Source organism: Diadema antillarum, unplaced genomic scaffold, assembly GCF_040938485.1.
Source record: "Diadema antillarum isolate AM-2024a unplaced genomic scaffold, OU_Dant_1.0 seq00000523_RagTag, whole genome shotgun sequence".
Taxonomy (NCBI): Eukaryota; Metazoa; Echinodermata; class Echinoidea; order Diadematoida; family Diadematidae; genus Diadema; species Diadema antillarum.
In genome coordinates, this window is record NW_027271475.1 from 2,390,277 (window position 1) to 2,451,224 (window position 60,948).

At 38.9% G+C, this 60,948-nt stretch overlaps 1 protein-coding gene across 1 annotated transcript; it reads right to left on the minus strand.

Annotated features, from left to right (window-relative positions):
- Positions 1-3,264: 3,264 nt before the first annotated feature.
- LOC139734341 (sodium- and chloride-dependent glycine transporter 1-like) lies at positions 3,265-60,648 on the minus strand. Its single transcript, XM_071645133.1, has 15 exons — positions 60,155-60,648; positions 52,006-52,084; positions 47,712-47,904; positions 46,501-46,632; positions 23,298-23,517; positions 22,551-22,686; positions 21,624-21,758; positions 20,374-20,477; positions 19,214-19,338; positions 16,963-17,075; positions 15,221-15,352; positions 13,698-13,797; positions 11,947-12,074; positions 10,892-11,065; positions 3,265-9,079 (listed from the first exon to the last, which is right to left on the minus strand). The coding sequence occupies exons 1-15, from the start codon at positions 60,646-60,648 to the stop codon at positions 8,930-8,932; spliced, it is 2,415 nt and encodes an 804-aa protein (XP_071501234.1). The 3' UTR covers positions 3,265-8,929.
- Between the last annotated feature and the right edge of the window lie 300 nt (positions 60,649-60,948).

Here is a 60,948-nt window from a genome sequence, read left to right on the forward strand (position 1 = left end):
GAAGGATTGTTCTTTCAGATAATATGAAAAACTCAAGATTGACTAGATTGACCGGTTTCACCTGTTTTGAGTCCTTGCTTAAGTGCGTGTGGTGATGCACGGTCACAATTAATTATAACCTTTGAATCCCTTTTGCCGTATTTAGAATTTGTGTTCATATTTCATAAGGTATAGGTATTGTAACTTTAGGTGCTTGTTTAAAATTGTAATGGTGACGTTTACATTTGTAGATCAATACAACAATCATTCAAATACATTTGTCATCTAAAACTATCATCACAACTCAATTACTATGTTGCATTGAGGTCAATAGAATAATTGTCCATGTTAGATAGAACGAATACCTTCTTTTTTTCGTAAAAGGAACTGTTTTGTCCAGCTTTCGTGCAGAACGGTGTATTTGTTTAATGGATGTGAATAATTGGGTTGAAACTACAACCTCTTATGTTCATACTGCCGTTGTTACAATACATTGATTTCTCTAAAACTATTCATAAACATGGCAATTAAATGATCTCGTGCTAATAACTCACTCTTTCGAATTGAGGCAGATACAAACAACTGAATAATAATAGTTTTGTCAGTTATTGCAACATTAATGACAGTTTTCATGACAGTCGTAAAAAGAGACAAAACGATAAACTGGCCTGGAATTCCTTCGAAGCTCATAAGCGATATTCCAACGCATGACTATGTATTTCAAAAGATCACTGAGCTTATTTGATTTTCGTTTTATGTCGTTTGCCAGTCGCACGAACCATTACTGTTTTCAACTTTGTCTGCTATTTTCATTGTGGTAATACGCTTATTTTATGTCATGATTGTGTAAACAGATAACTCATATTGCGCGACAGCAGTATGTAGGTCTACACCACGGTTGCAGTCGCAGACTTCCACTAAGATGAAGATTATCACACACACACACACACACACACACACACACATATATTATATATATATATGTATATATAGACAATAAAAAAACAACAACACACGCACACACACACACACACACACACACACCTGATGTTTCAACATCATTCATATCATTTTGTATTCATAGCTAATATTACAATATTTTCATCTTATTGCATAAAAATATCTGTAAGCTTGAGACAAAAAAAAAAAGAAAATGGCGTGCATGAATAAAAAAAACCCCGAGTGTTCAATCAATGCGATTATGTGACAATAATTTATCGACCATGTCGAAACTTGATTATCACATACAAACGACGTATTTTCCTATACAGGCATTATATTCTATGTCTAGAATTAAAACAGTGATTTACTAGTTCTTTTTCTTGAATAATGAAGTAATCTAGAGATCAAGTCTGATATTTTAATGTGTGACTTTCTTGAATAGGGACGTCAAATGTATTCATTTTGATTAAAAAAGTGTAATATCACACAAGCAGAGCATTTAGGCCTAACGAGTCAAGTTAAAGTCGGAGAGAAAAGAATTATGAAATTTGACAGAAAACCGATTTTTCGCTGCTGAGTAAAACAGATCGCAGGCAATATTATATAAACTGAAAAAAAAAATGACGGCATCACGATTTAACGTCTTCCATTCGTTTGAATATTAAAGACGACACGGAATCGTTCTTTTATGACATTGTCATTTATATGGAATGATTCCGTGATAATTCGGCTACTTTCTGTCGACGTTCTCGTCGTTGGCATCTATTCGTCTCAAAAGACGTAGACGATGGTGTAGCGCCAGATAATGGTTCGCATCGCTTTGGGCGGCTGACTAGTCGCATCCACTCTTGAATAGCAATCTCTGGAGCACATGCAGCGGATGTTTGTTGGCGCCGAGGCTGAGGCTGCCCTTGCCTTCCCCTTGGTTCTCTTGTCAGCCACCAGCTACTTCGATACAATATAATTCATGTAAATCATAAATTCTTCTTGCTACTGATACATCAAGAGGAGGAGAACTTAGCGCTTTAATAGTGAAGATTTACTGTAATGTGAATGTACTTTTTGTATGCCTCTCAAGACAAGTTCACCTTCATAGACATGTGGGTTAAGTGAGTGCAGCAATATTAGTAGAACATATCAATGAGAGTTTGAGGAAAATCGGACGATCCGTTCAAAAGTTATGAATTTTTGAAGTTTCTGCTCAGTCAGGGCTGGATGAGAAGACTACTATAGCTTGTGATGTCATATGAGTACAACTATATAAAGAAGGTATAAAGAAAATTCAAGATATTCTCATTTTTCTCACATAATAAAAGAACACTCGACTTCTCTCTTTCAGAAGTCGGGGGAATAATATCACCCCTAACATAAGTCAGTAACAAGTCGAGGAAATGTTCACTTTACTCAAAAAGTCAAGTTTTGTGAAATTCTCTTTTTATTTTCCTTATATCGTTGTACGCATGTGACATCATGCACTGCAGTAGTCTTCTCCTCCAGCAGTGATTGCACAGATATTTTAAAAATTCATAGCTTTTGAACGGATTGTCGGATTTTCCCAAAACTTTCACTGATGTGTTCTACTAACATTGTTGCCTTCACTCAATCCACATGTATATGACGGTGAAATTGTCCTTTAAATTACAAACCCTCAATGCTCATACCTTCTTTACCTATTCGTCAAAAGTTCTTTCTGTTGTTTGCAATGTATTTGTCAAGGTTAATATACAAAGCGGAATTTCTTTTCTTTTTTTAAGCTTGAAGCCTTTTTAAATCTTGCATGCAATAAACGCTATATGGCACGTACACCAAAATCATCAGAAGGATAACGACCTGTCTGTGCAGTTCAAATGTCTGGAAAGACGTGTTTATTTCGTCACATCCTCACACAACTCGGATATCGTCACAGCCACATTTCTTTCCTAAGCTATAACGACGAAAATACAAAGCAAAAAAAAAAAAAATCAAACTCATCAATGTCATAATTATACAAAAAGATGAATATCGCGTTTCTAGCAAAGTATAACAATAAAACAAAATTGTCTACATGGTTCAAGACAAGACAATGTCAATGGACAATGTCTTGTCTTGTTTGTGCATAAAACAACTCGAGAATGTTAGAAATAAAACGAAATATACTGGATATACAGCATAGTACAAAGCTATTACTCTATCCAAAAAAAAAAAGTAATGAGTAAAAATGGTAGAAACCATCCAATGTACTAAAGATGTATGCTATCGACATAACACGCATTCTTTGTTAATGTTATCAAACTATTAACGTAAATCAATGTTAGTCAAAGCAAATCGTTATTAAGTACTCATATGTCTACTTATAATATGATATAAAACTCGGGAAATATCCTCGCGTTGTTACGATGCGAAAGAACTCGACTCAATACGCAACTACATTGTATCAACAGTCATTTCCACGTGAGGGCTCCTGTTTTTACCTTACGTCATTAACCATAAAATTAATTAACCATTTTCCGCGACCATTCTGCCGCAACCAATACAACATGATGTACACCATCGCTTTAATGAGAAATGATTTCAGTACACAAATTATTTCCCGCGCGAGAAGATATCGCATTGCATGCTGACCTCCACATCGTGTCTTTCCTGTTTAAATTTGCTTGATTTTATGTAACATTTTGTATTCATCTTCTTCTGGATGGTAGTTCCCCTTCCGTACAAGCATTTATAGCAGAATTGTTCACTACAAATTTAGCAAAATGTTGACAGCACGTAAGATCTATGAAATATCTCTGTTTTACTTTAAATTACACCTACCGTTCTTTGAAGTAAAAGAGATAGTGAAACGAATCATTGATATGCCGAGGAGCGTATTAATTTGTAACATGATGTACAGCGCAAGCATTGGGCTGGTTTGATGGTAGGAAAAAAAAAATAATGGAAAAGTCTAGGCCACTACATGCAAAATCCGCAGGTTGGTGGACATGAAGCCGCATTTCATTTTTTTTTTTCTTAACTAAACTTTACAAAATGCGTGAAAATTAGGAGAATATGCCGGACATTGTTGTCATCGGCATGCATTCTATCGATGTCTATTTCAGAGAGTAAGGAATGTTATTTTTCGATCATGTATATAGGGAGAAATGAATGGGTGAAGCGGTCGATCCTGAGAAGGAATTTAAGATGAATGAGATGACGTGGGATGTCTATTGTCGAAACCACCTGAGAGCGAAATCTACAATAAGTTGCATCTGTAAGCTGGCTGGAGGTCGGTCATGAAAACGCACCAGTGAGTTTACAAAAAGCCTCGAACTAAGCTTTCACACAAAATGGACAAGAATATACACCATGTCACCTTGTAGTACATAGTCGGGAATGGGTTTGCTTTTCAGCTCGAATTCAACTATTACAACAGCAGAGCGAACACAAAGTGAGAATATTAGATGTCAACATAACCTAGTGTACAAGGAAACCAGAACATAAGCCAGGATTTAATATGATTTAATAAGCCAAAATTAAAGTTGCTACATGTATGTCAGTGTTGAGTGATCTTATCTATCTTTTTTTTTCTCTTCCCCCTTTTTTTTTCTAGCCAACCAGTTATTAAATCAAACAAACAGGACAAAGAGCTCGTTTTGTTAACTTTTGTTTGTGATGTTTTTTGTTGTTGGTTTTTTTTTTTGGGGGGGGGGGAGGAAGGGTGATTTTGGTCAGATATGAAACGCACAAGCATCGGTAAATGTTGATTTAATTGATACTTGTAAAACTACAATTACTTTAAGGTGACAATGTGAAATTGTCAAGAGTGTAAATTGAAATAAAAGCAACACAAAAACAAACGACCGTCCAGTCAGGTGACGTGTATGTGACATTTTGTAAAACAGCAACGCACATCTACATCTACTAAGCTCTGCAATTTCAAATCATTCGTGTGGACTAATTGTACAATATCTATGACCATTGCGACATTGCTGAAACTGGCTTATAACACTAACAACAAAACGCCAAAGAGAGCGCAAACATAGCAAAGCTCTCTGATGATAATCACAGAACATAATTGATGGAAACACTGCCCTCATACGTGCAAACCACCTACAGCCGCGGTTCCATGAGGCGGCGGCCGCACAGAACACCTAAAGTCACACATATCTATCAAACTTTGCCTGGTGCAGGATTAGAACTGGTGAACAAACTCTTAACTACAGTAAAACAATAAATTCGAACAACATCACAAAATGGCACCAACACAATGTGCCATGTGGCTGCAACTAATATAGTTGCGAACCACAAGACGTACAATTATTCACACAGATCGACATGCAATCAATGATATTGTCTCCTCCTGATAATCTTGAAGGATTAACAAGACGATCTCTCCCCCGTGAAAGAGATAGAGAGATTAGTCATTGCGGCAAGATAGTTGATTTCATCAGCAGTTTGTCTTATACTACTTTATTGAGTTACCATAGAGTTCTAGCCACAGTGATTTATACTAGACTGCACACATCGCTTGTTCCCTCGTCTCTCATTGGGATCAAAACTTTATCAAACTTTCTTTCAAACTGTGATCCCCTCTTCTTTAGAATGGATCCACCCCTAGACCCCCGAATCGTAACTACTCCATTGCACCTTTCTTACACAAGCGTGATTATTTTTAAGCTGTCCACACACATCAAGTGATCTCCCACCATTATATATGGCCACTTCTCACACCAGCGTGGAGACCTGCTACAAGTTATTCAAGCCTGCATGCCTCCCAGCAGCATGAAATCGAAAAGATCGCAAACTTTGTCGGAGTGCTCTTGCAAGCCAAAAGAAATGAAAGGGGAAAAATGCTGATGAGAGGACTGTGCCCTGGTATGAAGCCTTAACATAAGGCGAAGTCGATTAGGTTAAGCCTAATTGGACGGACACTCTTTCACAGGATGAAGATAAGCTCTTGAGAACATCAAAAACATAACATCAAGTGATTTCAGCGTCTCTCTATAAAATTGACTCAGTGACAAGTAACGTGAACGTGACGGCTGAAACGGGGCACACACATCAAAGTAAAACATCACTACTATTCCAGTTAATTCTTCACGATGTAACGAAGTACACTGAGAAAATATTTGTGCGATATTGGTTACAGCTTCAAAGTTTTGAAAGCGGACAAAACAGTTGCGAGGCTGAGTGAAAATTAGAAGAAAAAAACTTATTCCGTCACATTCTGCTTACAGGACTGTCCTTCATATTGGAGTTTTACTTACAAGTGAACATCACACAACCTGTCAATGACGTCATAGTAAAACGATTCTTACTTATCTACGACAACGATTGCATCCGAAGAATCAGCAAAACAGCTTCCACACTGTCAGCCTGACAGAAACTCATATTCTACATTCAGCATTATTCCGAGTTTTAGAAACAGACAGTAGGCCTACGGTGATACACCCTGACCAACACTGGCAGAAAGAAGTAAGTGACGTACCTTCAAAATCAGATTTGTTAATTATTTCAGAGGACTGGACGAACCATTGCCTAGTTGGACGCCATTTTTTAGCAGAAACATTCATCCTACTGATACATATAAAGGGTTTGATCGCATAACGAGTTAATTAAAGGGCCATCTTCAAACATTTCAAACTAAGTCTACCACCAGATAGATCAATACAAAACCTGTCCACTGATACTTCACTTACCGCATAAAAAGAGATACAACGTGTATTCTTAAAGTTATGATTAACATATCACATATGTTCTTATAATTTTGTTTGTTTGTTTTTTCGCAGGTTTACTTGCAAATACCTCATCTTGACAAGAATGGAGTTAATTCATTTTGCGATCAAACGCATCATTATTACTTAGGCCTAAGCGTCATAATGTCGTATGTAAAGGAAACACATTTTCCGAATTTCCCTTTAATAGTAATTTTGTAAATGGTCAGCACATCAGCGAGCACAGACATAATGTGGAAGAAGCATGATCTTTTTTAAAGACTTTACATTCACTGCATAAAACACTAGTGCCATTTAGTGTCACTAGCCTTTACAGAGTTGGTGAAAGCGTCGAATCATATCGTCAGTGTTCTCAAAAAGTGAACAATATCAGAAGTTAGTAAATATCACAATTATCTAAATTGCACCGCAGTCAGGGCTCGCCTGATTATAAACTTACATCATTTCCAGTGTTAAGCATGGCATTAAACAACTTCTACTTATGCTACTGAATGAATACAACCACTGCCCAATAAGGGTGGTCGCATCAGTCGAAATAGAACCGTCCAAGACACCGACTCCATTGGAGCTGTGATCTCCAGTTCCACCCCTTCTGGATGTTCGCATCTGAATGCTACTGGCATACAACAGATAACTGATATAGTAATGACGAATAATCTTTCTTATAGCGTTTTCCGATACCTAGTTTTGCATAGCTCATAGCTTTTTGCTCCGACGTTGAATTACATGACGTCTACATGAAGAAAACCTGCATCTTCCTCCTTCAACACGAAATGGGCACGACGAAAAACTGTCCCTTGTGATTACGCCACGTATTTAGATAGGAGAGGTCTATCTAATTCCACTGTGTACCGTTTCGAAAACTTAACTAACAGGTTCTACTCCTATATTTTTGTTCTGTTTTTGCTGTGTGTGTTTGTTTATTTGATTGGTGTATTTTTAGATATGATTGTGTTGGAAGAACAGATAGGAGAGATTTTCAGTGTTATTTGTTCTGAATAGTGGTGTACCTAAAGAAAAAATGCCCATCATGATGACAATACAATGACATGGAGAAATAATATGACAGTATACGAGTATAAATATATAAATAGTTATACATTACTGCACCCCGCTTATAGCTACACTTTGGCAATTGGTTACAGACGTCTGTTGAACACATACAATTTGTTTTCTAAGCTCTCTTAGTATTTTTGTTCATTCACAGCAAAACTCACATTTTCTGTATACCGACGAACAAGTGGGGAAAAATATAGGCCTACTGGACAAGTAAAACACGCAATCACAGTTTATCGAGCAATGTTTTGCTCGCTTATCATATGCATATAGGTACGAAGGAACACAGGGCTAATCTCCTTGTGGGCTTGTTCATTTTTAATGCTGTGTAGTATTCAACACATTTACAACCAGTTCAGCCGATCCGTACCACAGTCTACATCCCGGGAGATATTCTGCTGGATTTTTTTTTCTTTCAAACTTTCGGAAGCACTGGTTATTACTAATAAATAACTGGAACTATTCCGAAGGCGGAGCATTTAGGAAATAATAGATGTTTGTCTTTCTAGCTTGATTGTAAACCAACTACCAAATATACAAAGGAGAGAACATTTCGAGACTAGTTATAAGAAACGAATTAAGCTGTCCGCACCATCAAGCACACATCACAAATGCTTAGGATTGCGTTGTCTTCGTGACTTCTGTAATATAAGCATGTGCTTCACCAAGTTTCGAATATACAGATACTATACACTACAATCGATAAGGTAATTTCACTCGTGCAACTACAAAAAGAAAAAAGAAACACACCAAATTTTACATCAACCACATGATTACATGAGTGCTCAAATCAACGAATATCACTTAGAAAAAAAAAAAACATGACAAAATATCTAAAATGAATAATGGTGCTGTAACACTGAATTCAGTAATATTTTACGTTTGAATTCAGGGTGATAGTAAACTCAATCCTACGTACACAATCGGAAATAAACATTCTCTTTGTCTTCTTTCATTTTTCTTTTGTCTTTCAAAGTTTCTAAAAAATTGTGAATGTTGGTGATAATAATATACGGAAGTGTTAACTTCTTTGCTCCATGAACGAGGGTAAAACTGTGTAGTGGAATAAACAAACAAACAAAAATCAAATTGACTGTAATTGCCTGTCCGTTAGTACAGTGGTGTCTGTGCTTAACGACAAGAAAAAAAGAAAGAAAGAAAGATAAAAACTGTGGTGGTTCCGTTCTATGCCAAAATTGATTACTGCTAATAATAAATAATAAGTAAAATGGGGTCTTCAGCAACCAAACGTGCGCCCTCTATCATGCGGACACGGCGCCGTTCGGTTTCATGGCTTCCAGTTCCACATCGGGCTGATCGGGAGGCGGTCCCGTTCCCTTGCTGATCGGCTGAGCATCCCGCTGGTCCTTGGGTCCCCAGTCCAGGGTAGGACGCAGCAGGAAGAACAACCGCTGCGTGTGGAGAGATGAGAAAAGGGCGGGTGCTTGTTGGTAAAAAGGAGGCTCAAAGGTCAAGAAGGCATGAACAGGTCAAAGGTCAATGAGGGCGGGAACACGGCTTTAACGCGCAAATTCTTATTCTTTCTTTCGAATTCTGCCTAGCAATAGGCTAATCGCTCTTTTCCTACTGTGGAACCCAGGGCTCCCGGATTATGCAGGAGGCCCTCTATCTTTAAAGTGATGATATAGAGTTTTGGTTGAGATGGGGCTTCAGGTTTCCAACTTTATTGAGAGATGATGAGAGACCTCAATTGGTTTTAAAATGGCAGAAACAACGTGGTCCTAATGAAAGGTGGGATCAACCTTTTATTAGGACCATTTTTTTCAACTTTGTTTTTGGATATCTCAGCTATTTCAAAACTAATTTTCATCAAATGTATTTTGAATACCTCTCAAATTAAATGTTTGCTCTTTAATATTTCATGAGTGGTTTGTAATTATCACCAAAAAAGCTAAAATTTGAATCCTCCATCTCAACCAAAACTATACCATCCCTTTAACCCTAAAAGGGCCGGGGGCGGAATCCACCCCCCCCCCCCCCCCCCCCCCGACGTTTCGCGCTATAATTCTGTAACGCGAGAAGGCCTCGTCGCAAGGCTTCTTGACTTTCTTTGTTCAAGTCTCGCGCAACTTTTGAGACCAAATTTGCAACGTCCGCGCATACTTTTGCGAAGCCACGCCCATTTTTGTAACGGAATGTCGCCCCAAAACGGGTACAATTTTGTGTTTTGTGTACATTTCCTCTGGAAAACAGTGCTCTGTCATGAAAGTCATAAAAACCTGATTACTTTTACAATTAATCACTTTCATTGATTAATTTTGTGCTAATTATGGTAGAAAAGTGGTCAGTGACAATTTTTAATGAAAAAACAAGGAAAAAACAAAAGTTGAAAAACAGGGAAATACATAAGAAATTCTGAAAACAATAAAATACATAAGAATTGAAATGAGTTTTGGAAGTTTTTGTGATGTACAATTGTTGAATATGCTAAAACAGATTTACAGATCAAAAATTAGACTCTCAATGCTTTCAATTAGGCTAAAATATCATCTTGAGCTTAATTTGCATAATTAATTAATTAAAATTAGAAATTGATTATTTCAAAAAATCTTATGACACAATCTTGTAGATTATGACGCGGGTCTCACGCATGCAAAATTTCATCGCGATCGCACCACCGATGGGCGAGATCTCGGGGGGGGGGGGGGGGGCGGAATCCATCCCCCCCTGGTCTGAGCATAGCCAAAAAAGCCCGGCCCCTTTAGGGTTAATATCTCTTCATGTTTAGAAAAGAGAACGTCAGAATCTCCCAAATTTGGGACTAAGAAGACAGAGATATAATGTATCATGAAAACATCTCCCCAACTGGTCGCTGGAATCTCCATGATTCTAAAATCTACAAAACTCGTGAAAAATCAAGAAAACTACACTATCAATTAGAGCATTCTACTTCCATTTTCCGATACTCGGCAGGGAGAGTGAAAATAGTTATAATATAGACAAGAAGGTTGACAAAGTCACGGTCAAGTCATCTCTCTTAGATGAGAAATACACTACTAATTGTTCTAAGATTGATTTATAACGTTCTTGAAAAATCCATATGAAACGCACACATATAAACAGAAAGACTGCTCAGCTTTTATGCAGATGATAATCTATCTTAATCGCAGTGGGTATTCACCAGCCATGCAAACAAAGTCGCTCACAAATATGATTAAAAAAAAAAGCAAACAAATAAACAAACGTGGGAAGTACAGCCTCACCTCAACAAATGTGTCGCCTTTGGCGGTGAAGATGAGCTTGATCACCATGACGAGAGGGATCATGATGAGGGAAGCGAGGGCCATCAACCAGCCAAGGACCTCGCTCCATTTCGGGTACACGTAGTCGCCGTAGTAGACGGGCACGTAGTTGATGAGGCCGAAGATACAGATGAACTGCGCGACAAGTTGGGGGGGGGGGGGGCAAAACGGAGAACATAATTGTAAGTGTCGATGAATAAAATTTAATTTAATCAAATCGAAGTAATCACCAGCTTCTTCACAAAAATAGATGTTGAGTCACGATATTACGAACAATACCAAGTGTCAATCTTTCAAACTAATTACCACTGCAATAATCCTGAATAATGACAATACCTGTCCAACTTCACAAAATTGGCAACACTTGTTCCAATAAAGATTTTGATTACAGCAAAACCTAATCATAGCCACAGTAATTTTTTTTTTTTTAATAATACTATTATAACAACACGTAAAGAGGAAAAGAACAAGGGAACACTAAATGATGATGGTAGATCCGCGGATGACAGATCTTAGGTACCCTTGGTTCTTGTAATTATGTCCAAATAATGTGTTTCGAATCAAAATTACGGCGGCATGTATATCCTTACATTGGTATAATCATGCAGAAACTAAGTCAATCATAAAATCGTATTATATATTTCTGACTTCATCATTAAGTGTTAAATATCACGATTCTCGATAAGTAGCTGTTGTGGCTCGGTAAAAAAGACGGCTGCTGTCAATCAAGAGGTCCCTGCTTCAAATCCCATAATACCAATGGTTGTACTCCTTAGCAAGACAATTTATATTCACTGTGGAGTCGTTTAAGCAGTCACTCACTTGCTTACAAGCATCCATTGGTTCCTAATTGGCCACTTAATACAATTCGATTCAATTCAATTCTATTCAGATAAAGCCATAAACATTTAAGGGCGCAATGTATGCATACGACTTCACTGCAAGGAAGAATAGTCTGCTAAAATAGAGGGCACTGTTGGAGCTGTGTGTTCATTCAGTTCATGACAGCTTCTCACCATAATGATACTGGGAGTGACGACCACCCAGCAGGCGGAGTACCAGCAGAGGAGCGGCTTGATGACGGGCTGCATCCACTTGTAGTCCCGCAGCATGTACTGGATGTCGCCATTGAAGCGACGCACACCTGTGACGTGACCATGCACATGACGCAATCAAAGCTTCTACAGCATATCAATAGATTAATTTGCCGACTTTGGCCAAAGATTTACGATCTTGTACATGGCTATTTTGTTCTCTTCGCACGAAGCACTCAAATCTGAATGCGTAAGTTTAAATAAATGACTTAATTCTTGCATCTATCCACATCAGTATCATAATGAGTATCCTACGTCTGATACAAATGCTACAGAAAACTTTGGGCAGTCTCGATTGAAAATGCATAATATGTTTGATTACAAACATAAAGATCCAGATTTATAAGGGCTTGAGGGATATATTATCACAGTCACTGTAGTGATGTTATTATGCCTCGCTTCTACTCCTTTGAACGTTCGACCGGCTTGGATTCAAACACGTGCTGTTCCCGCATTCAAAACTCGTGTGCCACAGCACTCCCACCAAGCTTCGCTTGTTTAATCTTTCTTCCTACGTCGTGAACGTGAGTTATATATAATAGGGCGCGGACAGCTTCCCTTTTTCTATCCTATCAACATAGGCCTACATGTATTTGCATGCTTCTGTACTTTCATTACAGCCGCCGCTCAAAAAGTTTGATGTGACATCAACGAGTAACAAAAAGAACATGGATGTCTTCCTGTCACGCTCATGTGGAATTCCATACACATACCATGCAAGGAAATATCCATACCTTTACATTGCTGATTATCAGATTTGTCATTCAGGAAATTTCAAATAAAACTGCACTTGCCTTGATAAATCTTAATATTGTGCGTAAAAATGAAAATATTACTGACAAATGAAATAAAACCATCACCGGTTCTGAATGGGACTACCCTGCTTGTAAAGAAGGGGAATCAATAAGTGAACAAATATTGTCCGTTATCGTCACTCATTCGTTATTGCCGATGAGAGAAAGTATCACACTTTCATTTTTTTTTTAAACTTCAAGAATTTGGAATTAGAAAGATGTAAAGGAATGTTGGCGACGTATGGAAAACATTAAGCCGATTGCGCTCTCGTTTATAACATGTCTTGTTCATTTCTACCAACTATCATATCAAACATAGAAAGTAACAAACTGTTATTATACAAATCAAAGTTGATGGAATATGAGAACTGTACAAAGTTGACATCCGATGTAATACAGTCCGACCTCTCCTATTCTGACATGTCGGGACCGGCGCTATTAAATTCGGATAAGGGATTTGGCCGGATGTGGGACACTGGATGTTTAATACACGCAGCTGCCTACCCTACCCAATGGTAGCAGCTACATGTGTAACCTGTCGCAAGTAACGAACAATGAAACTCCTTGCTATCACCCCAAAAATTTGGGGGTATAGTGAATGTCTGAATACAGGTTATTTAGATGAGAATTTGAGGTGAATGTATGTTACTTATGTTTGGAATAAAATTCATGTGAGTTTGTGAAGGAATTTTGTTTGAGTTTGAAATCTTCCTTTCCCCGTAATTACTGTTAAAAAAAAATCACGCCATGATCACATCCGCATAATAGAGAGATCCGGATAAAGGGAGGTCGTATAGGAGAGGTTGGACTGCAGTCGAATTTGAAAGTGAACGAGACGTCGAGGAGGTAAACGACTCGTGGTCCTGGACCAGGTCTTACCGTAGAACCAGGCCACAGCCACGCATTCGAAGACACCGACAAGCATGAGGGAGATCCAACAGCTGTACCAGTTGATCAGCTCAAACATGTAGATCCCACCCTGTGACAATTGTAATCATTTCGATTCGTGAGCACCGGCAAATATGACTTACAAATATTGAAGGGATATTTACCCCAAATACACGAATATGTAAACTAGCGGGACAACAATGCGTCGTACCGTGTAACAGTAGAGGATCAATATAGAGAAAATACAGAGAGAATTCCAGATTTCAATTTCATGCTTCTGGCATAGCTTTTGACCTACTATCTTTCGGAAAGAAGGGGGAATAATATACAGAATAATATTTAATAATATTCTGTAGCTTATGTCAGTTACAGTAATTAAACGTCGAGTGAATGTGCACTTTTCATTCAGGACGAAATTTTGTGGAATTCTCCTGGTTCCTCTATTGTGTACCGCCGTAATAACACATGTTAACAAACTGTTCACATATTTCATAGATACTAACTTTCAGAGTAATGTGATGCGGGGATGATAAAAAACAGTGCACAGAAATACACACAGATTCACTCTCCTGCACTCCACGCACGCACGCTCGCACACGCATACGCACACACCATACACACGGGAGAGTGGCTGCGGGGTTTTCCGGTGCTTCAGATATTAAAAGTTTAACGTGTTTTCACGATGTAGTGATATACTAGTCAAAACCACGAGTGTACGCACGTTCTACGAGTTTCTATCATGGCCTAACAAGTTCCTCATTGAACAACACTAAAATCTCCACTACACGTTACTTTTGAGGGAAATCGGAAGGAAAAATATATATCCCTCTCAATCTCATCAAATTTGAGGTCTCACTTTCATGAAACTTCCGTCAACTAATTAAATTTGTCTGATTTTACTCAGTTTACTGCAGTTAACTTGAGCACAGCTGTCAAGTTACATTTGGAGTCAAAGACGAGAGGGAATAAACAATCTTTGTGACTCCGTTTCGCTTTTAGCACAATGACACACATGGATTCGAAATAGGACATTAACTAGCACAATAGATTCTGCAAATACGTGCATCACACTACTGCCACAGTGGCTCCAGTAACAGTACACCAATCATAGAGTCAAGGTTTCATATTGCTTGGATGAAAAAACCTCTATATCAAAAAGCGTTTGAAACAGGGTAAAATTTTAAGAGCAGTATTCTCGGCTATACGGCTTTCATTCTCCATGGAATTCATTTTTGACCACTAACTGAGTCATCAACGAAACGTGGGTACGAATGCTTTCAGTTTATCCATTCAAAAAAATAATAGAGAAATAACCACTTGACTTCCCGTATAAGCAGATATCGAAATCGTAAAATAAATGTGCGTTTAGACAAAACAAATATTCCATCATCAGTAAAATCATAGATAGATTATGATAGATAAATAACCAAAGATGTGAGCTACAGGTACATCAGCAAAATCAATGAGCAAAATATATCATATAAAAACCGCTGCATAATAAATATCTTGTTTACCTGAGTAGCCATAGGAAGTCCAAGAAGGAAGAACAAAATGCAGACGGCGAGCGCCACCAACGTTCCGTGTTTACGGAGATGATTCGGGAAGTAATCAACCAGGCCACTTACGACCGTCTCTACCATGCCAAACTGGGAACGAAAATGTGGTACGTGTCATGTAGCTCATAATTCTTTATATTCTCAATACAAAACTCTTCCTCATAATATCCTAGAGGTCTTATTTCTTCTGAATCATCAGATGCGAATATCTTTCTTCCAGTTTGTTTTGTCTTTCATTTCATCTTCTCATCTTCATTTTTTATAATATACAGGCTGTATCTTCACCCACCTCTTCCTATTTCCTCCAACCTTACTTTCAATTTCTTCTTATTTTTATCTTCATCCTCCTCTCCTTCCTCCTCCTTTGGTTTTCCCTTCATTTCCCTCTTTCTTCTCATCTCGATATTTCTCCTCTTCTTCTCTTACTGAACATAAGCATCTCACGTTCAACCAACTTGTTAGCTTTATTTACAGGGATAGTACAGTATTGGTGGAGATGAGAATTAGGCTTTAAACTTTTTGCAAGATACCAAGAAAACACTTATGAAATAGTGCAGAGCATACCATTTAAAGAGGAATTCAAAGTATATTTGATGAAAATCGGGTTTGGAATGACTGAAACATCAAAGTAAAACAAAGCGATCGTAATAAAAGGTGGGTCCCACACTTTATTAGAATGAATCTGTTTTAGATATCTCAGCCATTTCAAAACCAATTATCATCAAATAAACATTGAATTCCTCATAGAATTACATGCTCTTTCATATTTCATACGAGGTTTCTCATTATCTCACCAAAAAAAATGTTAGAAACCTGAATTCGGTCTCAACAAAAACTATACCATCCCTTTAATACTCTAAATCCTTTAATGACAAAAAAAAAAAAGATTTTCAGATGATTCATAGGACAACTTATTACCACTGAACTATTACGAAATCAAGCTTATACCTCACAGCTGATTGGCATGCTTATAGCATGATGATTATGACACATTCTCCGCTCTTATGAACCAAACTGCTGAAACTATAGTAGCTTGAACAAACATGCCAGTAACATCAACATAATCAACTCATAACACATCTTTCTTTCTTTTTTTAAATCTGTAGTATCAAGCCCTTGCAAAGAGTGAATATACAGTGTAGCTTTCATGTCCTTATCGAGATATATTTCTGGGTTATTTGCACGTTAAAAGCCGAAAGGTAGATAAGATGAGGCTTAATTTCGTTTGTATTTGCTGTGTCATTTGCTCTGAATAAGATTCCTTCACTCCCATAGAATTTGTTCTAGTTTTATTCACCTATTCAGGGCTGATTTCCTCACTTTTATGAATTTGTCGTAGTTTTATTTGCACTATCCAGGGCCGACAGGTACAAAAAAAAAAATAGATAAATAAATAAAATAAGGCTGAATGTTTGCCTAAAGTTTTACGGGTTGTTTGTTTCAAGAAGGATTTCCTCACTCGTAAAGAGTTTGCCCTTTTTTTTTTTCTATTTACCAAGCCAAAGTTTGTCTACATCATCTGTGAAGTTTGTTTCAAGGAAGACTTCCCCACTCATAAAGAATTTGTCTTTGTTGCATTTGCATGTCAAGGGTCGACAGGTAAATAAGATGAAGATAAAGTTTGCTGCCATCATCTGTGAAGTTTGCTTCACCTGCGATGTAAGCTTTCCTCACTTCTACAGAATTTGTCTTGGGGTTACCTGAGTGTCGAGCCCGACGAGGAAGAGCATAAAGAAGAAGAGAATGGCCCAGAGAGGGGCGACGGGCATCTGGGAGATTGCTTCCGGGTAGGTCACGAACACCAATCCGGGACCTTGGGTGTGACATAGAACAGATCAAAGAGAGCAATTTACTTAAAGTTTGAAAAAAGAAGAAGATACAAATATACAATGACCTACGTTCGTCAAAAACAAACAGACGCTGATACAGTGCACTCCCGTTATAACGATCACGGTTATAACGAAATTTCGTTATAACGAAGTAAAACTTCTGGTCCCAAAATTATCGCCATTGAAGTCTATGGTACAAAATTCGCTTATAACGAACTCGGTTATAGCGAAATTTTCGTTATAACGAAATCTTTTCTAAGCACCACTGACAAAGAAAAACAAAAGAAATGTGCTCCGTTATAACGAAATGCGAATCGCTTCCGAAAATACGTAGCGGAACAAGCATTTATAGCGTCTCTGCATGGGCGAACGCTTCACATCACTGTGTACGTGTTCGCTCCTTGTGTCCTGCAGTTTCCGAGGGGAACTTGCATTATTGTAATACAATAATCTCAATTAAACAAGGTTCGTTTTATTGTTCCAAAGGTACTTTATTACAAAACACACAGATTCTTATACACCTAAATGTCCGTTGGTTCGGAAATGAAATAGGGTTTGTTATTACGAACATTTTGGCGTTATTCGAACAGTTCGTTATTACTAAAGTTCGTTAAACCGACAATGAGATATGGTTCTTATGATACGACGGTTCGTTAGTCAGAAAAATGATAGGAATTCTAAACTTTCGTTAATCGGAACATTAAAAAAAGTTTCGTTAATCCAAAGGTGAAAAAGGTGTGTCCACTAACAAAACTTGGGAATTGTAAACTTCATAATCGTCTTAAGATAACCAAACCTACGAAATAACTAACCTTTCTCATTTTTTAAAAAAATTTACAAACCTTATTCGGTTCGGAATAACACACCTTATTTTCTTGTCGGATCAAAATACCTTCGGAGCAGAACCATTCCCATTTTTTCATTTACAAACCTTCGGAATGACAAAACTCATTTCATTTTCCGATCAAACAGCCTTCGGAAAACGAACAATATATTTATATCTAAATCATGAACTTTCGGACTAACGAATCGTCGGAAGAGCGAAGCTTCAAAATAATGAATAAACCTTCGGATTCCCGGGAATGGCGAAACTTCGGAACAAAGAGTCTTTCGGAATAACGAACTTTAGTAAGAAACGAATCTTTGGAATAGCGAACTGTAATAGAATCCTAAACTATCATTTTCTATACGACTTATTGTGTGACAAAAAGAAATTTATGCTCTCTTTTATAATGTAATATCGAAACGAAATAAAAAAGGTACCATCCCATTTCACATACCTTTCCAGTGTATGATGAGTATTACGATATATGCGTGGTTACCTTGTTTTTGTCATATATTGTATATTTTCGATTATAATGAAATTTCGTTATAACGAAAGAAAACGGCCGGTCCCGAGTATTTCGTTACAACGGGAGTGCACTGTAATACGGTTTCAGGATTTAAGAGCAGACGATGGGGCAAGAGCTACATGCACAACAAAAGTACATACTGAACTAGGCAAAGTTTAATTTCCTTCAAGATTATAAATTTGGTTTGTAATGTCACACAAGAAACAATAACCAATGTGTTCATCATAATTATGCATCGTACAGTCAGTGGTGTACATTTTAAAATGTAGGCTGCCTATAAGATTTTGTGCACCGAGAAACACGGTTTCGAAACATGGCTTTGAAGCACGGTTTTGCAACACGTCGTTTGTCAGAGCAGCGTTTATAATCCAGAGTCCCCCCCCCCCCCCCCCCCCCCCTCCCGCCCCCAGCGTGTTTCCGGCCCTCTCGGACTCTGCCATTGCGCATCGCAGTATGCGCAGCTTGACCCCTGTCATTTTGATTGGTCGAACAGGGCGCGGGAAACCATAACGTCATATAAACTTTTTTTTTTTCCAAATCACAAGACGGTTGCCTCTCACTTTCAAAACCTATTTCTAGTGAAACATGGTTTTCAATCGCACCTCCCCAGTGCGTTTCAAAACCATGTTTTGAAACCGTGTTTGTAATCACGATTACCGTTTACAGCAAAAATTGAAACCACAAGACACGGTTTCAAAACCACGTTTTGCGCAGAAAAGTTTGCTATAAACGCATCCTAAAACGGTGCAAGGCTGAGGATGCCAACTTACCGTCTACGGCGACGTCGTCGATTGGGAGGCCGGTCTTGTAGGACATGAAGCCAAGCGTGGCGAAGACCACGAAGCCGGCGTAGAAACTGCTCAGACAGTTGATGAACGGGAGCACGATGGCGTCACTGAAAGACAAACAGCAAACGGTTCATAAATCGTTACGGGATTCAAGGACATACTACATCTATTAATACACTCCAAATCAGTATATTGCTACCACTTGAAGAGAAGAGCTGGCAAATATGTACGCGAGTATGGATGTCGATGGATGTAGCCGTCTCTTTATAGTCGTTGGTATTTTTTTTTCTCCATTTCTACCATGTATTCTGGACTGTCTGTCGTACAAGTTACATAGTCTAATTGCCAGAAAACTTTCAAACTGTAAGATTAAACTGTTGAACTTCCTTCAAGCGCACAAGTGCCATATTGTCGCGATTCGTGGGGCCTGGATTCTATAACCTTCATTAGTGACTGTGTGCAAAATGAGACGGAATTAGACGAAATCCCAAGCGAACGCTTTATAGCACTTTCTGCTTGGGAGGAGAGAGAGCTCTCTCACACGTGGTGTACTTTGAACAATAGCTTTTGCCGGTGAGTCACGGAAATGTCCGAAAGCCTGAAGAGGACCCGAGTCGGGTCAGTCTCTCTGGTCCTTGACGAGCGACAATACACTGACTTTTTTTTTTTTTCACAAAACGTTTGATAGATGATTAGTGTCAGGGTAGGGAGCAGGCAGAATGTTCAACCCGACCGGTTTGAAACGTTACTGAGGGTCTCATAACCCCCTAATAAGCTTCTGAAACCCTGAGGTAGGAACAGTTTGTGTTTTCTCGGCCACCAAGAGCAACATGTGCGTTATCATTCGGAATGGTTACAGCACTTTAGGAGCATTATTGCTCGACCACTTGGTGTCATAATGGTATCGTGTGACACTGTTTACACTACCACGTGATCACTATTATCCAAACACTGATTGATATTTAACTACCACTTGCAATATGATATTTGTTGTTGCTGTTTTCTTTTCTATTGTTACTTGCATAAAATAAAATACCATTTACTTTGTCTTGTCCAAACATATCTTCGCATTTTATTTGTGAAATAAGTGAATGAAAACGCATTCAAACAGCTATGAATCTATCACATAAACCAGAACTTACATCAAACAATTGTTGTTGATCTTGTTGTAGCTGGCGAATGTGAGCACGCCACCCCAGGCCGGGCCGAGAGAGTAGAAAATCTGGGTGGCCGCAGCGCTCCAAACCTGAAAGGATGAAGGGGTGAGGCGGAATCAGTGCAAAGGTCAGTGACACCAATCTCTGGTATCTTAGCAACGGATCCAACATTAGTTGTAAATAGTGGAGCACTGCGCCGACGGCGAGTGTGAGCAGAAGTGATTCTCACACAATTGTCATGCGAACTTGAAGTGCAGCTTACATTTTGGACCCTCTGTCATCAAAATATATGTGTTTTATTCTATTGTTGTCATCGCGTTAGAAGGTGTATCGTCATGAACCGAATTAATTTTTGTTCTTGAACTTTTTGAGAAGAAGTGAACGCTGACAAACCCGAGGCATATCAGCTATCTGCGGTTTAGAATGACCAGTCTGAAATTAGTTGATGGCACCGACAAATGTACAACACTGTATGCCATGATAATATCAGAAGCACACGAATCTAAAATTGCAAATATGGCATTTTAGCGTTTACCAGTGTGAAAGCTCATTCACCAAGTACAGATGGGCTGGGAAGTCGTTCCCTCATCTTACTCTGACTGTGTCAATACGTCAATGGTTGCAAAGCTACATCAAGAGGAGATTCTTACTTTTCTCTCTTCTCTGTGAAAGAGAAACTGTACATAAAAAGAGGGCCCATCATTCTTGTGTCATAGTAATGCTTACGGTTTTCACACATTGCACTTTATTTAAAGCTTCTTTGCAACTTACTCACTCGCTTTGTACCTTATAGCAGCTGCGTAAGATAGATTACTCATAGCATGAACGTATCTTGTCAAATGCGAAAGTATGGATGTACCACGCTTTAATCGGTGATCAATTACTAGTAATGTATTCTCATACCCGGGCACTCCCAGTACTTATTCACTCCTGAGGACGGACAGCCAAGCTGTCCGGAACGTCGAGCCTTCTCTTCTTTTCGCCCTCTCTACATGGTTCACAGTCCTTTCCAGGACTTCACACATTTTCAAGAAAGAATACATTTACTCTCTCTTACTCTCCATCTGATTGCCTCTCCTTTTCTCACTCCTCCCTCTTCACTTTATCTACTATCTCCTCTTCCAATAGTCCCCTTCAGGAATTACCACATGGCGAACCGTAAACTCAATCTTCGTTAATGCATTCTTGCATTTTGTTCACGCCGTCAACATTCATCATCCCCATGTTATACTGACCGAGGGTTTGGCGAGTTCTTCCCAACGCGGACTGAGATAATAGTTGATCCCAATGTGAGCGCCCTCTAGCGTCACTCCCCGGATCAACAGTATGGTAAGAATGATGTACGGAAACGTAGCGGTAAAGTAGACCACCTGTTACAAAAGACGCAAAAGAGGAGCACATGTAAAATGGGCGGAACGATGAACAGCACATTGACACGAACATTTGGTTACATTGTGGTTATCATTGTCATTATTAGTATATATCTTTCTCACTTTATTTTACAAACACACACACACACACACACACACTCAATTTGCGCAGTCTATTGCTGTCGTGCTGAGAAAAACTGTCTCCCGATAATTTCAATTGTGTCCATAATAATTCTGAATTTATTTCGGTGATAATAATTCCATTGTGACAGTTTCCAAGGTAACAGTGACGTTTGTTTCATTCAGGTGTTTCTTAGTTTGAATAAAGATTTTATCTCATGTCACCATCGTGTACTCTAGTGCAATAAGCCAGTAAACTCTCATTATTACCACTGTAACGAGACGTAAAAATTCAGTCTTAAGCTTGTCGCTGCATGCGTGATTTTTCTATGAATGAAATACTGTTACTTAAACAAATATCATTACCATTACCATTACTATAATCCTAATTACAAGTTTCATTTATTATCATTCCTCAAATCATTGCGCTGGATGTTGTTGTGTTCATCAGCTCCCCAAAAGGTCTCTATTCACACGATGAAAAACAAAAACAAAAACAAATTTATTACCAAATACCAAATCATGAATGAGCATGCGTTACGGGGTGTCAGATTCTCACACACACACTTTTGATGATGACAAATCTGCAACGCACTCGTACGCGTACACTTACATTCTAGGCGGGAGCCCCTGTTAATGACACACATGTTGGTGCGTTGCTGCGATACTCACCTTGCCCGAACTCTTGACGCTCTTGAAGATGCAGAAAAAGATGACGATCCAGGTGAAGAGGAGACAGAGAGCCAACTCCCACCGGAGCGCCCCCATGTCATCCATCGTGTGTCCGTCCACATTCAGGATGTAGTTACTGCCAGGGAAACAGGGAAGCCAGCTTTGTTACTTCTTTCTTTCATTCATTCATTCATTCATTCATTCATTCAGTCAGTCAGTCAATCAATCATGCATTCATTCATGCATTTATTCACTCATTCATGCAACTAATTAATCAATTAATCAATTTATCAATCAGCCACAATCAATCAATCATTTACTTTCATTAATTCTTTCATCTATTTATTAATTAAATCAATCAATCAATCAACCAATCAATCAATCATTCATTCATTCATTCATCCACTCGTTTGTTAATAATTCATTCAATCAATCATTTATCCATCCATCCACTTATTCATTCATTCATTCATCCATCCACTTATTCACTCATTCATTTACTCATACATTCATTCATTCATTTTCATTCATTCATTCATCCATCCATTCTTTCATCATTGCCCCATCTGCCAAACAAATAAGGACACAAACAAACGAAACCCCTGTAACCCCCCTCCCCCCACACACCATGGAGCTACTAAACACGGAGGTGTAGAAATAAAAACCCCTCAACTATTATAAATTTCAGAGGCAGACTCTGAACCAAGACGTTTCACTGAGTGAAACAAGAAAGGTCAATGAACTCACTAGAAGAATTCCTGGGAGGGGCGTCGGGTGCGGTTGAGACCGAGCTCCAAGGCAACAGTCTGATTCTCCTGACACGCCTCCGTATTCCACGTGTGGTTGCACGCCTTCCACGGCACGTCGTAAGTAAACGAACGTAAGAAGAAGAGCGTGCTCCATGCCATGATGATGTTGTAGTAGATGGCTACCATGCCAGAGATGATCACCATGGCCCAACCAATTCCTAACAAAGAGTAGAGGAAAAATGAATGAATGAACTAATGAATGAATGAATGAATGAACGAACGGACGAATAATAGTAGAGCGGTTAAGCCCTCAAAATCTTGAGAATTGTGCAAAATTTGACTAAAGCATGAAACTTTCACCAGTGTTAGTACATACCATAAGATTCATTTTAAGATCGGGAGGTAAGTCTGATTTGATCTCTGATGACCTCCAGAGGTCAATGAACTTCAAATATCAGGATATTGATGTTTGAAGGCATTTGTGAAAGATACCTAGACGTTGGTTACGCTGCACTAAATATGCATTTGTACTATAATTCTTCTGATTCCACAGGGCATTGACAGGTTTCTACCTTTGACCTCTGATGACCTTTAGAGGTCAATGACCTCAAAATACCATAATAGCGATCTGTGATGTTATTAGGTAATGATAAACATGATTAAGATGTGCAAAACAAGCTATCTGTTTTACAATGAAACTGTCTTCATATTCCAAAGAGCAAAGACAGGTTTCTACCTCTGACCTCTGGAAACCTTTAGAGGTCAATGACCTCAAAATATCATAATATTGATCTGTGGTGGCATTAATTAATGATAAACATGGTTAAGATGTACAAAACAAGCATATCTGTTTCACAAGAAATTGTCTTCATATTCCAAGGAGCACAGACAGGGCTCTACCTTTGACCTCTGGTGATCTTTAGAGGATGTACAAAACAAACACAATTGTAGCCCAGATGGCTACTAGCATATGTTTATAATAAAGGACATAATAGAATAGAATAGAATAGAATAGAATAGGATAGAGAGTAAAAGAAAACAGATCACTGCTGTTGTTTTCCTAGACATCCTGTGACGCCAATATGCTAAGTATTTTCCTCTTCTTGGAGTTTTTAAAACCGTTTACTAGTATCTTCCTTCCAGCTGTTCCCTTTTTTTCAAACCCCCCTCTTCCAAGAAAATTCTGTGGTGAAAGGAATTTATGAGTTTGACATTGGCTACTTTCCCCGCTAGTGGTCAGCACTCTCCATCCCAAAAGCCCCGCGCCAAATTACGGGGAATAACGTGATGACGTGTTTTTGCCCTCTGATCACCAAACATAAATGACCCTCTGAGCTGGAAGGTGGCCCTCCTGCCAGAATGTATATCCCTCTATTCTAGCATTTATTGTTTAGTGGAGTGGGTCAAACAGGAACTCCAAAGACAAATTCAGGGACAACGACCCAGAACGATGATGACGTTGGTTGTCATAAGGACACTAATATCCATTTGGTTTGTCATTTTAATATACAAGAAACAATAAAGTCTTTACCAGTGGTTACAGAGAAGAAGTGAATGAAGAAACTAAAAGACAGTGGGCGAATTAATCAGAAATTGAGATGAATCATTAGAAAATTGAATTCTCACAGAAACGAATAGGAGGAGCAAATTGAACATTTTGACCAATAAGGAATTAATTTCTAGAAAACACCACACCCCAATATAAGATTGAGCCAATGAAATGCTTTAGAGAAAGGAAGTTTGTTAGTAAATTAGTTATAAAAAACATGTCTGAGCGAGAAATCAGTTAGAGTGGCAAGCACAATGGGAGCGGCTTCACACTATAATTATAGTGAAGCAAAGGCTGCAGAGCATTTTGGAACTTTGAGGAACTTTGAGAATAGTTGGAGACAAGAGATAAAGACAGGAGTTCCCCTTCCTTGGTACATCATGCCCCCTCGAAGTCAATCAACTAATCTTTATCGACGCTGTGAATGTGATGAGGATCTGACTGTCGTAACTGAATCGGCGAGCAGCAGCACATGAGGAGAAACTGAGCGTCACGATAAGACAAAACTTTGGTTTACGCCAATTTGGAGTGCAATTACAAACTCCAAATAGTCAACTGGTGTCGGAGATGTTGAAGCGCCCTGTCAGACTGATACAAAGTGGACAGTGATGGTGACGAAGAGTCGAATGAGAGCGCGATAGCATACCACTCAACGGACGGCCCAGCCACACTGACGAGATCGACAATGACATGCAGACGAGAACCTCATTCGTCGACCGTACCGATGTCGAGATAAGTGACCACACCCACTAGCATCATTTCTCCCTACTAACTAAATCCCTCCATTTCCCATAGAATAAGACGGTATATGAAATGGTCTCAAAAGCCGTAAAGACGTTCCTAAGTGATGAGTAGAATGCTAAACTAAGTTGTGAGGAAAGAAACTTGTTTGTGAAGAAGTTTTTTTTTTTTGTTTCAGACCTACAGGAAGGCAGGTCGTTGGAATAAATATGCCGTTAGTAGCATTGGTGTTATCCATGTAAATTTCATCATTCTAACGCATTTTGCATTTGGTGTTGTGGAACAATATTTAGTTTCTTCTACTTTTGGAATTTTGGTGATGATTGGTGTCTATGTGAGTATTTAACCCCCGACCAGTACAGAGAGAAGGTGACAGACAAATCCAATATCTATCCGCCTCTGTACAATAATTCGTCGCCGGCTTGGAGAAAGTAGTAATGAGTTTTAGGGAACTTACACAATAATGACGTTGTCTTCATATATTCCAAAGAGCACGGGCAGGTTTCCACCTTTGACCTCTGATGACCTCGACAGTTAAATGACCTCAAATTATCAGAATATTGATGTTTGACATCATGATTAATGGTATAAACATGATGATGTTCTATAGAGAGCATTGGATGGTCCTATTTATTAATCTGGTCTGGTGCATACTGAAAACGGAAAAAGCATGATTAAACAAATCGACCATTGACCCTTGCCAAAAACGCTGCCCCGGAGCCCTACCCCACCCCCACACTTAAAACACACACACACACACACACACACACACACACACACACACACACACACACACACAATTCCGCCGCCCCACTTAAGGTGTACTCTTTAGGAAAATTGAACATGAAATTGTAAAGTGCACATTACCATGTCCCCGGTGAAGAAATATTAATTACACTGTATAATGCTCTCGCAGATCTGTCAAACCTGTACCGCCCCACCCTGGCAAAAGGTAGCAAGTGAAAAATGCGATTTATTTCTTATAAATGAACAAAATAATATTGCGCTGGCGATTCCAATGACATATCTCACGGGATTGATTTCTAAGCCATTTTTTTTTCCAGGAAAATATCAATAAATCGGATTTGAGCAATTTGTCGAACCCTCCCCCCCCCCCCCCCCCCCCCCCCCACTAAAGTAGGACAGTACGTGTGTATGTGGGCAATTCCGCGGTAACGGAATTACAAATCAGAGAATTTTGGCTCATATTCTTTCACCCTGTATACAGGATTGATTACTTTGCCTTCTCTTGATACATTTAAAAGATGCAGAGGTACTCACACTGTCACCCCAAATACAAATTTGTTAAATGTTCTCACTTGTTTGGTTACAAGGGAGGTCTATGTGCGATGGTAACGGAATTACCAGAGAATTTAGTCACTACTTCAACTCTGACTTTGGGAGTTGTTTCTCTGAAATCTATAACACATACACTGTAGGTTCTTGTCTGATTTCATCTTTGATTGTGTCGACTTCAATTCAGTTGTATTGTTTTTCAAATATTTCATCACATTGTCCAAGCAGCACGCTTTTTCCCTGTAAAGTCAGTGGTAGCGGAATTACACAAATGGTAACGGAATTACGCCTTCTGAAATACACTGGAAAAAATACACATTCTTGGTACTCATGTATTCTGAAATGTCTTGATAAAGATTGTTTATGCCGTTAGCTATAATATAACCACTAAATAAGTACTCTCTAGCCTTTGACCTTGAACTGCTACAAGTGTATAGGTGCCAAATGAGTTTTTATTGTCAAAAAACATAAAATGTTCATGCTAACGACTGTGATTTGAAGTCGTAACTATGTCAATCAAGATCTTGTAACTTCTAAGCACCACACCCATCAAAATTTGTCTACTTTCAAGTTCAGAATTACACACTCTGCAGGCAAATGACATCTAAGACACATGGTAACGGAATTACCCTAGAATAGCCCTACACAAGTACAATTCTATAAATCCAGTCAACAATACTCAAATTTTCTTGTATTTCTTTTGTTGATATCATGCAAGACAGATTTCTCTGTTTTCTTCTTCCTAAATATGCCAATAATTGACAATATGTGTGAATTACTTACAAGTATTATACATAAATATTATGTGCACATGCATAAGAAAATAATAAAAAACTGTCCGGATTTACACTGAATTTAAATCTAAATCATAAAGTGCCAATTTACAGTGCAAAAGCACAGTGTGCAGCCCCATCATTGAACACAATGTTTAATATTAAGAATGAACACTAAAGATGCTTGAAACTTTTAATTTGTTATGAAGTGAAAAGATGCAGTTGTGGTTCAATAACAAATATAGCAAATTACAATTCAATCATAAATAGAAAAGAAAATTTTCTTATATGATTATGGTACTGCACCAGTGCTTAATCATTATTATCTATGTTGTTGTGGCATATATTAATCACTAAAAACTTGTGACATTTTACTAATAGCTGAAGTTGCCCACTGGTATATAATGTAGTTCATAATTTGATAATTCCCTTACAGTGTAAGTCCTACTTAAGCCCACCAAAATAAAATGAACTAAATTAAAAGGAAATAGAAAAAAGCAAAATAACTTTAACAAACTACAACTTTTTGAACCATTAGAGTGAGTCCGCCAAATTCTGTTAATTCATAGAAAGGTAAGAGGGCCTCTTTTATCCATCTGCAGCTCACTGTGTTAGAGTTAGATTAATCAACCTGTGAATAATGTTAGTATTTACTTCTGACCACACAAAATTTCCAAATGACATCTTCAGAAACACAACCATGACTTGGCCTATAATTTTCCTACAAGTTTCCTGTCTCTGTCTTTCTTCTTTGACTTTGTCTATTTTCTCATCCTGAGTGTTGCCATATATTTACTCACAAGAAGTGTGCATCTTCTCTTTTGCAGTAAGTTGTATTTTGACTGCCTGAAAGCAAATTATAAGATACACTGTACACTGTAATGGCACTTGTATGAAAGGAAACTGCATTGTACAGCAAATGATAACATGAAGAGTAAAGGTAGAAGCAGAAGCCCATTGACTTTGATATTTAAAATCTGTTTAGGATGGGAAAGTATAGGCCTAAATGTTACATTTTAGAGCTGTATCACAATTACTGACTGGGTAAATGTTCATCACAAATGGTGTTTTTGTCTTTATTCCTTTTAAAAATAAAGGATTAAAGAACAAATTTCAAAGGGTAGCAGATGCTCTGTATCAAATGGGCATGAAAATCAAAATACATGTCTCTGTGGAGGAAAGATCTAAGAAACAGATGAAAGAAGGTCATAGTCATACACTTACCATTAAAGATAAAGGACTTGAGGATGAAAACAGGACATGTTCAATAAAAGGTCAGACTATCGACTTGGTGATAATATTAATAAAGCCTTTAGCATACAGAAAGATCAAAGGTGTCACATTCAGTGGGCATCCCGTGTCAAGTAATGACTTCTATCACATTGTGTATGATCCTTCTCTTAAATTCTTGATCTTTCCTCACAAAAAAAATATCCTATTCATTTATCTCTGTCAGTATGTATAGCAGTGCTCTCTTTTCCTTTTAAAGAAATGTTATGTCCTTCCTCTTCTTTGTAACCTTTGTTCAAATTATGCTGCATCACACCCATTCAATAGTCCCTCATCACTATACTTAGATTTTGTATGAAACCATGAGACTTTTTAGCAAGAAAATATACAAATTGATATCTCAGAATTCAGTTTGATTTTTAACATTTGAGAATGAGTATCTGTAGCAAACCTTATAAAGTTATCAGTTAGCACAGTCTCCATGTACACATGTAGTTCTTGTACATGAGAAAAGGTGAAGGAAGGGAGGAGACTTTCAGCACAAGAAGTCTTGTCAAGCGTGTACCCTGATGTCAGGACTCACTGTCAGAGGCATCCAGCTACACTGTATGCTGAGTCATGTCAGTGTATCATACCATACATATATTTCAACTTTCACTCCTTTACTGCCAATCACTAACACTGTTAAGCTCAATAATAATGCCCTGAAGCTATTTCATGAACAGTTCACATACATATTGGCACGAAAGTGGGATATGTCATTCTCTTCCATATTAGATGTGCTTGTAATTCCGTTACCATGTAATTCCGTTACCACAATTACAGAAGAACTGAAGGAGATATTTCACAAAATGTTTTGTGACTTTTCAGGGAGTCACATGTAGAGAAAAAATTTACAAGGGGAGAAAAAATCAGTGATTAGTTTGTTCAGGAGAAAACTTTTTTCAATTTTATGGTAACGGAATTACGTCAATTTGTCAGTAGATTTGGAAAATTTCTCCAAAAAATATCATAATGAGAGTGACTGAATGCTTCATTAAATGTGATTGTTGAAGCATAGGAAGGAAGATGTGGAAGTATGGATAGAGCAGAGAGATATTTAAGTTGTTTCATTTTAAATTTTAATTTAATATTGTAAGATTTTAGATAAATACAATAAATAGTCTTCCAACTTTAAAAGTGTGTACAACAAAAACGAGGAAAGTTATTGGTAAAGGGTTTTTTGTTTCCGTAAATACAACAATCCATCTGTACGGGAAACTTAAATTTCTGAGCATTTACTTAACTTTGAATTTTGCTGTTTTTGCCCTTCCCATACGGAATTGCCCATATATATAGATAGATAGATAGATAAGAGAGTAATCATTTAAGAGGAACTACTTTAATTTACGTTTGAAGACATTTCAAGAGATGTAGTCTGATTTGTTAAGGGGCAAATCATTCTAATGTTTGCAGTCTTGTAAACATACTTGTATCTTTAGCGAAAACTGTTCGAGTACGTGGACGGTGATAAGTAGGCCCCTATGAATCACTCTGTAGAGTAAATTATATATGAACCAAATGGTTTCTTTTGAACATGTGTTGTGTTGAAAAGTTCTTGGTAATTCTTTTCCAGGCAAAACGTGTAAATTACATGAAAATTCCGATTTAAAAGCATGTGATGGGAAATGTAAACAGTATGTGCGAATGCTTCTATGTTTCCTGCTAAACTTATTTGTCAGTGGGGAAAAGAAAAGAAAAGAAAAGAGAAGTCTCGCTATACCACGTCTACATACCACAACGCCTACGGATATCTTTGTTTCACATTGTTAGTGGGGAAAAGAAAAGAAAAGAGAAGTCTCGCTTTATGAGAGATGTTCAGATCCCCCTCTACACCACAACGCCTACGAATGTCTAGGCTGAAGGTGGGTTTGATTGTCTTATAGGGCCTATAGAGCACCAACAGTAAGTGCAGATTAATTGGCACGCTATCTTTTGAATAGAAACAATACTTTGTTTCACACAAGATGATAGCAGAAAGACAACTGATAATCATCCGCTCATGTGAAATCAAGCAGAACTTTTTTCAAAACATTTCAAGAGGCATCTTGGTGGGTTACAGTCTGTTACACATGCCAATATAATGTGAAAAACAAGTTGAAGGCCACCAGTCCTGCAATAGGCCACCTGCAATACAGCCTCGCATTTATTTTATTGTATTTATTCATTTCCATTCATAGGGTGGATGGCCCTTTCAGCTAATGACTGATTTCCAAAGGGGTCTACATACATGTAAAAATACAACGTATACAAAACAATGAACAAATACAAACGTATGATAACTGGGAAAAAACAAGATGTATAAGATTTTGCACAGTGGTCAAATGAGAACAAAGAAATTAACAAATAGATTAGACAAAATAAATGTAAAAATAAAGTCTGACACATTGAATAAAGAAATGAATCATACAATAGTTTACCAATTGTTAATCAATATGGTTATAACAATCTAAAAGATTTAAGAAATACTTTCCGACATCACAAAAACTTTGATCGACACGTTCCATATGCACCCGTGATGGAGAGGGAAAATAGCAACAACATTGCAAGATTGGTGCATTTCTGCCAAGACAACAGACGGGAACTGATTCCACGTAAAATACATAAACATGTATTTTGATTTTTCCATGCATTTTTCCCATATCATTACACACAATCATTACACACGTATACTTGATATGGTGTTCAGCTCACTGTGTGCAGACTGAGCACGACCCGATAATTCAGAACCTCTGCCTGAGAAAGGATTGTAGCCTATCCCGCGAATCAAAAAGAAGCTTTCTTATCATCTCGTGCATCCTGTACTCTATGTGCAATGCACTCATCATAGAGACAAGGTTGCCTTCACCCAAACTGTTTAGATATTGCCACTGGAAGACTCTGATGACTGATCGCATACAGTGGCTGTGCACTTATAAGAACGCTGGGCTGACCTCAGGATGTCTATCCAGTTTAGTCGTGGAGGAGATCTGTGTGCCGATCGCGTGCTTCACTGAAGACGCAGATGCTGCCCTGTCTTGAAAGAGATCAAGGGTATAGATCTAGACCAATTTCAGCAGGTTACACTGAATCATCACTTGCTGGCAGAGAGTCTTAACCGGATCATGCAGGTGATATTACCCGCTGTCAGCGTACCCTGATTCACACATTGGATGCAAACCGGATGGCGGCATATTGGAAACAACCAATATTTGGGCATGGGGGCACAACTCTTGGCCAGGCCCAAGTGTTAAGGAGTATCGAGCATAAAGAAGACAATTAGAGTAAATAGTAGTTCCACTCCTATTTTGAATTGAGGGTACCTAAAGAGGTCATTAAAAAACAAGAGACCCGCGGGTCACGTGCTCACCCGAGTATCGCAATTTCACCTTCCATGCATTCTTGCACACTTTTACCTGAGAACATTGGACATTTTAGGTCTGCATATGGATCCCCCCCCCCTCAACTCGGGGGGGGGGGGCAGCCCTGGATCTGCAATTAACAAACTTGGAACTAAAGTCATCAATGTACAAACTCATGATATTAACTTTGCTTTATCATTTCTGGTTCTAGAGCAGAAGATTTTAAATATTCCTTAATGTGGGGGGAGGGGTGGGCCCCCTAGGGGCCCCCAAGAGGGACATGGTGCCCATTTGAAGGAATTGAGATTCTATCCCCCTAGGGATGCTACCTGCTAAGTTTGGTCAAAATTCATCATGAGGTTTTCAAGAAGAAGATGAACATGTACAATTCAGGCTCCATTACAACTGTAGGACTTCTTCCCATCCCTCTCCTGGATCCCCAAGGGGGGGGGGGGTGGGCACCCCTGATTCCGCCATGAACAAACTTGAAACTATGTGTGTCATCAATGTACTAACTCATAGTATCATCCAAGCCCTATCACTTCTGGTTCTAGAGAAGATTTTTAAAGGTTCCTTAATTTTAGGGGGTTTGGGCCCCCTGGGGACCCCCCAGGTAGGCCATGGTGCCCATTTGAACAAATTGAGATCCTGTCCCCCTAGGGATGCTAACTACCAAGTTTGGTGAAAATCAGACATGGCGATCTCAAAGTGAAGATGAAAATGTACAATTTAGGCCCCATTAGAACCCCTCCCCACCCCCTCCCCTGGGTCCCAAGGGGGGCACCCCTGATTCCCCCATGAACAAACTTGAAACTACAGTCTTCAATGTACTTACTCATAGTATCATTTGAGCCCTATCACTTCTGGTTCTAGAGAAGAAGATTTTTAAAGATTCCTTAATTTTAGGGTGTTTGGGCCCCCCTGGGGCCCCCCAGGTGGGCCATGGTGCCCATTTGAACAAATTGAGATCCTATCCCCCTAGGGATGCTACCTGCCAAGTTTGGTGAAAATCGGTCATGGGGTTCTCAAGAAGAAGATGAAAATGTAAAAGTTTACGCACGACGGACGACGGACGACGCACGACGCACGACGGACGACGCACGACGGACGACGCACGACGGACGCCGGACGAAGAGCGATCGCAATAGCTCACTTGAGCCCTTGGCTCGGGTGAGCTAAAAACCCGCCCAAAATTGCCTGACGTAATGACCCAAACTTAATTGGATGACAATAGCAAGTTGCAAGCCACAGGGTTGCTTCATGTGGAATGCATGTTATGCCTCACAGTATGTCGCTTTCCAAATGGTCCATGACGTCACTTATATGCTCCAGGACCATGAGTTATTCATCGGAACCATGCAGCCCACGAGCTTGACACTGACCGATACAGGCCCGTCAGCTCGAAACTAGGTAGCATTGCCCATGAGCTTGACACTTATAGCAGGGCTCCACACTAACTTTTATTTTTGGTGGCCCAAAGGCAAACATCCGACATTTTTTTGGTGGCCCGATCAGGCCACCAAAGTCTTCATTTCTGAAATTTTGGTGGCCCGATGTGCGTTTTTGGTGGCCCCGGGCCACCGTTAGTGTCGAGCCCTGCTTATAGTATAAGCAAACCAGGCCCATAAGGGTCCGACACATGGGGGGAGGGGGGGGGTCCACAAGACCTACACTGAATAGATTAAGCTTTGTGATGTAATACATGTATTAATCTCGTGGGCCTATTATATTTGATGTCGAGCTCATTGACCTTGTTCATCTAGTGTTTAGGTCACAGGATGTATGACTCGTGGGCTGCGTAACTCATGGGCTGTACGACTCGGGTTGTTTGACTTGTGACATACACCTGATGAGGTGGGCCTGTTGTTTTCTAGTTAGCATCTGTCACCCTTTCATCCAGTTCAAGGGACTTTGCCATATGCCTGTTCACAAACTATTAAGCATCAACCCAAAATATGGTACTCCTCTCCCTTACCTTCCATGTTTAAGCGTACAAATTTTGTCCAGTGCAAATTGGATAATGTTGCACATAATTTCTTGCAAGCTAGTCTGCATAAGTAACCCAAACATAAATATTATATTTGAGGTCACTGTCATCACTGATGAAGACACGTAAGCTTCATTTCTGAAGTAATTGACCGCTTACATTCCTGAGACCTGTTACTATGAACCAATGCTTTGTGGAATATGCATACATATACTTTGATTATAACGTCAAGGCGTGATTTGTACATGATTAAACATTCAGGATTAAACCAATGAAGCCAAACATCAATATTTGCAATCCTACACAAATTTTGATATTCTAAAAGTCTGACCTCACATTGTCCTTGGAGGTCAGAGTTGGATATACATAAGGTACCGTAATGACCAATGTTCTGTGGGATGAGAAGACACTTCTTGTAGCATAAATGCCAATAGCATAATGCATAATTGCACACCAGGTATACATTTAACCATTGAATATATAATCAAATATCAATATTGATATTTTGAGGTCATTGACCTGTCACAGTCCTCAGCGGTCAAAGGCAGAGACGTGTAAATAATTTCCCTTGATCTGAGGAATAGGAAAACGATTCAGTTGTAACACAAATGAATGTTTAGGACATTGTTATGTTTATCATCAACCAATTGCACCACATATCAAAATTCTGATAATTTGAGGTCATTGACCTCTGGAGGTCATTAGAGGTCAAAGCTAAAAACCTGTCAAGGATCTGCGGAACATTGAGGCAATTCCACTGTAAAAAAAAAAAATGGTTTTAGTACATCATTGCCGTGTTTATCATTAATCAATGACAAAATATCAATATTCTGATATTTTGAGGTCATTGACCTCTGCAGGTCATCAGAGGTCAAAGGTAAACCTGTCAGGGTTCTATGGAACATGAAGACAATTCCACTGTAAGAAAAATGAGTCTTTAGTACATTATTACCATATTGAACATTAATCAATGACGCAAAATATCAATCTTTATCAAATTTTGAGGTCATTGACCTTTGGAGGTCATCAGAGGTCAATTCAGACTTACCTCCCGATCTTAAAATGAATCTTATAACATGTACTAACACTGGTGAAAGTTTCATGCTTTCGTCAAATTTTGCACAATTTTTCGGCTTATCTGCTCTACTATAAATAAATAGATAAATGAATAAATAAATAAATAAATAAATGAATGAATAAATAAATAAGTAAATAGATAAGTAAATACACAAACTTATCTATCAATTAATTAATTGACTAATCAATCAATCAATACATACATGAATAAATAAACAAATAAATAAATGGTAATATTCAATAGTCAATGATAAACCCTCACTAATGTAGCAACCTCCGCGTTGAACAACATTGAGTGGGATATCCAAACAAATATATGATCAGAAGCTTCATCTCGTATTAACATTGAAATTAGTCGTGAGGCTGGTGGACAGTTTTGCCGTTAAAGGGACATACCAGACGATTTTCATAATTTCACATCATGTAGTACATAAATCGACAACTCCCTGTATACATTTGTGGAATTTATTGTGGTTCTTGAGCAGAGAAACAATACTTTGAAAAACCTTAATTAAACAAATTACACTGAGCAAGGATGATGACGTAGAAGGTTCACATATTTCAGAAACGATAGCAGTGTGATTCCAGAACAAAACCGCTTGCTTGCGAGTTCACCTGTCTGTAAGCTATGCATGCTTTCTTCTTTTGTTCTGCTTCCTTGAGCCCCAACTCATGCATTCTTATGGTGACTCTGCCATGTCATCATCCTTGTTCATTGCAATTTGTTCTATTTTTTGAAAATATTCTTATTCTTCATCCCAATTATCACAAATTCTGACACTCTGTCCTCAGTATAACTAATTCATAGTTGTACAAATGTAAAAATCTGAGAATCACCCGGAGGTCTCCTTTAACAACTTTTGAGCTACATACACACGTGTAGAAAATGTAAGGCCTAAGCACAAAAGGAAAACACTATGAAAAGCTCAAAGAATATTATCGCTATATTCTAATCCAAACCAGAAAAATGTTATGTCCCCATACATTGGGAAAATTGATTTTCACTTTCCAATTTAAGTTTACACTCCTCTAGTTACAGCTACATGACAATCATCAAAATGTACTGATTACAACCGTGGCTGCTTTATGAGTGCAGAAAGTCAGAACACATTGTTGAAGTTAGAAGAATATTAATCGGTTTGATATGTGAACATCATGTAAATATGATGTAGTATGGGGCCTTTTACAAACAAACCTGATGTGCTTCATTTGGTCCCTCTTATATTTCATGTTGTTCAAATGTCATTTTTGTTGCATATATTTGCATGTGGAAATAAATGAAATGAAATGAAATTATTTTAAATCGCTTTGTTCAAAAGTAGCAAACTTTTTGAAGTTTCGATAGATCAGTATAACTTCTTTGTTGGACGAAGAAGGCTACAACCATTTGTGATGTGACAGCAGTGAAGTGACATAAAGAGAATAATATTACATTTTTGTTTGTTTGTTTGTTTGTTTGTTTGTTTGTTTGTTTGTGTGTGTGTGAGAGAGAGATTGAGAGATTGAGAGAGATCGAGAGAGATCAGGTATGTCTTAGAGGTCCCTCTTCATTCCTTAAAAAGCCTTTACACAGCACTCTTCGCTCTTTGAAAAGATATTCAATGCTGTCGCATTGAAAGTTCGTTATCAGTGATGAGGTCAGTCATGAATAGAATGTTACAGTACAAAGTGAGTGTGCGCAATGTCAGCTTAATGATATGATAATCCCTCCATAATAGTTACAATGGAGTGTTTTCGGGCTATTTATTTCCAAGAGCACCGCTGGGTGGGATTATGCACTTTGATAAATCCTACACTTCAAGGCGTCTTTTCCCAGTATAAAAATGCTTTTCTACAGGTGTTCCTTCTCTCCCTATATTTTGCTGGGTTTTTAGGAAAAGTTCATTGTATCGAGTTACGTTTCATTTTGAAGCATAGTCTGCTCTTTCAGAATATTATGTCCTAATCAAAAGTCCCCGAGTATGGTGACTGTTGGCGGCTTTGTGATGCAAGGTTACTAAGAAAAGGCGATTTACTGTTACCACACAAGTCTCCTCTACTAATGTGATCACAAACACACACAGTTTCTTAACCCTAACCAGGCCGGCCTTTTTGAGCTGTTTTTAGCCGAGGGAGTGTTGATTCATTTCCCTCCCCCCCCCCCCCCCCCCAGATCTTGGCCGTCGATAGCGCAATCGCCCTGAAAATTGGCACATACATTACCTGTCACGTAATCTACCAAACTATAAAAGAACAGATAATGAAATTTTCTTTGCTTATATTTTATATCAATTAATACGCATGAAATCATAAATTTTGCTCTGACTCATAAAATAAAGCAACTAGCATCCTAATTATTGGTGATATTATTCTTTGTAGCATTCCTAAAAATGTTCTAGAAAAAAAAAATCTGTAATCAAAATCAACTTCTTTTGTGTTCTACTTTTTATGAATTTCTCATGTATTTCTCTGGCTTTTGACCTTTTGTGGTTTTTTTTTAATTTTTTCCACAAAATTTATTACAGAACCTACTTTAAGCATATAATCATGCTAAAATAATAATTGATTTCAGCCATTGAAAGTGAAAATAATCATATCTTTTTGAAGAAGGTCAGAAAACTCAATTTGCATAGACTTTGTATACAAAATCAAGTTTCGAGCCATTTCGGTCTGACAAGCATGTATAAAAGGCGGTGCAGCGTCATAATGGTATGTCTGATTTTCGCAAAAGTGGTGTCACGTATGAGACTTGAAAGTAAAAAGTCAGCGAGTGGCGCGGTAAAAAAAAAAAAAAATCGCGCTGCGGAACGGTCGCGGAAGATAGGGAGCTTTAGATTTTCGCGACGGGGACGTTCAGAGGAAAAAAATGTTCTGAGCATGCGCAGAGGCGCGCGTCAAGTCGATCTATTTTTAGCTTGCGTCGTCTAAGTTTTTCACTACGCGTTCTGGGCTGTTTTTACGTCCGCACAATTTGCGACGTAGGGAGCTACTTGATGCACCGATCATAATATGAGGGGCGCCATTTTATTTTTAAACGTTGCGTCAGCGTAATCTAAAGCTACTTTTCAGCACGACGCAAGAGATAGGAGAACGTCCAACGCACTCGTCGTCTCAAACGTCCGCGCGTCAAAATCGACAGCTCCCTAATATCACTTGGTTGGGGGGGGGGGGGGGTTGATTCAACCTCCCCCCCCCCCCCCGGCCTTTTTAGGATTAAGTCTGAATTATGCTAAGAATGAGGAAAAATGACTTGATATCTTGACACACTCTGGTAATAATCAGATGGGGGAATGGGTGTGAGCTTCGGATAATATGGTCGCTCAATCATCGACTAAAAATATCATTTTTGTAACTATTTCGTGCATATAATTGGCAGAACTGTAAGCGGAAGACATCATCCGCATCCACTAGGCTAACTTGCATCGTATCGGTGTGACAGATATCGTGAAGAAAACTTAGAAAACCTAGAAATTCGAACATTTTTTATTTCAAGTCCAATTTGGATGGAAGTTTTTTATCACTCCGTTGGTCTATCTTACTTTAATCTTCGCAAACATGGTGCTAATTTTTCGATATAAAAAAAATGGATATCGTTTCATAAGACGCAATAGAAACATGAGGGGTGTTGGATCTTTGTGCGTTTATTAAATGCATGCATCATACTTATCACGAACACTTTATAATCTCGGATCTGTTACACGATCTAGATAAATTATCTTTGCGAAACCAGTCGCGTTCATTGTCTGACTTTGCCTCTACGATGAAGTGGTGATAAATAACGGAGAAAACTAAATAATCTTCATCGTTTAGGAATTTGACAAAACAATTCAGTCTGTTATAACCCTTTTTTTAGTGATGCGCAATCTTTGAAGCAAAAATAACATGTAATCAGTTGGAAGAGATTACGTTCTCTTTTTTAAAAAAATAAGAATGTGATAAAGAAACGTAAAGAAAACTGCTGAAAACTGCTGAACTAAACAAAATGTGATAATTGTTTTTCGTTTTATCGTCACCTTTGGACATTTGGTTTGGCTTGTGCAATAAAAACGTTCCTTCTAAAGAGGAGTGTGTCAAAACAAAGCTATAGCTGTGAGATTATTATTCACGTCTGTAACATTGCACAGCCACGGCAGCAGCACGTTGTAAATATAAAACGATTCGTCACGCCGTTTTATGGGGGGCTATGACACCTATTAAAGTAATGCGTGTCCTCCAAATTACTGGCTTGCCTTTCCGCGCCTGACTAAATTGATGTGCAAGGAACTCGCTCAGACCAGCTGGATTCCAAAGGGCGCTAAATACGCTCAGTGGAAGACAAGCTTTATTCACCTACGGTAGATGCATTCCTATGTACATTAAATCGCTGACAAACCATTATTGGATTATACGAGTTATGTGATACAAATATGAATGAAGAGCTACACCTCCCACACACCCATGTACGCACGAAAAATTGCTTCAGCACGATTTCCTCGTAAATGCACAAAAGTGGACTTCGCGCCTTCTTGCAGTTCAGTCACAGTTCAAGCCCGCTCGGAAACAATTCGCTGTGTAATGCACTTTGGGTCACTTCCAAAATCGATACAAATGTCGTTTCATGGGCATAATGTTCACTATGCCGGTGCAGCGCTTAATGCGTTTTTGTGCATCACGCCTGTTCGCCTGGTTGACATTGCACACAGTAACCTGAAGTAATCGACATTTTGGACAGATGTGAGCAGTTCAGTTGCTGTCGAGTGAAGGTTGACACTCATATCAAAGGAAAACAGAATAAAGGAAAGTCATCCTGACGTGAATCGAATCTGTACTTCTTTGAAAGCAGTACACATGAAAGTAAATGTGAAAGTCTAATAAAAAGTAATACAGCCATGAATTAAAATAATCGTGATATTTATGAGAATGAGAATGAGAGTAATAATTACTATAAAAAATACTGCCAAGACAGGCGAAATTTCGTCGCACTCAAAACGCAGCAGGTGTTCAATACATCATTTATCAATGAAAGAGAACCAGAACAAAATCACATTGTTGAATCGACAGAACATTACTGTGCACATGCGCAGTCAGCTCACCTTTTTTTTTTTTTTCACAAAGAAGAAGCGGTATTGATTATGTCTTTCATTATACATACAAGTACGTAATGCCGAAAACCTTTGCGGCATGAACAGGCCTGCAAATTCATGTATAATAGGATTAGCTCAGGACGAAAAAGATTAAATTCAAGCTCAGCCAAGAAACAAATGGATTTTCAGGAAGAAGCAGACCATTTCAATTAGAATGCTAGTATGACTCGCTGCTCGCATGCGTTTGAAGCCAGACTTGTTTTAAGTGTGAAGTCATTTTAATGCCATACCACGTGAGGTTGCTTACATCACTGTACCTGTCGAAGTTAGAGCAATATATCATGACGTGTATTGAGTACTTTTGTAGGACATGTCGGGATAGATGACCTCCATCCCAGACTTTCGAAAATAAGCGCTCATCTTGATAACCTCACCTTTGGCGCTAATCTTTAATCAATCTTTAGAGACAGGATCATTCTGTCGCCGTTGCTTGAATAATATCTGTACCGAAAAAAAGCACTTTCTCAGTAACGTAAGCAATAACTGCCCTATTTCACTTTCACCCAAGGTAGCAAAGCTTTTTGAAAAGGTACAGCGTATAGTTCACTCTCCGCTTTTTTATAGCGATCTGTTGACGGATTACCAGTCGTGCTTTCACTCAACCAAAACGTATTTAACAGAAATGTGTGACTTTCTGCCTGAAAATCTTGACAAAGGTGATGCTGGCAGGAGCGTCCTTCTGAGACTTTTAAGGTCTTTGATGTTATACTCGATGAAATGCGTTTGTTGGAATATGTAGTCGCCATTCGGCGTTCAAGAAATTGAATGGAAATGGTTACAGCTTATAAGGGAGAGAGCAATGTGTCTCTTGCGAAGGCAAGACATCTAAATTTCTCCTTGTTCAATCAGGGGTCCATATGAATACCCTAGTCGTTGCATTTAATCAAGGATATTACGCTAACCACAGGACAAGAACAACTCCAAGCTGACACTCTGGTCCTTAGTAAATGTTTTTCGGATAACGTATGATCGTCAACTTGCACTTTTTAGAGGTATCAAATGAAAGTTGTTACCAAGATATCCTCGATGTATATATATGGGTGAGAATTTTGAACGATGTACAATTGCCAATTTTCGTACCTTCTGACATTCTTTCCCTTAGAACACGCCAGGATGATCTAAGAAACCAGATTTTTTCATGTCATCTCAAAGATTGGTAAATTTCCTTTCAGGAAATATATGGTTTGGTTGCCTTTTGCCTGATATTTTTCATTTCACAAGGACTTAAAGCGTAAAAATACGGTAAAAACGCTATTTTCACAATAATTTTTGTTTTTCAAACTAATGATGTGCATTTTTAATGGTACGTGACATCTAATATCTGACCATGTTCTGGATCTTACATATCATGGGTATGTACCACAAAATTATAAGAACCTTATGAGCACGTACAAAATTACAGAGAACAATTAAAATATCAAAGTCCTAAACAGACGAACGTCCGTGATGCTTTTATTTCTATCGCTGCTGCAAATTCTACTTTGTTGTCCCAACTGTAACGTATACGAAAATTTGGTGTTCCACCTAATGAACATATCCTGCAAAAATTGTACGTCTGCTGGCTGTACATGGGACGTAATATTCTTTTATGCAAAATTATACTCAGTTTTCGTCACGGACGTGCTTCCGCTATTTTCTAATAAAGATCGTAGCCCATGAAACGTTATCGGCGATATTGTTCTGAGTCGTAATTAACTAAGATCTAGCAACACGATAATATGTTTGTTTTGAGTTTCTGTCCATCCTTTGTCAAATAGGAACGGAAATTGTATTTTTAGACGAACCTCCAAGAAAAAAAGAACGTCCGTGATGATTAAAACGTTTCCGAGTGGGACACCATCTTGCTTTGATGGCGAAGGTGTATTTTACCTTTGGCTCTCTTGCCGAGGAGCTGCATGCCATTTTTGGAGCGGACTGAGGTTCGTCCGCAGTTTTTGGACCATGCAATTCACCAAAAACCAAGCAAATAATTGATATTTTCTCTGAAAATTCACCTCCTGATCCCCCTCTGGGCAAGACATATGTTGTAAGGATGTCAAATTTCTTATAATTTGCATCGACAATACCTTTTCAAATTTTTGAAAGAGTTAGGAAGGCTAGGTACTCTCTGCCGATTAGTTATCCGTCCTGGAACATGACCCTAGTAGTAGAACGAACGTCCGTGATAATTCCAGAGAACGTCCGTGACGTATGCAATCCCTCCGATAGGGATAACTTGTCTCGAAAGTGTCCTGTATTCTTTAAAACTTTTGGCTCGAATAGCGACAAATAAAGTTTTACAAAGTAAATACTGAGTTTAGAGCAGTAATTTCAGAATTTTTAAGGCGTTATGTGATCATGATGAACAAACAATTGAAAATTTACTCACAATTTTACGCTTGTTTTCCCTCTAATTATACAAAAACAGCTAAACACTTAAAACAAAGTTATGGGAAAATGGAATTTTGCGTAATCTGTAATTTCTGTGCGTTTAAATTTCTTTCTAATGAGGTTCTGGAGACAATTTGTACTGTTACAGGTTCTGGAAGTTTCGCTCACGGACGTTCTGTCCGAGAAAGGAAATTTCTGACAATTACAAATATATCACTGCACATAAGATTAATGTTAGTTGAAAATATTACCAAATCACCGAGCCGCTCATACCCGAAAATGAATAGCGTTCAGCACTTAATTTACCTGTAATAACAAACGGAAAACGTTTTTTTCACGGATGTTCGTTGGTTGAATAAGTCAATGGATTACATAGTAGGAGAAAGAGGATCAGTGCCACTTTTTAGTGACAGGTGCTCTAAGTGTTTATCTTTTGAGTATGGTAGCTGCCGTCTCAAACAGAACACATCCAGTTTTGGTCTCCATAACGGACGTTCGCTGTAATTGTCATGATATTAAATGCCTTAATTCATTCTTATTTTTCTCTTCATGACGATTTTTCTCTCATTCCCTCAATAGCCTGAACATGCTGCGACCAAACAGAAAACAAAAACAAAACAGAACAAACCAAAACAAATCCGAAAAGTGCTACGCAATCACATTCAGGATAATGACGGAAGAAGTTTGTAATGAGCATGTGTTGAATAAGAAACGGAAAAATTTCAAAAGGACGTGGAAGCAGTTGAATGAAAATGACTGAGAAACAGAGAAGGGATCGAGCTCCAACACACAGAGAAAAGAATTGCCAGTGCACTCCCGTTGTACCAAATTCCTCTGGAGAAGTTTTTGTTTGTTTGTTTATGTTTTTTTATTCATCGAAATGCCGTCACAAGCGAGCAAAAATCATGCAGTATACAATTATTGTCTGATGAAAACACACAAATCCTCCGCTTATCATCACATGGTGTTGTTTTATACTCATCAATGAAAAGCAATATTCATTTGTAATTTTTTCCAAGATTTTTTTTTTTCATTTTACATTTAAGAGACAGAGAGATCGTCAGTTTGTTTGTGCTTTTGTGCTTACTTTGAAAACACATGTTAAAAAAGTAATGATTAAGAATAGGTTTAAGGTTGCACTTTGATACGTTCGCTCTTCCAAAGATTCGTTACTCCGATGTCCAAAGGTTTGTTATTCCAAAATGAAAAAAAATGTAGTTAATTCAGGAGGTTGCTATTAGAAATGTTCTTCGAAAAATAGATATTAAGGATCATTATTTTTAGGTCCGTTCTTCTAAAAGTGGAATGGGTCTGATATTCGTTTAGGTGAAAACGGTTATTATGATGTTTTGAAATTGGAGGATTTTAGTTGTTAACTTGTTTCTCCACATTTGGATAAGCGAACATAAGTTTCCATGTTCCAAGTAATAAGCCTTTCGGTTAACCTTCGGAGATTCCTATCATTTACCGAATAAAAAAGCTTCATGATTATACGAACTCTATCAATTTTCGTATTGACAAACTGTATGAATAACGAGCCTCCGACATGACGCGCTACAAAAGGTTTGTTATAACAAACCATATTGTATAATATCGAAGTCACAAACATCCATCCAAGATATATGGACTTATTGTGTCTTGTTATGACGAAACTTCGCAGTATCGAACCTGTTATCATTTCTGCCTAATATAATAACACATTTTTTTTTCTCGGTAACAGTGTGTAACGCAAGGAGCAAACACAGAGGGATTTCTTCCTAACGTATTCGTTTGCCCTCCCCAGCTAAACTTCGTATTTCTATAACGGAGCACATTTCTATTGTTTTTCTATATTAATTCTTTGTCATAATTTTAGCTGTGACCATGTTCGTTATATAAAAAGCAAATTTTGCATTGTAGACTTTATTGAAGTTTAGGACCTGAATATTTACTTCATGATTGCGAAATTTTGATAAATATTTTCGTTCCCAAGGATGGACTACGTCACTGAGATTACACGTACGTTTGTACGTTCATTTACGAGAGATGGAAAAATTGTTTTCTTTGATTCCTCAGTGTGAGAAGATAAACAAGCTTATATAATTGAGAATTGGTAATATCTATTCAGGATTTTGCAGAGGAGTTTGTTCTCGACATGAAATCGCTGTTTGTTGTGAGTAGAACGCGTTTCCAACTCAAGAGAGCTGCATTGTTCAATATCTTGTTTGTTCCGAACGTCCGTGAGCTACATGCGAACCTCCGTGATGAAAACTATGCTATGTTTGTTGGGTTATAGAGACTGCCCAGATGAGATACATCTTAAAAAGGTATATTATTATTTGGGAGTGAGGATTAAAGTATAGGATAGTGAAATAAGAGGTGAAAATATTGAGTTTCTGTAAAATGCGCGTAAAGTGGAGAAAGTGTTTAGCGGAAGAGCAATATTTTTACAGAAATGACGAATTTAGTTAAATCATCAGTTGTCTACCATTACGTACAGGTTAAGAGTACAAGCTTAATATTCTGCAATCACGTACACATGTCCCTTAAGATATTTCGTTAGGATTTTGAACTGAATCAGATCTTTGAAAACTATGTTAAATGGTATTCAAATGTATGTGCAGTACTATTCCTTACGGACGTTCGTTGCTCTGGACATGGTAAACTTCAGCGGTGAATAAAAACTTGTACCTCTGGGAAAATCCTAGTATAATTGGGTTCATATTAAAGCTTGAGTTATACTCTTTCAGGTAAGATGAATGATTTGGAGAATTTCCTTCTTTTTAAATTTTGCCTTGTTTTGGCTCAATTGTACATCGTTCAAAATTCTGACCCATATATATATATATATATATATATATATATATACATATATATATATATATATAATGTGCAAAATCTCTGAGTGTTCAGCCCTTGGAAACTGTCGCAAGACTCAAACACCTTTGGGTAATCTCAACTGAACAAACTCTTGACCGATCGCTCCACGTAGACGAAGGATAGTGAAGAAGATTTCATCCAACATGGGAGCATAAGATGTTGCCATGTCGGGCGTTTAAGTTATTGTCGAACAACTGTGTTTTTATCACCTATAAAGATATGCATTTAGATCATGAAGTATGACAGTCAAGCAGTATATTATAATGACGGCTCATCTGGTTTTCTATCATGCTCATTGGCTATTTTTCCACTTTGTTATCTCTTGAGAGAGAGAAAGAGAGAAACCAAGATGTCCGGAGGTCGCTGACACAACCAGCGCAACTTAGACCACGCCCCCCTTTTCGATTTCTGGTCATCCTTCGTTAGTGAAAATCAATAAAAGTGACAACACGCCTAAATGCACTTAAAAGGGGGACTCTACTCTCTGTACAGACACCTGGAAGCAAGGGGATACCTGTGTGTGTGTGTGTGTGTGTGCGTGTGTGTGTGTGTATGTTTGTTTTTAATTCGCACATTGCTTCAGTCCCGCGCGGAGGGCAGAAAGTAATTTAGCGGAAAAGAATTGCTGTGATAGGTGTCATAGCTGCCATAGAGGGCGTGACAAGTTATCATTTATTTACAAGGTGAGTAATAGTGTTATCTTACAGCTACTTTATTTCCCATGCAGGTCTTGAGGAACGAAGATTTGCTAGCAAAGGGGTGAACAATCCTTTGGTCGTAATACCGCCTGCATCTCCCGCACGGGAAGAAGGCACAAGAGAGATAGTTTTCACTCACCTGCAAAGAGCGGACACGCCTTCCAGATGGTGATAGGACCCTCCCCGCCGTACTGGCCGAACGCCAACTCCATTAACATAAGCGGCATTCCAGCCAGAAGGAGCATGATGGAATATGGAATCAGAAACACGCCTGAAACACATCAAAGAAACGACCACAATCAAAATGCATCAGATAAAGTAAAATTAGACTGAAATATAAATTCATCAACTCGATGTTAAGTGAGAAGAGTATCTCTCTCCACCATAACACGCACCATTTTACCTCTATACGTTTCACTAGAATTTTGTCTGACATTACGCAGGGCTCGACTATACTTTGTTTATCTGGTTTAGAGATGATAATACAACTGTAGCAGTGGCAGTAGTAGTAGTAGAAGTAGTAGTACTAGTAATAGTAGCAGTAGTAGTAGTAATGATAATAATTATAGTAATAATAATAATGATGATGATAAAAATAATGATAATGCTGATTAAATCATTACGAATACCATTCGGTATTACCATTATTTCTATCATCATTCATTTGTTATAATTATTATCATTTGTCATTATCACCTTTAAATACATTATATTTCTACAGTATCACCGTAGTTTAACTCTATGTATTATTATCATTATTTGTTATCATCATATGAAATCATCATAATCTTTATCATCATGACAAAAATGGCAACGTTTCAAGACCAAGACACGTTTGTTTTTGTCATTCCTCCGATCCTCGTCTCCGACCTTGAGTTGGCTTTTGCTGTTTGTTTGTCCGTTCAAGTGTTCTCCGTAGTGAGACGGTTCATTGTCACTTGGTCTACTATCAAATGGTCTACTTCCCAGTTCGTCTAACACCACTACAGCTAAACTCATTTAGTCTACTATCAATTTTGCCTTATTCCCGTTTGGTCCAATTCTCACTTAGTCTAAAGTTTGACTAATTATCATTTCGTCTAATGACCAGATGGTCTCATTGCAATTTTCTCTCCTTGGACTTTTTCCCATTTTGTCTAATAAACTGTGGGTATTAAACGAAATGAGAATAGCCCATCTGAAAAAGTAGACGAACTGGTTATGAGTTTAAGTGGCAACGGGACTAAATCAATGGTCATTAGGCGAACTGGTTGTAGACGAAACGGGATTAGACAATGTGGGTTGAGACTAAATGGCTATTAGACAAAGTGGGGAGAAGACCAAGTGATGGATCGCCAGTGAGACACCTACCTCCGCCGTGGCGGTAGCAGAGATACGGGAAGCGCCAGATGTTCCCCAACCCGACGGCATAGCCGATGCACACGAGCAAGAAGTCCATCTTCTTGCTCCAAGCTTCGCGGGGCGGGTTGCCGTCCACCTCCGCTAGCTTCTTGCTCTGCTTGCTCTCAACGTCGCCCCCTGCGGACACCACCTCGTAGTTTCCCTGCCACGATATTTAATACACTTCAGTTAAGTTGTTTATGACAACAACAAAAAATACAAAATAACATGGGTCAATTATTATCATTCATGAGAATATCATAGAGAAAGAGATAAAAAGAAAGTGAGATATTAATTTGAAAAATCTATGTTAGTCCCGTATATTACGATGTCAATGTTACATTTTTGAGGTATGTTCCATTAATAAAGCCATTCAGTATGTAGAATTTACAATTCATCATAAACCTCCTTTTACACACACACACACACACACACACACGCACACAAACACACCCTCACACACACAAACACAGAACACAGACAGACAGACACACACACATTGCATGGTGCAAACGCATGATAACACCAAAAGCTGTTGAAAATGTAAGTAGAATATTTAAGAAATCAAAATAAGTTACCAATGGTGTTTTAAAATATGACAAAGCAGTGCACGATCTTCATTTATCATTATTCAATGACGGGGGGAAATGGTAACTACCTTTCTGATGAACAGTGTGAAAGGAGAAGAAGGAACCTCACGACACTGTAGTCTAGACAGAGACTTAATGCAATGACAAATTCAGCCCTAAATTTACTGTCCTTCATCCTTAGGATGGTTTACTGCCCCGATGTTTGCTTACAAGCATTCACTGATTCCTAAGCGATCACGCGTAAAAAATAATCTTACAAATAATGATCATGATTAAAAAAAAAAAAAAACCATGTTGTATAGGGTATTTATGTAGCATATCCAATTAACCCTAATCAGACAGGCCCCCTTTTTGGCTATGCTCTATTGGTGTGTGTGTGTGGGGGGGGGGGGGGGGGTGCGGATTATCTTATTTTGGCCTGTTAAACACAAATTAAAAGCATTGAGAGTCTAATTTTTGACGTGTATATCTGTTTTAGGATATTCAACAATCATCGTGCCTTATAAAAACTTCCAAAAGTCATTTCATTCTTCAAGAGGTTAGGCGCTCCATCGCAGGTGTTATAAATTGTTTTGACAAAAGACAGCGTTTCTACTTAAGTAGGCATTATTCCTCATTCATTCCTCATAGCAGTCCCTTTCAATATTTTTGGCAGCAATAACTTAGTGTGTAGAGAACGGGACACGCAAAAAAAAAAAAAAAAATCTGTAAAAAATGTTACTTCTTTAACTGAAAAATGTTTAACACGCGGAAACGCGCACATTTAGACTGAACCTGGCAAACAAAATTATGTGCAAATGTGCACAAGATAATGCTAACTTTTTATGAGATACCAATGTTCCATTTTTCAGTCCTGGGGTATTGATAACAAGAAGATTTGATGAAAAACTGAAAGGATTTGTTTCGTTACACAATACCGAAAAATTTCCACACAGGATTTCAGCATTTCCTTTTGAAATAGAGCTAAAAATTGTTGAAATCGAACCTCTTAGTCTTCATATCAAAACTCTATAGGGGAGAACGGCTTGGAGCACGGAACATGAAATTATCATGCTACGAGTATTAGCACCTCCCTGCTATTAGGAACCTACGCATAATCTACACACATGGACGGATATTCTCCTTCTTCTTTTAACACCTCCCTGGGCCTAGACTGGTACAACCAGGGACCTCCCTGGTACAACCTTGCTGAAGGCGTTTTGCCCGCTGCATTATGTAATTGAAGAGTAATTCACAAAGATTAAGTGTTGATAGAAAATAAAGGAAGAGCTTCCAAAAAGAGTTGCGCAACCGCAGATGCGTCGTGCTATACCTTGCGCATCAATACAATAATCACAACTGCAATTTGTGTATGCTGACTTCGTCGCTACTGTCAAGCTTTTGAGCACAATACATGATCACAAAAGGAAAGCATCTTGAAGGAAACCCAAACCCAAAGAGAAATGTTGATTGAGTGGAAGCAGCAACATAATTGTAGAGTAATTCACAAAGATAAGTGTTGATAGAAAATAAAGGAAGAGCTTCCAAAAAGAGTTGCGCAACCGCAGATGCGTCGTGCTATATCCTGCTCATCAATACAATAATCACACCTCTGTTTACTTCGTCGCTACTTTCAAGAAGGTTTTACGCACAATACGGGATCACAAAATGAAAACATCTTAAAGGAAACCCAAACCCAAAGAGAAAATGAATGTGGATTGTGTGAAAGCAGCAACATTAGTAGAACACATCAGTGAAAATTTGAGTAAAATCGGACAATCGATGCAAAAGTTATGAATTTTTGAAAGTTTTAGTGTTAGAACCGCTGGATGAGGAGGCTACCAGAGGTCATGGCGTCATGTGTGAACAACAATATAAAGAAAATATCAAGGGAATTCCACAAAAATTAATTTTTCCTGAAAATTACACATTCCATCAACTTGATACTGACATAATCTTATACACGTGTATTAAGGGTACTGTTATATTCATGTTAAGGGTAGCAATTCCCCTGCTTTCTGAAAGCGGTTAGTCAAATGCTCTTTCATTATGCTAGCAAAGTGAATTTTTGTGGAATTCCCTTTGTATTTTCTTTATATTGTTGTCCACACATACGTCATAATCTCTTGTAGTCTCCTCATCCAGCGGTTCTAACACCAAAACTATTTTTAAAACAAGAGACCCGGGGGCCACGCGCTCACCTGAGTATCGCAATTTCACCTTCCATGCATTCTTGCACATTCCTACCTGAGAATATTGAAAACTTAGGTCTGCATATGGACCCCTCCCCTCAACTCCAGGGAGTGTGTGTGTGTGTGGGGGGGGGGGGGGGTAGCCCTGGATCTGCAATGAACAAACTTGGAACTCAAGTCATCAATGTACAAACTCATGTTATTAACTTTGCTTTATCATTTCTTGTTCTAGAGTAGATTTTAAATATTCCTTAATGTGGGGGGGGGGGGGGCCTCTAGGGGCCCCCAAGAGGGACATGGTGCCCATTTGAAGTAATTGAGATTCTATCCCCCTAGGGATGCTACCTGCTAAGTTTGGTGAAAATCAGATATGGGGATCTCAAAGTATAGATGAAAATGTTCAATTTAGGCCCCATTAGGACCCCTCCCACTCCCCTCTTCTGGGTCCCAAGGGGGGGGGGGGGGTTTAACCCCTGATTCCACCAATCCCATGAACAAACTTGAAACTACAGTCATCAATGTACTAACTCACATTATTATCTAAGCCCTATCACTTCTGGTTCTAGAGAAGATTTTTAAAGATTCCTTAATTTTAGGGGGCTTGGGGCCCCCTGGGGGCCCCCAGGTGGGCCATGGTGCCCATTTGAAGTAATTGAGATCCTATCTCCCTAGGGATGCTACCTACCAAGTTTGGTGAAAATCAGACATGGGGATCTCAAAGTGAAGATGAAAATGTACAATTTAGGCCCCATTAGGACCCCTCCAAACCCCCCTCCCCTGGGTCACAAGGGGGGCACCCCTGATTCCCCCATGAACAAACTTGAAACTACAGTCATCAATGTACTAACTCATAGTATTAACTAAGCACTATCACTTCTGGTTTTAGAGAAGAAGATTTTTAAAGATTCCTTAATTTTAGGGGGTTTGGGCCCCCCTGGGGCCCCCAGGTGGGCCATGGTGCCCATTTGAAAAAAATTAGATCCTATCCCCCTAGGGATGGTACCTGCCAAGTTTGGTGAAAATCGGTCATGGGGTTCTCAAGAAGAAGATGAAAATGTAAAAAGTTTACGCACGACGCACGACGGACGACGCACGACGCACGACGCACGACGCACGACGGACGCCGGACGAAGAGCGATCGCAATAGCTCACTTGAGCCTTTGGCTCAGGTGAGCTAAAGATCATAAATTTTGCATTACAGATTGTCCGATTTTCCTCAAACTTTTTTTCTCTTTGGGTTTTGGGTTTCCCGTTTTGCCCGCTGCATTATGTCATGTATGCAATTGTAGAGTAATTCACAAAGATGAGCATGGTAAGTGTTCATAGAAAACAAAGGGAGAGCTTTCACAAAAGAGTTGCGCAACCGCAGATGTGTCGTGCTATCACGCGCATCAATACAATAATCACACCTATTTACTTCGTCGCTACTTTTAAGGTTTTACACAATACAGGATTACAAAATACACATATCATGAGGATAGATTAATACAATTTACATCTCACCTTTCCGTCCATCTCGGCTATAGCTTCCCCAGATGTCTGGATGATGTCAGACGGATCCTGCTCCTCGAGCTTAATAGTTCTGCGGGATAAGGATTAAAGAGAAGCATTTATGTATGAACGAGAAACATCCCCTCCCCTAAACTCTTTTTGTTTCCCCTGGTATTTATGTTGTGCCACGGTGCATGAGTCTGAATAAAGGACTGTAGGAACATAATTATCTGCCGCAATGCGTGTTATCTACGGTACAATGTGGTCACGCTCAATTGAACACAAGGAAAACTCGTTCCATCGAGGAGGTACATTATTCCATCAGGAATTTTCACTTTCATGGTTCCATTGACAGACGAGTCATTCGTAGAATAATGTAAGAGGATTGAAGAAAAGATCACTTTCGTCTCTTGGCACACACGATGTGAATAGGCGTTTTCACATCAGCCCGATGTTTCGAAATAACGCGCTATTTTCTGACTTGGGAAGTTAAAAAATATCTCGAGCTTGGATTTTTTTCGGGCTGATGTGAAAACGCCTAATGTTACTGAAAAGCAACCAAGCTTGCATGGACGCGGATTAAGGGGGCATTCTCCTGTAATGATGGAATTACATTACTTAATGATTATCGTAGTAGTAATGGCAAAATTTACAGACTAGCTGTGATAACCAATGATGACGACAATTATTTTTTGTATTGTCTATAAAGATTTATCATACAGTACACAGAGTGATATAACAACTACCACAACAACAAGCCCTGATTACATGACATGAATTGTTGCTTTAGTGTTGTAGTGGCACTGTGACAATCATCATTATTATCATTATCACAATTATTACCTTCGCCAGGACATAAAACCTACGGGAAGGTTATGTCATCGGTTCCTTATGTCTGTCTGCCCTGTTTGCCTATCTATCTGTCTGTCTGTTTGTCTATTTACATACATAACTCGAGAACAGACGAACGAATTTTCAAAAAGTTTGCGGAGTGTGTTCATAATGAGGTAATGAAGAAACGAATGGATTTGGGGGTCGAAGTTCAAAGGTCATAGAGGTCATCAAGGACATAAAATCAGCTTACACTCCCAATAATTCAAGCATAGATGATTAGATGTCGATCAGATAATAATGTGCAGATGTCCCTATGTATACCTCTCATTATGTTTGTGTTGAAGATACTGCGCACAAAATGGCGATATTTTAATCATGGCTGCTTGCCGGAAGTCTGCTCTCTCGGAGTGTTCATGTCGATTAGTATCATTATTATTATCAATGTCACTATCATTACCGTTATCATTATCATTATCATATCATTAACTATATCATTATCATTACCATTATCATTATTATTATCATTATCGTTATTGTTATCATTATTATTATCATATATATCACTATCGTTATCATAACAAGGAAAAGTAGAAATTACGCGGTGCGTAAAATATGTCCCCGCCGGAAGTAGCATTTAGTAGCAAAATGTACAATATAGGTAAAAAGATCAAGGTCAAAGGTGAAAGAAGTCAAGGGTCAAAATTCTATGTAGAAGTTTTGAAGCCCTCACCTAGTGCCATCACATAAAGCAAACGGAATCGAAATCGGGTTAGAAATGGCGAAGGAGTAGCATTTTGTAGCCAATGTACAATATAGGTAAAAAAATCAAGGTCAAAGGTCAAAGAAGTCAAAGGTCAAAAGTCTGTGTAGAAGTTTTGAAGCCCTCACCTAGTGCCATCACATAAAGCAAACGGAATCGAAATCGGGTTAGAAATGGCGAAGGAGTAGCATTTGGTAGCAAAATGTACAATACAGGTCAAAAATCAAGGTCAAAGGTCAAAGAAGTCAAAGGTCAAAATTCTGTGTAGAAGTTTTGAAGCCCTCACCTAGTGCCATCACTTAAAGCAAACGGAATCAAAATCGGGTTACAAATGGCGAAGGAGTAGCATTTTGTAGGCAATGTACAATATAGGTCAAAAATCAAGGTCAAAGGTCAAAGAAGTCAAAGGTCAAAATTCTGTGTAGAAGTTTTGAAGCCCTCACCTAGTGCCATCACATAAAGCAAACGGAATCAAAATCGGGTTAGAAATGGCGAAGGAGTAGCATTTTGTAGGCAATGTACAATATAGGTCAAAAATCAAGGTCAAAGGTCAAAGAAGTCAAAGGTCAAAATTCTGTGTAGAAGTTTTGAAGCCCTCACCTAGTGCCATCATATAAAGCAAACGGAATCAAAATCGGGTTAGAAATGGCGAAGGAGTAGCATTTTGAAGCAAAATGTACAATATAGGTCAAAGGTCAAGGTCAAAGGTCACAACTGAAATTCTGTATAGAAGTTTCAAAGCTCCCATGTAGTGCTATCATATAAAGCAAACAGAATCAAAATCGGGTTAGAAATGGCGAAGGAGTAGCATTTTGAACATTTTGATCACACACGGACGCACGGACAGACGGACACACGGACACACGGACACACGGACACACGGACACACGGACACACAGACACACACACGTACGGAGCCCGTTTCATAGTCCCCTGCTCGAACTCGTTCGGCGGGGACAATAATTATCATTATCATTATCATCATCATCGTCATCATCGTCATCATCGTCATCATCATCATCATTATCATCATCATCATCAGCATCAGCATTATCGTCATAATTATCATCATCATTATCATTATCATCAGCATCATCATTATCATCATTATCATCATTATCATCATCATCATCGTCATCATCATCACTATCATTATCACTATCATTATCATCATCAGTACATGTTGGCCATCAACATGTTGCCGGCTACTCCGTGCTTTTTTTATACCGAATTGTTTATGGACGAAAAAAAAAATGTGTACAAAGGACATTGGTTTACTGATCTAACATGTACGTCATGTAAAAATGAAAAAGGACTGAACTTAGCCACTTGTTCAACACCATACTATTTTGCTGTTGATAGCCCCCCCCCCCCCCAAAAAAAAAAATGCAATTGGTTTCGATACTGATTGCATTGTATACAGAACCCTGTGAAATGTTTTCTTCGTGTGCATGTGACTGGGCACTCTACGTATAACGCGATCGAGTATTCAATGCAGATTGGCGTAACTAAGCACTTACAAACGTGCGGAATTGACGTTAATTAGGAACCAATTTCTCTTCACGGTTTTTAACCAGAGCCACCACACAAGCTCTCTGACCACGTGTAACATTTTCTCACAGCTGTTCTTGTGGTCTGTGGCCTCACATTATGACAACCATGTTTCTGATGATGCAGAATTCGTCACACCAGCTCGCGCTCCGTCAAACCAAATTTCCCAGTCTACCAGAGAACCACGTTCGTCGGATGATAAACGCTGAGTAACCACTTTCTCTCATCAATCTGCATAGTGTATCGCACATATTATAACTAGGACTTACGAAAGATATACACTACAGAGATTGTGGACACGAATATACTTGAAGAACGAAGGCGAAGAGTTCACCAATACATTACTTCTTACAATAATTGTACAAACCACTGAATGTCCATAACATTTATGAACGTCCGAACTGTCAACATGTATAATCACAAACTATCAGGCACATGAACTTTGACGCAAAGATCAACATCATAAGCATACTCACGCGCCCGCAACGCAGGACGTCCGCAGGGACTAGATTTTGCAAATAATACTTTAGGGGTTATACATGTCCTTCACGACACACAAAACAGGTAATCAAACAGACTACTAGTGTTGCAGTTTCAGTCATGTAGAACGCTGTTCTTGAAAACAAATCTCCACTTTAGACCTCTTCGGTTTTGGGCGCCGATTTTCATGTTAATGTTTATTTCAGCTATAGCTGGGTGGCTTATTATGTCTAACAAAACAAAGGCATATAGCAATGCATCTGTGACGTCCTTCATTTTGTATAACCCATTGAATCCCTTTTTTTTTGTATTTTAGAAGCCCCCCCCCCCCCCTTACGGCTGACATAAGTTATCAGTATAAAACCGAGTAGGTTTAGTCTCAAGTGATAGATAGGAATTATTCGCAAAATGCCTTATACATGTATTCAGAATGTCATGATCCGCTGCAGCTGTTGACGAGCACAGGCCAACCATAACTCACTACGAAATACCTTTATTCCTTGTGGGGAACCCTTTCTGTGCCTGGGACTTTTGGACAGTGTGTACAATGCTATGGGGTTTTTCTGTGACAATCAGCTCTCAAAGCATACAATGGATTAAATAAAATCCAATCCCATTTTCTAGCACACTTTGAGAGTAAAAAATGAGTAAAAAATGAAAAAGCGACAGTAGAAGCTTCATCTAAGAAATGCGTCCAGTTCACCACTGCGCCCTTCGACTGTCAATACAATGTATTTGCCTTCCCTTATATTGTATACACTCTCCTTATGTCGCTTCCCTCTTTCGCTGCCCTCTTTCTATAATAGGGTCTTCTTTCGCCAAACAACATGCAGTACTTTCAGGGACTATACATTCACATGTTACCACAAACCTCTCTCCGTTAATCAAAAACCACGTATACTACGTTGAATATGGATGAGAATTATGGCATTAGCAAGTACTCCAAAGAATATGGGAGTTATAGTTCTGCAATGTCCCCGTTTTTTCAAAGGATTGTACAGCAATCATGATACGAGGCGTCTCCGTGGTCAGGCTCTTATACCATCATGTAGAACTTTATGAGCACGGGGAAAAAAGTAGAGCAACAGACATACAAAGCAAAGCCGACGTTTCCAACATCAAATTAAATTTTTATTATGACACCATCGTCATACGCAGGAACTTTAAGCATCATTAAAATTCATGACTTTGTATAATGCAGACCGACTTCTCCTATCAGTATCCGGCCTCCCTTTATCCGGATGTCGTGTTGGCCTGCCTGGACATCCGGGAGGCCAACACGGCAACTTCTGGAGGTCAAAAACATCCGGCATCATCCGGGGACTGCCGTGTTGGCAGAGCAATCCGGGATGGTCCGTGTGGCTGCCGTGTAGCTGCCGTGTTGATCCGTGTAGATGCCGTGTTGGTCCGTGTAGACGCCGCGCTCTTCCGGCCTTATCCGTGTAGATGTCGTGTTGATACATACCGTGATGTACACAGTCATATCAACGCTCGTAGACGCTCCATCGAGGTCAAAACTATACTGGATCTCCCCGGATCACCGCGTAGATCCTTGAGGATCCGTGTTTATATGTGACTGGGGCCTTACATTCAAACCAGCGAGTCTTGCTGAGCAATGAATGCTGTGTGTTATCATGCCATCCCATCTATTAGTATAATGGCTAAATCATTCTGTCCCTCGGATTAGACATAATATGGAGGTCACGTGTGTGAGAGTAACATAGCCCGCTCACAATAACAGACCCATCACTTCATCTGTACATAAATTACAAGTAGCAGGGTGCAAAACCCTTTTTAGCATTCCTCCCTATTTCCAGCATTTCCGTATACATGTACTTATATTATTTTGTAAACTTATCCTTTATTATGTATTATGATGAAATTTATGTATTCAATTACTGTAAAATATTCATATGTTTCTGTTGGAAATGGAAAAAAATATGAATGAATGAAAAACAATGAAAAGTAGAAATTACGCGGTGCGTAATATATGTCCCCGCCGGAAGTAGCATTTTGTAGCAAAATGTACAATTATAGGTCAAAAATCAAGGTCAAAGGTCAAAGAAGTCAAAGGTCAAAATTCTGTGTAGAAGTTTTGAATCCCTCACCTAGTGCCATCACATAAAGCAAACGGACTCGAAATCGGGTTAGAAATGGCGAAGGAGTAGCATTTTGTAGCCAATGTACAATATAGGTCAAAAATCAAGGTCAAAGGTCAAAGGTCAAAAAGTCAAAGGTCAAAATTCTGTGTACAAGTTTTGACGCCCTCACCTAGTGCCATCACATAAAGCAAACGGAATCGAAATCGGGTTAGAAATGGCGAAGGAGTAGCATTTTGTAGCAAAATGTACAATACAGGTCAAAAATCAAGGTCAAAGGTCAAAATTCTGTGTAGAAGTTTTGAAGCCCTCACCTAGTGCCATCACATAAAGCAAACGGAATCGAAATCGGGTTACAAATAGCGAAGGAGTAGCATTTTGTAGCAAAATGTACAATATAGGTCAAAAATCAAGGTCAAAGGTCAAAGAAGTCAAAGGTCAAAATTCTGTGTAGAAGTTTTGAAGCCCTCACCTAGTGCCATCGCAAAGCAAACGGAATCGAAATCGGGTTAGAAATGGCGAAGGAGTAGCTTTTTGTAGCAAAATGTACAATATAGGTCAAAGGTCAAGGTCAAAGGTCACAACTGAAATTCTGTGTAGTAGTTTCAAAGCTCCCATGTAGTGCTATCATATAAAGCAAACAGAATCAAAATTGGCTCATAAATGACAGAGAAGTAGCAAATTGAACATTTTGATCACACACGGACGCACACACGGACACACACACGGACACACGGACACACGGACACACGGACACACGGACACACACACATACGGAGCCCGTTTCATAGTCCCCTGCTCGAACTCGTTCGGCGGGGACAAAAAAAAAAAAAAAACGGTGAAGCGGTCCGCAACAAAATAATCAATATACTCTATAGCTGCTGCTGATCCCCACGAAAAGTACTTAATATTCTCTCGTCCTGCCAACTGATATTAAGCCGGCTGTATAGTCCTGTCTCTACGAAATGTTCACTAACAAGTATAATATGCATCAAAGTCACAGGCAAAATGCATGCATGTATACATAGATATATGTATCTTTCTTTACATAATACTCCAATAGGTATAACTAATGATAATAAGATTATACTTACAGCAAAGAGCTGTGAAATACGAGCTGCTTGCCAGACGACAATCAAATAAACTCAACTCTGTCACAGACTGTGCTATTATAGCCATCAAAGGTTATTGTCTGCATGTACGCCAGATATTTCTAACTATTATACTATTATATGGCGTACAGTATTGTCTACATGCCTCAATACTTATTGTCTGCATACGCCATCAAATATTTCTAACTATTATATTATCATATGGCGTACAGTATTGTCTACATGCCTCAATACACCCCAATACAGAAAAGGGAAAAAGAAGAATATTCGGGCGATAAGTTTGTTTGCGCGCCTATAATTTTTTCGACGTTATTACCCTGCTTCAGTCATAAAAATACTGACACTCTTTTTGGGGACCATTTTCATTTTTCTTACAATAAACGCACTCTGCACGTCATAATCTGGGACGTTCCGGGTGAATGTTTTCGGCACGCAATTTAGTAATTACGAATGAGCAGTACAGGGCAACTTCAAAACTTGCAGAGATTTTTTTTTTCCTTTTTTGTTATGTTCTGAATTCAATGAAGCTGTGTTGAACTAATTCTGAATGAAAAGTATTGCACCATGCAGTATACTCACTAAGGCCTGCTGAGACCAATACCCCAAGGTATACATCTTCTGCTGATAAATTCAGCACGAAAAGCATACAGGGACATCCATGGGTATCTTTACAGGGGACTAGGGCAATTACCCCGGACCCTTACCCTGACCCTACCCCTAATCCTAATCCTGAACCTAATCCGGACCATAACCCAAACTCCGAACTCTAAACCTAACCCTAACCCTAATCTTTTCTCTAACCTTATCACTTACCAGTAATTAGCCAGGGGTAATTGCGGGGGGGGGGGGGGGTACGTAATTGCCCTGATACGCTTTAGAGCCTTCTTGGATTTTACATATTACAATAGTAGTATACTGTCCTTCCATTTTCACACCACTACCCTATATTTGTATTGATTCATTCGAGTCTTCGAGTTTCTATTTGAGAATAACCATGCATTTACTCGTATTTGCGCATTTGTTCAATTTGCTCCAACCATGCACGCAGACATAGAAGATAGTGGTGCATCATGGAAATTTCCATAGGTCAACCAAGATTTATCCTATTCTCTTTTCGTAAAGTCAAACAGAGAGCTAAAGAGAAGGGAGAGGGGAGAGAATTCAGGTTTAACCCTCTAATGAATTTCGGTTTCGCATTGGCATTGCTTTTGTATATTGTGATCTCGCCTATAATGGCTTTTACAGGATAAAGAATCTGACCCTCCCTGATTGAATTTGTTTCTTGAGGTGGTCTTGAAGAGTGAGGATTGGCTAACATTACTTACTGTATTTGTGCCAACCCCGTGCCCGGCCCATGGCCCCTGTCTCGTTCAGCCACAGCGTACATCAGGAGGCCCGCGTAGCCGCGGGGAAGACCGATTTCCACCAGGTCTTCCTTGGTGGCTAGACGGAGTGTTCTCATACTATCGTATCCATGCCTCGACAAGCGATTACGACATTCCACCATGTCGGCCTTCTTCAGCAGATCCTCGACGGAGTCGGACACGTGGGCGGTCGTGGTCGAACCGCTGAACGACGCCGCAAGGGAGATGTCGGGATAATGCAGCGGTGGGTAGTGAGGGGCGGGCGTGTCCGATTGGTAGGAGACCATGCTGATTATCTCGGACGCGGAACGCTTCGATCTCGACGGTGAGACCTTCAACTTCTCCTCCTCCTCCAAGTCGACCGACAGGGGATTGACCAGCCCGAGATCGTCCGCATGCATCTCGCCATCGTCCATGTCGGTGGAGACCACGACTTCCATGCTGTCACTGATCATGGTGAATTAATGCTGACGTCGTCAGGTACCTCAAATCGTCTTTCGTTGTTGATGTTGTTGTTTTCAGACACCTGTCTTTGTGACCAGCTATGGACTTGATGGAATCCTGCTCAATGTACCAATTTATCTTCTTCGGAGTTCTGGGAAGATCAAGATGCCCTTAAAGTAGCTCAAGCTCACAGTACTGTCATAGCACTTCAATCACAAGCATTGCTCGCAGTAAGTTGCGTATTACACACAGCTCACAGCTTCCTAATGAAACAAATAATTATTTTGGACCAACTCTGAGGTCAGCTCCAG

Bases quoted from the DNA above. Each gene is read 5' to 3' on its own strand.
- LOC139734341 (XM_071645133.1), bottom strand. From the start codon at position 60,648: ATGATCAGTGACAGCATGGAAGTCGTGGTCTCCACCGACATGGACGAT. The intron at 46,633-47,711 runs GTAGGTGTCTCA...GATGTGTTTCAG, and splicing joins CTGCTACCGCCACGGCGGAG to GCGTGTTTCTGATTCCATAT. The intron at 11,066-11,946 runs GTGAGAAGCTGT...CTTGTCGCGCAG, and splicing joins TCACTCCCAGTATCATTATG to TTCATCTGTATCTTCGGCCT.